Source organism: Papio anubis, chromosome 8 (genome assembly GCF_008728515.1).
Source record: "Papio anubis isolate 15944 chromosome 8, Panubis1.0, whole genome shotgun sequence".
Taxonomy (NCBI): Eukaryota; Metazoa; Chordata; class Mammalia; order Primates; family Cercopithecidae; genus Papio; species Papio anubis.
In genome coordinates, this window is record NC_044983.1 from 41978041 (window position 1) to 42050129 (window position 72089).

Below are 72089 nucleotides of genomic sequence, written 5' to 3' on the forward strand. Positions count from 1 at the left end.
TGTGGCCAATGATGAAAAAGCAAATGTCCAAGGATAAAAAGTAGAAGAAAGCTATCTGACAAACAGCTTTGTGAGGTGTGCATTCATCTCACAAACTGAAACGTTTGTTTTCATTCAGCAGTTTGGAAACACTGCATTTGCAGAATCTGCGAATGGACATTTGGGAGCTCATTGAGGCCAATGGTGAAAAAGTGAATATCCCAGTATAACAAGTAAAAGGAAATTATCTGAGAAACTGCTTTGTGATATGTGCATTCATCTCACAGAGTTAAAATTTTCTTTTCATTTAGCAGTTTGGAAATACTGTTTTCATAGACTCTGTGAAGGAATGTTTGGTAGTACATTCAGGCCTAAGGTAAAAAAGAAATATCTTCAGATAAAAAGTGGAAAGAAGCTTTTTGAGAAAATGCTTTCTGATGTGTGCATTCACCTCACAGAGTCAAAATCTTCTTTGGATTCAGCACTGTGGAAACACTTTATTTGTCAATTCTTTGAAAGGACATTTGGAAGCTCATTGAGGCCAACGGCAAAAAAGCAAATATCCCAGGACAAAGACTAGAAGGAAGCTACATAGAAACTGCATTGTGATGTGTGCGTTCATCTCCCCAAGTTAAACCTTTCTTTTCATTCAGCAGTTTGGAAACACTGTTTTTGTAGAATCTGAGAAGGGATATTTGGAAGTGATTTGATGAAAAAGGAAATATCTTCATATAAAAACTAGAAAGAAACTTTCTGAGTCACTGCTTTGTGATGTGTACATTCGTCTCTCAGAGGTAAACCTTTATTTTCATTAAGTAGTTTGGAAACACTGTTTTTTAGAATCTGAGAATGCACATTTAAGAACTCTTTGAGGTCAATGGTGAAAAAGCTTACATCCCAGATTATAAAGTAGAAGAAAGCTATCTGAGAATCTGCTTTGTGATGTGTGCATTCTTCTCACAGAGTTAAACTTTTATTTTCATTCAACAGTTTGAAAACACTGTTTCTGTAATATCTGTGAAGGGATATTTGGGAGTGTTTTTATGCCTATGGTGAAAGAAGAAGTATCCTACATAAAAAATACAAAGAAGCTTTTAGAGAAACTGCTTTGTGATGTGTGCATTCACCACACAGAGTTGAACTTTTCTTTGGGAATGGCAGCTTGGAAACACTGTTTTTGTCTCTTCTGTGAATGGACATTTGGGAGCTCATTGAGGCCGATGGTGAAAAAGTGAATATCATAGGATAAAAACTAGAAGGAAGCTATCTGAGAAGCTGCTTTGTGCTGTGTGCATTCATCTCCAAGAGTTAAACTTTTCTTTGGGAGTTTGGAAACACTGTTTTTGTAGAATCTGTGAAGGGATACTAGGGAGCTAATTGAGGCCTACGGTTAAAAAGGAAATATCTTCAGAAAAAAAATAGAAAGAAGCTTTCTGAGAAACTCTTTGTGATGTGTGTATTCATCTAACAGTTAAATGTGAAACATTTCTTTGGATTCAGCAGTTTGAAAACACTCTTTTTATCCATTCTGTCAATGGATATTTGGGAGCTCATTGAGGTCAATGTCAAAAAAGGGAATATCCCAGGATAAAAACCAGAAGGAAGTTGTCTGAGAAATGGCTTTGTTTTGTGTGTCTGTATCTCAGAGGCAAACCTTTCTTTTCATTCAGCAGTTTGGAAACACTGTTCTTGTAAAGTCTATGAAGGGATATTTGGGAGTGCATTGAGCCTAGGGTGAAAAAGGAAATATCTTCAGATAAAAATGAGAAAGGAGCTCCTGAGAAACTGTTCTGTGATGCGTACATTCATCTCACAGAGGTAAACCTTCATTTTCTTTCAGCAGTTTGGAAACACTGTTCTTTAGAATCTGAGAAGGGACATTTGGGGGCTCATTGAGGCCAATGGTGAAAAAGCGTATATCCCAGGTTAAAAAGTAGAAGGAATTATTGGAGAATCTGCTTTGTGATTTGTGCCTTCATCTCGTAGAGTTAAATATTTCTTTGGATTCAGCAGTTTATAAAAACTGTTTCTGTCATTTCTGTAAATAGACATTTAGAAGCTCATTGAGGCCAGTGGTGAAAAGGGGACTATCCCAGGAGTCCACTTTTTGATGTGTGCATTCATCTCACAGAGTTAAACTTTTCTTTTCAACCAGCAGTTTGGAAACACTGTTTTTGTAGAATGTGAAAATGGACATTTGGGAACTCATTGAGTCCAATAGCAAAAAAGTGAACATCCCAGGATAAAAAGAAGAAGGAAGGTATCTGAGAAACCCATTTGTGATGTGAGCTTTCATCTTGCAGAGTTAAACTTTTCTTTTCATTCAGCAGTTTGGAAACACTGCCTTTGTGGTATCTCCCAAGGGATATTTGGGAATGCATTGAGGCCTGTGGTGTAAAAGAATATATCTTCAAATAAAAACTAGAAAGAAGCTTGCTGAGAAATTGCTTTGTTATGGTTGCATTCATCCCACAGAGTTTAATATTTCTTTGTATTCAGCAGTTTGGAAACACTGTTTTTGTGCATTCTGTGAATGGACATTTGGGTGCACATTGAGGCCACTGGCAAAAAAGTGAACATACCGGGATAAAAACTAGAAGGAATCTATCTGAGAAACTGCTTTGTTATGTGTGCATTCATCTCACACTTAGACCTTTGTTTTCATTCAGCAGTTTGGAAATACTGTTTTCATAGAATCTACGCAGGGATATTTGGGAGCACATAGAGGCCTACAGTGAAATAAGAAATATCTATAGATAAAAGCTAGAGGCTGGGCGCGGTGGCTCAAGCCTGTAATCCCAGCACTTTGGGAGGCTGAGATGGGCGGATCACGAGGTCAGGAGATCAAGACCATCCTGGCTAACACAGTGAAACCCCATCTCTACTAAAAAATACAAAATATTAGCCGGGCGTGGTGGTGGGCGCCTGTAGTCCCAGCTACTCGGGAGGCTGAGGGAGGAGAATGGTGTAAACCCAGGAGTCGGAGCTTGCAGTGAGCTGAGATCTGGCCACTGCACTCCAGCCTGGGTGACAGAGCGAGACTCTGTCTCAAAAAAAAAAAAAAAAAAAAAAAAGATAAAAGCTAGAAAGAAACTTTCTGAGAAACTGCTTTGTGATGGGTGCATTCATCTTACAGAGTTAAACTCTGCTTTGGATTCAGCAGGTTGGAAACACTGTTTTTGTCCATTCTGTGAATGGCCATTTAGGAGCTCATTGAGGCCAATGGCGAAAAAGCAAATATGTTGCCTAAATAGTACAAGGAAGCTATCTGAGAAACTGTTTTTGGATGTTCTCATTCATCTCACAGAATTAAACCTTTCTTTTCATTCAGCAATTTGGAAACACTGTTTTTGTAGAATGTGCATAGGGATATTTGGTAGCACATTCAGGTCTGTGGTGAAAAAGGAAATATCTTCAGATAAAAACTTGAAAGGAGCTTTCTGTGAAACTGCTTTGTGATGTGTGCATTCAACTCACAAATTTAAGCCTTTCTTTTGATTCATCAGTTTGGAAACACTGATTTTGTCCGTTCTGCAAGTGGCCATGTGAGCTCATTGCAGCCAATGAGACAGAAGTGAATATCCCAGGATAAAAACTAGAAGGAAGCTATTTGAGAAACTGCTTTGTGATGTTTGCATTCATCTCACAGAGTTAAAACTTTTTTTACAATTCAGCAGTTTGGAAAAACTGTTTTTATAGAAACTTTGAATTGATATTTGGGAGCACATTGAGTCCTATGGTGAAAAAGGAAATATCTTCATGTAAAAACTAGAAAGAAGCTTTCTGAGAAACTGCTTTTTGATGTGTGCGTTCATCTCACAGAGTTAAAACTTTCTTTGGATTCAGAAGTTAGGAAACACTGTTTTGTCCACTCTGTGAATGGATATTTGGGGTCTCATTGAGGCCAACATTGGTAAAGTGAATATCCCAGGATAAAAGCTAGAGGGAAGCTATCTGAGAAACTGCTTTTTGATGTGTGCATACATTTCTCAGAATTAAGCCTTTCTTTTCATTCAGCAGTTTAGAAACATTGTTTTTGTAGAATCTGCAAAGGGATATTTGGGAGTGCATTGAGCCCTATGATGAAAAAGTAAATATCTTCAGATAAAAACTGGAAACCAGCTTTCTGAGAAACTGCTTGTGATATTTGTATTCATCTCACTTGGCTACACCTTTCTTTGGATTCAACAGTTTGGAAACACAAAGAAGCTATCTGTGAAACTGCTTTGTGAGGAGAGGATTCATTTCAAAGAATTAAAAGTTTATTTTTTAAATAAAAAGATTGGAAACACTCTTTTTGGAGAATCTGCCATTGGACATTTTAGAACCCTTCAAGGCCTATGGGGCAAAACCAAATATCCCCAGATTAAAACTAAGAAGAAACTATATGTGAAACTGCTTTGTGATGTGTGGTTTGATCTCACAGAGTTAAGCTTTTCTTTTGAATCACCAGGTTGGAAACACTCTCTTGGAGAATCTGTGAAGGGACATTTGGGAGCCCATTTAGGCCTATGTGGGAAAACTGAATATCCCTAAATAAAAACTGGAAAGAATCTATTGAGGAAACTGCCTTAAGATGTGACAATTCATCTCACAGTGTTAAATGTTTATTTTGATTCAGCATGTTGGAAACACTATTATTGTAGAATCTGTGAAAGGATATTCCAGAGCCCATTAAGACCTACGGAAAAAAACATAATATCCCCAAGTAAAAACTAGAAAGAACCTATTTTTGAAACTTCTTTCTGTTATATGGACTCATCTCACAGAGTTAAATATTTCTTTTGTTTCATCACGTTGGAGACATTGTTTTTGGATAATATTGAAAGAAAGTTTGAGAATCCATTGAGGCCAATTTGAAAAAAACTTAATATTCCCTGAGAAAAACTAGAAGGATACTATCTGTGAAACTCAATTGTGATGGGTAGATTCATCTCACAGAGTTAAACCTTACTTTTGATGTAGCTGTTTGAAAATACTCTTTTTGTAGATTCTGTTAGGGAACACTTTGTAACCCATCAAGGCCTTTAAGTAAAAACAGAGTATCTCCAGAAAAAAATTACAAAGAAGCCATCTGTGAAACTGTTTTCCAAGGAGAAGATTCATCTCAAAAAGTTAAAAGTTTTTTTTTTTTTTTTTTTTTAATTCAGCAGGTTGAAAACACTCTATTCAGAGAATCTGTGAATGAACATTTGGGAGCCCATTGAGACCTATGGGGAAAAACTGAATAACCCCAGATAAAAAAGTAGAAAGAAGCCATCTGTGAAACTGTTTTGTGATACGTGGATTGGTCTCACAGAGTGAAACCTTTACTTAGATCTAGCAGGCTGGACACACTCTTTACGTAGAATCTGGGGAAGGACATTTGGGACCTCATTGAGACCTATAAGTAATAACGGAATATCCCCAGGAAAAAAACTAGAAAGAAGCTGTCTGTGAAACTTCATTGTGATTGTGGATTCATGTCAAAGACTTAAGACTTTCTGCTGGTTCAGTAGCTTAGAATCACTTTTTTAGTAGAATTTGTGAGTGGACATTTGAGAGCCCATTGAAGCCTATGGGATGAAACTGAACATCCCTACATAAAAAGAACAAAGAAGGTGTCTGTGAAAGTGCTTGGTGATGTGTGGATTCATCACACAGAGTTAACCTTTTTTTTCTTTTTTTTTTTGTTCATCAGATTGAAAACACTCTTTTTGAAGAATCTGTGAAAGCATATTCTGGACCCCATTAATTCCTATGGAAAAAACAGAATATCCCCAAATAAAAACTAAAAAGAAGCTATCTATGAAACTGCTTTGTGATGGTTGGATTCATTTCACAGATTTAAACCTTTCTCTTGATTTGGCAGGTTGGAAACACTCTTTTTGTACAATATGTGAAGGGACACTTGGGAGCACATTGAGAACTATAGAGAAGAAATGAATATCCCAATACAAAAGAATAGAAAGAATATCTCTGTGAAACTCCCTTGTGATGTGTGGATTCATCACACAGAGTTAAACTACTTTTTCATTCACCAGGTGAGAAACACTCTTTTTGGAGATTCTGTGAAAGGACATTTTGGAGACCACAGAGGCCTATAGAAAAAGAAAACAAATATTCCCAAATAAAAACTAGAAAGAAACTATCTGCGAAATTGCTTTGTGATCTGTGGATTCATCTCACAGAGGTAAAACTTTCTTTTGATTCAGCAGGTTGGAAACACTGTTTCTGGAGAATCTTCAAAGAACATTTGGGATCCCATTGAGATCAATTTGCAAAAACAAAATATTGCCAGATAAAAACTAGAAAGAAGCTATCTGTGAAACTACTTTGTGATGTGTGGATTCATCTCACAGAGTTAAGGCTTTCTTTTGATTCAGCAGGTTGGAAAACTATTTTTAAAGAATCTGCAAAGGGATATTTGGGAATCTATTGAGACCTACAGGAAAGAAAAAGAATATCCCTAGCTAGAAAATAGAAAAAAAGCTATCTGTGAAACTGTTTTGTAATATGTGCATTGATCCAACAGAGGTAAACCTTTCTTTACATCCATCAGGTTGCAAAAACCCTTTTTTGAGAATCTACCAAGGTCCACTGGGAAGTCCATTGTGGTCTATGGGAAAAAAATTGAATATCCCCTGATGCAAATTAGAAAGAAGGTAATTGTGAAACTTTTTGATGTGTCAATTCATCTCACGAGTTAAATCTTTCTTTTCACTCATCAGGTTGGAAACACTATTTTTGTAGAATCTGTTAAGAAGTCATTTTGGAGGCCATTGAGACCTACGGGGAAAAACTGAATATCTCCCAATAAAAACTAGAAAGAAGCTATATGTGAAAATGCCTTGTGATGCGTGGATTCAACTCAGAGGTAAACATTTCTTTTGATCCATCAGGATGGAAATGCTCTTTTTGGAGGATCTGTGAAGGGACATTTGGAAGCTTATTGAGGACTGTGGGGAAAAACTAAATATCCCCAAATAAAAACTAGAAAGAAGCTATCTGTGAAACTGCTTTCTGATGTGTGGATTCAACTCACAGAATTAAACCTTTCCTTTCACTCAACAGATTGGAAATACTCTTTGTGGAAAATCTGCAAAGGGACATATGGGAGCCTATTGAGGACTATGGGGAGAAAACGAATATTGCCAGATAAAAATTTGTAAGAAGCTCTCTGTGAAACTCCTTTACAATGTCTGGATTCATGTCACAGAGTTAAATCTTTCTTTTGACTGTGCAGGTTGGAAACACTCTTTTGGTAGAACCTGCAAAGGGACATTTGGGAGCTGTTTGAGGAATATGGGGAAATTTAGAATATCCACAGATAAAAACCGGAAAGAAGGTATCTGTGAAACTGCCTTGTGGTGTGTGGATTCATCTCCCAGAGGCAAACATTTCTTTTGATTCACCAGATGGGAGACACTTTAATTGGAGAATCTGAGTAATGATATTTGGGAGTCCAATGACATCCATGGGGAAAAACGGAATATCCTCAGATAAAAACTAGAAAGAAGCTATCTGTGAAACTACTTTGTGATATGTGGATTCATCTCATAGAGGTAAACATTCCTTTTGATTCAGCATGTTGGAAAACCTCTTTTTGGATAAACTTTGAAAGAATGTTTGAGAGCCCATTGAAGCCAATTTGAAAAAAACTGAATATTTGCAGATAAAAACTAGAAAGAACCTATGTGTGAAAGGGCATTGTGATGCGTAGATTCATCTCACAGAGATAAATCTTACTTTTGATTTAGCTGTTTGAAAACACTCTTTTTGTAGATTCTGCCAAGGAACATTTGGGAGCCCATTGAGGCCTTTAAGTAGAAACAGAATATCCCCAGAAAAAATCCTACTAAGAAACTATTTTTGAAACTGTTTTGCAAGGAGAGGATTCATCTCAAAGAGTTAATTTTTTTTTTTATTCAGGTGGTTGAATACAATCTTTTCAGAGAATCTGTGAACGAACATTTGGGAGCCCTTTGAGAACTATGGGGAAAAACTGAATATCCACAGACAAAAAGTAGAAAGAAGTCATCTGTGAAACTGTTTTGCGATGTATGGTTTGATCTCACAGAGTGAAACCTTTCCTTTGATCCAGCAGCTTAGAAACACTGTCTTCAGAGAATCTGCAAAGGTACATTTGGAAGCCCATTGGGACCAATGTGGAAAAACTGAAAATCCCCAGATAAAAAGTAGAAAAAAGCTGTCTGTGAAACTGTTTTGTCCTGTGTGGATTCATCTCACAGAGTTAAACTTCTCCTTTCATTCAACAGGTTGGAAAAACTCTTTTTGGAGAATCTGCAAAGGGACATTGGGAGCCCTTTTAGGCCTATGGGGCAAAACTGAATATACCCAGATTCAAAATAGGAAGAAGACGTATGTGAAACTGCTTTGTCATGGGTGGATTCATCTCACAGAGTTAAACCTTTCTGTTGAATCAACAGATTGGAAACACTCTCCTGGAGAATCTGCAATGGGATATTTGGGAGCCGACTGAAGGCCTATCAGGAAAAACCGAATATCCCCAAATAACAACTAGAAAGAAGCTATCTGTGAAACTGCCTTGTGATGTGTGGATTCATCTCACAAAGTTAAATGGTTATTTTTGTTCAGAAGGCTGGAAAAACTCTTTTTGAAGGATGTGTGAGGTGACATTTGGAACCCTATTGAGGTCTTGGGGACAAACTCTATATTTCCAGATAAAAACTAGAAAGAAGTTATCCGTGAAATGGATGTGTTCATTCACCTCACAGAATTAAACTTTGTTTTTTGTTTGTTTGTTTGTTTGCTTGCTTGCTTTTTTTGATTCAACATGTTGGAAACACTCTTTTTGGAGAATCTATAAAGGGACCTTTAGGAGCTAAATGAGGCCTGTGGGGAAAAACGGAATATCCTCAGATATAAAGTGGAATGAAGCTATGTGTGAAACTGTTTTGTGATGTGTGGATTTATCCCACAGAGTGAAACCTTTCCTTTGATTCAGCAGGTCGGAAACACTCTTTTTAGAGAATCTGCAAAGGGACATTTTGGAGCATATTGAGGCTTATGGGGAAAAACAGAATATCCCCAGATAAAAACTACAAAGAAGCTATATGTGAAAGTGATTTGTGATGTGTGGATTAAACTCACAAAGTTAAGCTTTAATTTTGATTCATCAGGTTGGAAAAACTATTTTTATAGAATCTGTGAGAGGACATTTGGGAGCCCATTGAGCACTATGTGGAAAACTTAAATCTCCCCAGATAAAACTAGAAAGAAGCTATCAGTGAAACAGCTTTGTGATGCGTGGATTCATCTAACAGAGTTAAACCTTTCTTTTTATTCACCTGGTTGGAAACACTAATTTGAATCGGTGAAGAGACATTTGGGAGTCTTTTGAGGCCTAAAGGGAAAAAGCGAATATCCTCAGCTAAAAACTAGAAAGAAGTTATCCATGAAACTCCTTTGTGAAATGTGGATTTATCTTAGAACGTGAAACCTTTCTTTTCATTCAGCAGGTTGGAAACGCTCTTTTGGTAGAATCTGTGAAAAAAGCATTGAGGCCTATGGGTAAAAATTAACTATCACCAGATAAAAACTAGAAAGAAGCTATCTATGAAACTGCTTTGTGAAGTGTGGATTCATTTCAGAAAGTTAAAACTTTCTTTTGATCCAGCAGGTTTGGGAGCCCATTGAAGCCTACAAGAAAAAACTGAATATGCTTACATAAAAAGAACAAAGAAACTATCTGTGAAACTCCTTTGTGATGTGTAGATTCATCTCACAGAGTTAAACCTTTCTCTTGATAGAGCAACTTGTAAACACTTTTTTTGTAGAATCTGGGAAGGGACATTTGAAAACCCTTTGAGGCCTATATGTAAAAACTGAATATCTCCAGATAAAAACTAGAAAAGAGCTGTGTGTGAAAGTGCTTTGTGACATGTGGATTTATATAACATGCTTAAACATCTTGTTTCAGCTAGCAGTTTAGAACCATTCTTTTTGGAGAATCTGTGAAGGGGTATTTGGGAGCCCATTGAGGCCTATGTGGAAAAAGGGAATATCCCTAGATAAAAACTAGAAACAAGCTATCTGTGAAATCACTTTGTGTCATGGTCAATCACCTTACAGGGCTAAACCTTGCTTTTCATTCAGTAGGTTGGGAACACTCATTTTGGAAAATCTGCAAAGGGACATTTGGGAGCCCATTTATATACGTTGAGAGAAACTGAATATCCCCAGATAAAAACTAGAAAAAAATCTATCTGTGAAACTGCTTTGTAATGTGTGGCTTCATCTCACCTTGTTAAAACTTCTTTGTGATTCATCTGGTTAGGAACATTTTTTTTTTTTTTGAAGAATCTGTAAATGGACATTTGGGAGTCCATTAAGGCTTAGGAGGAGAAAACAAATATCCCCAGAAAAAAATTAGAGAGAAACTATCTGTGAAATGGCTTTGTGATGTGTGGCTCCATCTCACAGAATTAAGCTTTTCTTTTGATTCAGCAGGTTAGAAACACTCTTTTTGTAGAATCTATGAAAGGACATTTTGGAGCCCATTGAGGCCTATGAAAAATAACTGAATATCCCCAGATAAAAACTAGAAAGAAGCTATATGTGAAACTGCTTTGTGATGTATGGATTTATCTCACAGAATTAAAATATTCTTTTGATTCAGCAGGTTGGAAACACTCTTTTTGGAGAGACTGCGATAGGACATTTAGGAGCCCAATGTGGCCTATGGGGCAAAAACCTAATGTCCCCATACAAAAACACAAAAGAAGATATCTGTGAAACTTTGTGATTTTTGGATTCATCACACAGAGTTAAACCTTTCTTTTTATTGAGCTGGTTGGAAACACTCGAATTTGAATCTGCAAAGAGACATTTGGGAGCCCATTGAGGCCTATGGGGAAAAAGTGAATATCCCCAGGTAAAATCTGGAAAGAAGCTATCTGTGAAACTCCTTTTTGACATGTGGATTAATCTAGAAGAGGTAAACCATTCCTTTGATTCAGCAGGTTGGAAAGACTTTTTTTGTAGTATCAGCAAAAAGACATTTGAATGCCCATAGAGTCCTATGGTGAAAAACTTAATATTTCCAGATAAAAACTAGAAAGAAGCTATCTGTGAAACTACTTTGTGAAGTGCCAATTCATTTCAGAAAGTTAAACCTTACATTTTATCTAGCAGGTTGGAAAGACTTTTTTTTTTTTTTTTTTTTTTGGTAGTATCTCCAAAAGCCATTTGGGAGCTTATTGAGGCCTTTGCTTAAAAACTGAATATCACCAAATAAAAACTAGAAAGAAGCTATCTGTGAAATTGCTTTGTGTTGTTTGTATTCATCTCACAAAGGTAAGCCTTTCTTTTAATACAGCGGGTTGGAAACACACGTTTTGGAAAATCCTCAAATTGACATTTGGGATCTGAATGAGGCCTATGAAAAGAAACCAAATATTTCCAGATAAAAAGTAGAAAGAAGCTATATGTTCAACTGTATTGTGACGTGTGGACTTTCTCAAAGAGTTAAACCTTTCTTTTGATTCAGCAGATTGGAAATGCTCTTTCTGGAATATCTGCAAAGAGACATTTGGGAGCCCTTTGAGGCCTATGAGGAAAAACTGAATATCCCCAGATAAAAGCTATAAATAAGCTATCTGTGAAAACACTTTCTGATGAGTGGATTCATCTCACAGAGGTAAAACTTTCTTTTGATTCAGCAGGCATGAAAAACTCTTTAAGAACCTGCAAAAGTACATTTGGGAGCCCATTGAGGCCCATGAGGAAAAACTGAATATCTCCAGATAAAAACTAGAAAGAAGGTTTCTGTGAAACTGCTTTGTGATGTATTGGTGTATGTCACAGAGCCAAACATTCCTTTTGATTCAGGATGTTGGACACACTCTTTTGGGAGAATCTTCAAATAAATACTTGGAAGCCCATTAAGGCTTATGTGGAAAGGCTGATTATCCCCAGATAAAAAATAGAAAGCTACTATCTATGAAACTGCTTTGTGATTGTGAATTCATCTCAGAGAGTTAAAATTTTATTTGATTGAGCAGGTGGGAAACAGTCTCTTTGCACAGTCTGTGATTGGATATTTGGGAGCCCTTTGAGGCCTATGAAGAAAAGCTGAGTATCTTCAGATAAAAATTCAAAAGAAGCTATTTGTGAAACTTCTTTATGATGTGTGGATTCACCTCACAGAATTAAACCACTCTTTTGATTAAGCCAGTTGGAAAAAACTGTATTTGGAGAATCTGCAAAGGGATATTTGAGAACTCATTTAGGTCTATAGTAAAAAACTGAAATCTCCCCGATTAAAACTAGAAAAATTCTATCTGTGAAACTGTTTTGTGATATCTGGATTCATCTGACAGAGGTAAGTCATTCTTTTTATTCAGCAGGTTGGAAACACTCTTTTTGGAGAATCTGTGAAGGGACATTTGAGAGACCATTGAGGCCAATGGGGGAAAAACGTATATCCCCAGATAAAAAGTAGACAGAAGCTCTCTGTGAAACTGCTTTGTGATATGAGGACTTGTCTCACAGAGTTAAACATTTTTTTTGATTAATCAGGTTGGAAATACTCTTTGGATAAACCGTGACTGGATAGTTGAAAGCCCATTGAGTGCTATGGGGAAATAAAGAAATATTCCCAGATAAAATAGAAAGAGGTAGTCTGGGAAACTGCTTTGTGATGTGTGGATTCATCTCACAGAGTTCAAGCTTTTATTGATTCACCAGGTTGGAACACTCTTTTTGGAGAATCTGTGAAGGGACATTGGGGAGCCCATTGTGGACTTGAGTAAGAACTGAATATCCCCAGATAAAAACTAGAAAGAAGTAATCTATTATACTACTTTGTATTGTTTGAATTGAGCTCACAGAGTTAAATCTTTATTTTGATGCAGTAGGCTGGAAAAACTCTTTCTGGGGAATCTGTGAAGAGACATTTTGGAGCCCACTGAAGCCTATGGGGAAAAAACAATTATCCCCAGATAAAAACTATAAAGAAGCTATCTGTGAAACTGCTTTTACATGTGTGGATTCCTCTCTCAGATTAAATCTTTCTTTTGATTCAGCATGATGGAAGAACTCTTTTTGGATAATCTGTGAAGGTACATTTAAAAGCCCATTGAGGCAAATGGGGAAAAGACAAATATCCCCAGATAAAAACTACAAAGATCCTATCTGTGAAACTGTTTTGTGATAGGTGAGTTAATCTCACAGAGTTAAACTTGTATTATGATTAAGCAGGAGGGAAACACACTAATTGTTGAAACTGTGAAGAAACATTTGGGAGGCCTTTGTGGCCAGTGGGGAAAAAGAATCTATCCCCAGATAAAAACTAGAATGTAGCTATCTTTGAAATGCCTTTGTGATGCATGAATTCATCTCACAGTGTTAAAAGTTTCTTTTGGTTCAGCAGCTTGGAAACAGTCTTTTTGGAGAGTCTTTGAGGGAATATTTTGGAGCCCTTTGAGACCTATGGGGAAAAACAGAATATCCCTAGATAAAAACGAGAAAGAAGCTATCTGTGAAACTGCTTTGGATGGGTGGATTCATCTCACTCAGTTAAACCTTTCTTTTGGTTCAGCAGTTTGGAAACACTCTTTCTGGAGTATCTGTGCAGGGACATTTGGGAGCCCTTTGAGGCCTATGGATAAAAAATGAATAACCCCAGATAAAAACTAGAAAGAAACTATCGGTGAACCTGCTTTATAATGTGTGGATTCATCTCACAGAGTTTAACATTTCCTTTGACTCAGTCTGTTGAAAACATGTTTTTTAAAGAATCTGCAAAAAGACACTTTCAAGTCCATTGTGGCCTAGGGGGAAAAGCCAAATATCCCCAGAAAAAAAACTAGAAAGAAACTATCTGTGAAACTTCTTTCCAATGTGTGGATTCATCCCCCAGATTTGAATGTTTGTTTCTATTCAACAGGTTGTAAACATTCTTTTTGGAGTATCTGTGAAGGGACATTTTGGAGTGCATTGAGGCCTGTGGGAAAAAAACAGAACATCCTCAGATAAAAATTCGAAAGAAGGTATGTGTGAAACTGCTTTGTGATGTATGGATTCATCTCCAAGAGTTAAACCTTTCTTTTGATCCAGTAGGTTTGAAACACTCTTTTTGGAGGATCTGCATAGGAACATTTGGGAGTCCATTGAGGCTTTTGTGGAAAAACTGAATATCCCCACATAAAAACTACAAATAACCTATCTGTGAAATTGCTTTGTGATGTGTGGATTCATCTCACAGAATTTAACGTTTTCGTTATTCAGCAGGTTGCAAATGCTCTTCTTGGTGAATCTCTGAAGGTATATTTTGGAGCCCATTGAGGCCTATTAGGATAAATCAAAAATCCCTAGAGAAAAACTAGAAAGAAGCTATCTGTGAAAGTGCTTTGTGATGTGTGGATTCATCTCACAGAATTTAACGTTTTCGTTATTCAGCAGGTTGCAAATGCTCTTCTTGGTGAATCTCTGAAGGTATATTTTGGAGCCCATTGAGGCCTATTAGGATAAATCAAAAATCCCTAGAGAAAAACTAGAAAGAAGCTATCTGTGAAAGTGCTTTGTGATGTGTGGATTCATCTCAAAGATTTAAACATTTCTTTTGATCTGGCATGTGAGAAACACTCTTTTTGTAGAATCTGTGAAAAGATATTTGGGAATCCATTAAGGCCCACACTTCTTTTTGCAGAATCTGTGAAAAGACATTTGGGAGTACATTAAGGCTTATAAGTAAAAACCGATAATCCCCAGAGAAACACTAAACAGAAACTATCTGTGAAAATGCTTTGTGTTGTTTGCATTCATCTCACAGAGTTAAACCTTTCTTTTGATCCAGCAGGTTGGAAACACTCTTTTAAAAAAAATCTTCAAAGGGACATTTAGGAGCACATTGAAGCCTATGGGAAGAAACAGAATATCCCCAGATAAAAACTAGATAGAAGCTATCTGTAAAACTGTTTTGTGATGTGTGGATGCATCTCACACAGTTGAACTGTTCTTTCAATTCAGCGTGTTGGAAACACTATTTGTGGAGAAACTGAGAAGGGACATTTGGAAGCCCGTTGAGGCCTATGGGGTAAACCTGAATATCCCCAGATAAAAACAAGAAGGTAGCTATCTACAAAACTACTTTCTGATGAGTGGATTCATCTAATGGAGTGAAACCTTTCCTTTGATTCATCAGGTTGGAAAACTTTTGTCAAAGAAGATGTGAAGGGACATTTGGAAGCCTATTGAAGCCTACAAGTGAAAACTGAATATCCCCAGAGAACACTAGAAAGAAGCTACCTGACAAACTGCTTTGTGATGTGTGGATTCATCTCACAGAATTAAACATTTTTTTTATCCAGCAGTTTGAAACACTCTTTTTTAGAATCTGCAAAAGAACATTTGGGAGACAATTGGGGCCTATGGGAAAGCAACGAATACCTTAAGATAAAAACTAAGAAAAGCTATGTGTGAAACTGCTTTTTGATATGTTAATTCATTTCTCGGATGTAAACCTTTCTTTTGTTTCAGCAGTTTGGAAACACTCTTTTTAGATAGTCTGCAAAGGGACCTTTGGGAGCTCATTGATGCCCGTGGCAAAAAAGGCGAATATCCCCAGAAAAAAATAGAAACAATCTATCTGTAAAACTGCTTTGTGATTAGTGGATTAATCTCACAGAATTGAACATTTCTTTTGATCCAGGAGGTTGGAAACACTCTTTTTGGATAATCTCCCGAGAGACATTTTGGAGCCCATTGAGGCCTATGGAAGCTCTGTGTGAAATATCATTGTGGTGTGTGTGTTCATCAAACAGAGTTAAACCTTTCTTTTGATTCAGTAGGATGGAAACACTATTTTTAGATAACCTGCGAAGGGACATTTGTGATCTCAATAAGGTCTATGGGGAGTGACTGAATATCCCCAGATAAAAATGAGAAAGAAACTATCTGTGAAACTGCTTTGTGATGTGTGGATTCACCTCAAAGAGTTAAATATTTCTATTGATAAGCAGGTTGGTAACAGTATTTTTGGAGAATGTGTGAAGAGACATTAGAAAGTCTCTAATAGGAAAAGAAACTTGAATATTCCCAGATAAAAACTAGAAAGAGGATATCTGTGAAACTGCTTTGTGATGTGTGGATTCATCTCACAGATTTAAAAATTTCTTTTGATCCAGCATGTTGGAAACACTCTTTTTATAGAATCTGTGGAGGGACATTTGGGAGTCAATTAAGGCCTATAAGTAAAAACAGATACTCCCCAGATGAAAACTAAAAAGAAGCTACCTGTGAAACTGCTTTGTGTTGTTTGTATCCAGATCACAGATTTAAAGCTTTCTTTTGTTCCAGTAGGTTGGAAACATTCTTTTTTAAGAATCTGTGAAGGGCTATTTGGGAGCCAATTTAGGCCCATGGGGGAAAAAATGAATATCCCCAGATAAAAACTAGAAAGAAGCTATCTGTTAAACTACTTTGTGGTGTGTGGATACATCTCAGAGGTAAAGCTTTCTTTTGATTCAGGAGTTTGGAAACACTCTTTTTAAATAATCCACAAAGAGACATTTGGGAGCTCATTGAGGCCTGTGGCAAAGCAGAACATCCCTTGATAAAACCTAGAAAGAAGTTATATGTGAAACTGCTTTGTGATGTGTGGATTTATCTCACAGAACACAAACCTTTCTTTTGATTCAACAGATTGGAAACACTCCTTTTGGAGAATCTGCGAAGAGATATTTCAAAGCCCATGGAGGTCTATGGAGAAAAACTGAATATCCATAGAAAAAGAACTTGAAAGAAGACATCTGTGAAACTTCTTTGTGATGTGTGGATTCATCTCACACAGTTAAACCGTTCTTTAGATTCAGTATGTTGGAAACACCCTTTTTGGAGGACCTGTGAAGGGAAATTTGGATGTCTGTTGAGGCTTATGTGGAAAAATGAAATATTCCGAAATAAAAACCAGAAAGAAGCTATCTATGGAACTGCTTTCTGATGGGTGGATTCATCTTACAAAGGTAAACCGATCTTTTGATTCGGAAAGTGGGAAAACTTTTGTTGTAGAAGCTGAGAAGAAACATTTGGAAGCCCATTGAAGCCTATATGTAAAAACCTAATATCCCGAGGTAAACATCAGAAAGAAGCTATCTGTGAAACTACTTTGTGATGTGTTGATTCATCTCACAGAAGTAAATACTTCCTTTGATCCAGCAGGTTGAAAACACTCTTTGGAGAATCTGACATGGGACATTTGGGAGCCCATTGAGGAATATGGGGAAAATTGCATATCCCCAGATAAAAACTAAAAAGAAACTCTCTGTGAAACTGCTTTGTGACGTGTGGATTCATTGCACAGAGTTAAACATCAAATGATTGATCTAGCAGTTTGGAAACACTCTTTTATAGGATCTGCAAAGTGACATTTGGGGGCCTACTAAGGCCCCCAAGTAAAAATTGATAATCCACAGACTAAAACTAGAAGGAAGGTATCTGTGAAACTGCTTCGTGTTGCTTGGATTCATCTCACATAATTAAACCTTTCTTTTGATCCAGCAGGTTGGAAACACTCTTTTTTAAGGATCTGCCAAGGGATATTTGTAAGCTCATTTATGCCTAAGGAAAAAACCTGAATACTCCCAGATAAAAACTAGAAAGAAGCTAGTTCTTTCTGGTTTGTGATGTGTGGCTTCATCTCCTAGAGTTAAACCTTTCTTTTGTTTCCATAGATTGGAAACACTCTTTTTGGAGTATCTGCAAAGGGACATTTTGGAGCATTTAATACCTATAAAGAAAAACAGAATGTACCCAGAAGATCTGTGAAGATACATTTGGGGGCCCCATGAGGCCTTTTGGGGAAAACCCAATAATCCCAGATAAAAACTACAAAGAAGCTATCTGTGAAACTGCTTTTTAATGGGTCAATTCACCTCAGAGAGTTAAACCTTTCTTTTTGATTCACCACGATGGAAACATTCTTTTTGGAGAATCCGCAAAGAGACATTTAAGTGCTCAAGGAGGTCTACATGGAGAAAACGAATATCCCAAGATAAAACCTAGAAAGAAGCTATCTGTGAAACTGCTTTGGGATGTAAGGATTCATCTCACAGAGTTAAAACTTTCCTTTCTTCAGCAGATTGAAGACATTCTTTTTGGAGAATCTGTGAAGGGACATTTAAGAGCCCACTAAGGTCTATGGGAAAAACAGAATATCCTCAGATAAAAAGTAGAAGGAAGCTATCTGTGAAACAGCTTTGTGATGTGCAAATTCATCTCACAGAGTTACATTGCTGGGGTTTTTTTTGTTTGTTTTTTTGTTTGTTTGTTTGTTTTGATTCAGAGGTTGGAAACACTCTTTTTGGAGAATCTGCAAAGGGACATTTTGGTGCCTGATGAGGCCTTGATCGAGAAACAGAATCCCCCAGATAAAAACTAGAAAGAAGCAATATGTGAATCCAATTTGTGATGTGTGGATTTGTCTCACAGAACTACACCTTTCTTTAGATTCAGCTGGTTGGAAACAGTCTTTTGTAGAATCTTGGAAGAGACAGTTGTGAGTCCTTAGAGGCCTATGGTGAAAACCTGATTGTCCTCAGATAAACACTAAAAAGAAACTATCTGAGAAACTGCTTTGTGATGTGTGGTTTCATTTCAAAAATATAAAACTTTCTTTTCTTTCAGCAGTTTGGTGACATACTTTTTGCAGAATCTGCAAAAGAACATTTTGGACTGCATTGAGGCCTATATGAAAAGAAAAAAGAGTATCCCCGGTTGGGGGGGGGGGGACCATTAAAATGTTATCTGTGAAATTGTTTCATCACGTGTGGATTCAACTCACAAAGTTGAAGATTTCTTTTGATTCAGCACATTGGTAACACCCTTTCTGAGAATCTGGGAAGGGAAATTCTTTAGTCCATTGAGTTCTATGGGAAAACCAATAGCCCCAGACAAAAACTAGAAAGAAGCTCTCCATGAAACTGCTTTGTGATATGTGGATGCATCTCACAGAGTTAAAAGTTTCTTTTCATTCAGCAGATCAGAAACATTCTTTTTGGAGAATCTGCAAAGGGACATTTGAGAACCCATTGTAATCTATGGGGAAAAATCTAATATTGCAAGAAAAAAAAAGTTATCTGTGAAACTGCTTTGTGATATGTGGATTCATCTCACAGAGTTAAACCTTTCTTTTGATCCTCAAACAAAAACTAGAAAGTAGCTAACTGTGAAACTGCTTTGTGTTGTGTAAATTAATCCCACAGAGTTAAACCTTTCTTCTAATCCAGTAGGATGGGAAGACTCTTTTTAAAGAATCGGTGAAGAAAATTTGGGTGCCCTTTAATGTCTATGGGAAAAATCGAACATCCCCAAATTAAAACTAGAAGGAAGTTATCTTGGAAACTGTTTTGTGATGTGTAGATTCATATCACACAGTTAAACTTTCTTTTGATTCAGCAAGTTGAAAACATTCTTTTTACAGAATCTACAAAAGGACAATTGAGAGCCCATTAATACCTGTGGAAATAAACCAAATATTCCCATATAAAACTAGAAAGAAGGTATCTGTGAAACTGCTTTGTGATGTGTGTATTCATCTCACTGCATTAAACCTTTCTTTTGACTCAGCAGTTTGGAAAGACTTTTTTTGTAGAATCTGCAAAGGGACATTTGATAGCCCATTGTGGCCTATGGGGAAAAACTGAATATCCCCAAATAAAAACTAGAAATAAGCAGTCCATGAAACTGCTTTGTGATATGTGGATTCATCTCATGGAGTTAAATTTTACTTTTGATTCAGCAGTTTGGAAACACTGTTTTTGGAAAATCTGAGGGCGATATTTTGGAGCCCAATGATGCCTATGGGACAAACCCAAATATCCCCAGATAAAATCTAGAAAGAAACTGTTGGAAACTGCTGTGTGATATTTCATTTCATCACAGAGTGTTAATTTTTTTTTATTTCAGTAGGTTTTTGATTCTTCTTTTTGAAGTATCTATGAAGGGACACTAGGAGGCCCATTGAGGCCAATGGAAACAAACAAACAAACAAAGAAACAGAATATCCCCAGATAGAAACAAGAAAGAAGGTATCTGTGAAATTGCTTTACAATGTATGGATTCATTTCACAGAATTAAAACTTTCTGTTGATTCACTAGGTTTGAAACACTTTTTTTGGACAATCTGTGAAAGGACATGTGGAAGTTTATTGAGGGCTAAGGAAAAAACTGAATACCCCCAGATAAAAAGTAGAAAGAAGCTGTTTGTGAAACTGCTTCGTGAGTTCTGGATTGATATCACAGAGTTCAACATTTGTTATGAATCAGCAGGTTGGAAACACTGCTTTTGGAGAATCTGCAAAGAGATATTTGAGAGCCCATTGAACCCTCTTTGGAAAAACAATATCCCCAGATAAAAACTAAAAAGAAAGTATCTGTAAAACTGCTTTGTGCTGTGTAGATTCATCTCACAGAATTAAATCTTTATTTTGATCCAGTAAGTTGGAAGACTTATTTTGATCCAGTAACTTGTAGACTCTGAGACGGAACATTTGGAAACCTGTTGAGCCCTATGAGGAAAAGCCAAACATTCTTAGACAAAAAATAGAAAGAATCTATCTGTGAAACAGCCAGGTGATGTGTGGATTCATCTCACAGGGCTATACATTTGTTTTGACTCAGCAGGTTTTAAACACTCTTTTTGGAGAATCTACAAAGGGACATTACACAACCCACTTAGGCCTAAGGGTAAAACTGAATTTCCCAGATAAAAAGCAGAAAGTAGATATCTGTGAAACTGGTTGTGATGTATGGATTCATCTCACACAGTTAAACCTTTCTTTTGATTCGGCGGGTTGGAAACTCTTTTTGGAGAATCTGTAAAGGACCATTTGGTCACCCTTTGAGGCCTAAGGGGAAAATTGGAATATCTCCAGATAAAAACTAGAAACAATCTATCTGAGAAACCACTTTGTGATGTGTGGATTTCTCTCACAGAGTTAAAACTTCTTTTCCTGCAGCGGGTTGAAACGCTCTTTTTGAAGAATCTGTGAGGGGATATTTGAAGCCCTTTGAAGCCTATGGTGAAAAGCAGAATATTCACAGATAAAAACTGCAAAGTATCTATCTGTGAAATGGCTTTGTGATATGTGGATTCATCTCAGAGACTTAAATCTTTCTTTTGATTCAGCATGTTACAAATACTCGTTTTGGAAAATCTGCGAAGAGACATTTGGGAGCCCATCAAAGCCTATGGGGACAAATTAAATTTCCCAGATAAAAACTAGAAAGAAGACAACTGTGAAATGGCTTTGTTATACGTGGATTCATCTCACAACCTGAAACGTTTCTTTTGATTCACCATGGTGGAAACATTTTTGTATAATCTGTGAAAAGACATTTGGGAGCACATTGAGCCCTATGGGAAGAAAACGAGTATCTCCGGATAAAAACTAGAAAGAAGTGATCTGTGAAACTGTCCTGTGATATGTGGATTCATGTCACAGAATTCAACCTTTTTTATTTTTTGATTCAGCAGTTTAGAAACAATGTTTTTCAAGAATCTGCATAGGAATATTTAGGATTCTATTGAAGCCTAAGGGGAGAAAGGAAATATCCCCAGATAAAAATTAGAAAGAACATATCTGTGAAAGTGTTTTTGATGTGTGGATTCATCTCACAGAGTTAAAGCTTTCTTTTGATTCAGCATGCTGAAAACATGCTTTTAGGAGAATCTGTGAAGAGTCATTTGCAAGCCCATTGAAGCCTATTGGGATAAACCAAATATCTTCGGATAAAAACTCAAAAGAAGCTACCTGTTAAATTGCTTTGTGATGTATGGAGTCATTTTTCAGAGTTAATCCTTTCTGTTGATTGAATAGGTTGGATACAATGTTTTCGGAGAATCTGGGAAGGGACATTTGGAAGCCCATTGAAGCCTGTGGGGGAAAAAACAAATATTCCCAGATCATAACAATATATAAGCTATCTGTGAAACTGCTTTGTGATGTGTGGATGCATCTCAGAGATATTCTCTGAGAAGTGGTGAGACCACAGGAAATGCTGGAAGCCTCCCAAAGCTGTCCTGGGCATCAGTAAAGCCCCAGGCTTTAGAGCAGCATGCCTGTGTCTCTAACAGAAGGCCCCCACAAGCAAAAACGAGGCCACAGGGTGGTGTGGGCGGGCAGCAGGGGCTCAGGGTGTTGTTGAGGCAGGTAGAGGAGTTAAGTGGCGAGATGGCAGGGAATGCTAGGAGCATCCAAAGGAGGCCTCTTCCCTCCCACAAGCTCTCACGGATGTCCTGGGTGTGCTGTAAAGCCTCAAACTTTGGAACAAGGTGCCTGTGTCTTTTGCAAAAAGCCGCCACAAGAGATAACGAGGCCATAGAGTAGCATCGGGAATCCGCAGAAACTCAGGCGGACATTGAGGCAGACAGAAGAAACATAGAGAGACTGCTGGGAATGCTGGGAGCCTCACTAAAAGGCCTCTCCCATCCCAGCCCTGGGGGCTACTGGGATGAGAGAAGCATCCTTGGGGGGGCCCCAACATTCCCTGCGGTCTCTTGACTTCTCCCCTCTGCCTGCCTCAAGTTCCTCCTGAGTCGCTGCGACTGGCCCAGACCACCCCGCAGCCCTGTTTTTCCTTGTGGGGGCCTTATGTGAGAAAGACAGGCACCCTGATCCAAAGCCTGGGGCTTTACAGCACGCCTGGGAGAGCCCTGTAGGCTTCGGGTATGAGAGAGGCATCCTTAAGAGGCTCCCAGGATTTCCTGCTGTCTCGTCACATCTCTGTTCTGCCTGCCTCAACATCCCGTTGAGTCCCTGCGTCCCGCCCCCGCCATTGTGCGGCTGCACTTTCACTTGTGGGGGCCTTCCGCCAGAGACACAACTCCAAAGACTGGGGCTTAACAGCATGACCGCGACAGACTTGGGGGCTTATGGGATGAGAGGGGCCTTCTAGGGAGGTCCCCAGCATTCCCTGAGGTCTGGCTGTTCTCCCCTCTGCCTGCCTAAACCTCCCCATGAGTTCCTACGTCCCGCCCACGCGATGCTGCTGTCCCGTTTTTCGCTTGTGGGGGCCTTCCGTGAGAGACACAGGGACGCTGCTCCAAAGCCTGGGCCTTTCAGCCTGCCAGTGACAGCCCTGGGTGCTTCTAGGATAGGAGAGGCCTTCTTGGGAGGCTTCCAGAATTCCCTGTTGTCTCACCCCTTCTGCCGTTTTCATGCCTCATCGTCACCCTGAGTACCTGTGGCCCACCTACGCCACCCTACGATGCCATTTTCTCTTGTCGTGGCCTTCCGTGACAGACAGAGGAACCCTGTGGTCTCGCCGCTTTTCCCCTATGTCTGCTTCAACATCCCATGAGTCCCTGCGGCCTGCCCACATCACTCTGTGGTCCCGTTTTTGCTTGCAGAAGCCTTCCTGGAGAAACATTTGCACCCTGCTCCAAAGCTTGGGGTTTCACAGCCCGCATGGGACAGCCCTTGCGGCTTATGTAATGGGGGAGGTCTTTTTGGGAGGACCCAGCATTCCCTGTGGTCTCATCCCTTCTACCCTCTGCTTGCCTCAATGTTCCCCTGAGTCCCTGCAGCCCTCCCATGCCACACTGTAGCCCCATTTTCACTTGAGGGGTTTTCCTAGAGAGACACTGCCACCTTGCTCCAAAGCCTGTGGCATTACAGCCTGCCCAGGTCAGCCCTGGGTGCTTCTGGGATGGGAGAGGTTTCCTTAAAAGGATCCAAGCATTCCCTTCATTCTCGCTGCTTCTCCCCTCCCTCTGCCTCAACATCCCCCTGAGTCCCTGTTGCCGGCCCATGCCACACTGCAGCCCCATTTTTGCTTGGGGAGCACTCCGTGAGAGATACAGGTACCCTGCTTGAAACCCTGTGGTTCTACAGAACGCCCAGGACAGCTCTTGTGGCTTCTGGATTGGGAGACCCCTCCTCTGGAAACTCTGAGCATTCCCTTCGGTCTTGCCCCTTCTTTCCTGTCTGCCTCATAGTTCCCCTGAGTCCCTGTGACTCACCCACGTCACCCTACGGCCCCGATGTCACTTTGGGAGGCCTTGCACAAGAGGCACAGGCATCCTGCTCCAAAATCTAGGGCTTTATAGCCCACCTGCGACAACACTCGGACTTCTGGGATGGGAGAGGGCTCCGTGGGAGGCTCCCAGCATTCACTGGATCTCACCACTTCTCCCCACTGCCTGCCTCAATGACCCACTGAGTCCCTGCGGCCCACCCACGCCATCCTGCGGCCCAGTTTTCTCTTGTGGGGGCCTTCTGGGAGAGACATAGACAGACTGCTTTAAAGCCTGAAACTTAACAGCCCGCTAGGGACAGCCCTGGGGCTTCTGGGATTGTTGAAGTGTCCTTGCGAAGCTCCCAGCATTGCCTACGGTCTCGTCACTTCTTTCCTCTGACTGTCTCAAAGTGTCCCTGAGTCCCCGCTTCCCATTCACCCCACCCTGACACTCCATCTTTGCTTTTGGGGGCCTTGTGTGAGAGACAAGCCACACTGCACCAAAGCCTGGGGCTTTACAGCCCACCCTGGAGAGCCCTCAGGACTTCTTTGAAGGAAAAGTCCATCTTGGGAGGCACCCAGCATACCCTGAGATCTCACCACTTTTCTTCTTTGTTGGCCTCAACGTACCTGTGAGTCCCTGCGGCCTGCCCACGCCACACATCGGCCCCTGTTTTGCTTTTGGAGGCCTCCCGCAAGAGACACAGGCACCCTGCTCCAAAACGTGGGACTTTACAGCCCACCAAATATAGCCCTGGGGGCTTCTGGGATGGGAGAGGCCTTTTTGGGAGGCTCTCGGCCTTCCCTGTGGTCTTGCTGCTTCTACCCACTTCCTGTCTCAGTGTCCCCTTGAGTCCCTGCAGCCCAGCAACACATTTCCGCTGTTCTGTTTTTGCTTGTGGGGGTCTTCCGTGAGAGGCCCAGGCACCCTGCTCTGAAGCCTGGGGCTCTGCAGCCCGCCTAGGACAACGCTGGGTGCTTCTGGGATGGGAGAGGACTTTGAGGAAGGCTCCTTGCATTCACCCCGGTCTCGCTGCTTCTATCCTCTGCTTTCCTCAATGACCCTTTGAGTCCCTGAGGCCCGCCCACGCCACCCTGTGGCCCCTTTATTTTTTGTGGAGGCCTTCCACGAGAGACACAGGGAGGCTGCTGTAACGACTAGGGCTTTACAACCTGCTCCGGACAGTCCTGGGGGCTTCTGTGATAAGAGAGGCGTTTTGGGATGCACTAAGCTTTCCCTGTGGTCTCGCAGCTTCGCCTTTCTGCCTGCCTCCACATCCCCCTGAGTCCCTGCAGTCCACCCATGCCACCATGTGGCCACGTTTTTGGTTGTGGCAGCCTTCCTCAAGAGACACAGGCACCTTGCTCCAAAGCCTGGTGCTTTACAGCCAGCCCGGGAAAGCCTTGGGGGCTTCTGGAATGGTAGAGGCCTTTTAGGGAGGCTCCGACCATTCCCTGCGATCTCACTGCGTCTCTCCTCTGCCTGTCTCAATGTCACCCTGAGTACCTGTGACTCACCCATGCCACCCTGTGGCCCCGGTTTCACCTGTGGGGCCTTCCAGGAGAGACACAGTCACCCTGCTCCAAAGCCTTGGGCGTTACAGCACTTCTGGGACAGATTTGGGGGCGTCTGGGATGGCAGAAGTCTCCTTGGAAGGCTCCCAGCATTTTCTGCGGGCTCACTGCTTCTCCCTTCTGCCTGCCTCAATGTCACCCTGAGTCCCTTTGGCTCGCCCAGGCCATCCTGCATCCCAGTTTTCGCTTGTGAAAGGTCTTCTGCCAGAGACACAGGCACCCTACTCCAAAGCCTGGGACACTACAGCCCATCCGTGACAGACCTGGGGGCTTCTAGGATGGGAGAGGTCTCCTTGGGAGGCTCCCAGCATTCCATACTGTGTCGCTGATTCTCCCCTCTGCTGGTCTCAACTTCCCCCTGAGTCCCTGTGGCCTGTCGACGCCACACTGCGGCCCCATTTTCACTTGTAGGAGCCTTCTGCTACAGATACAGGCACCCTGTTTCAAAACCTTAAGTATTACAGCACACCCAGCACAGTCCTGGGAGCTTCTGGGATGAAATCGGCCTCCTTGGGAGGCTTCCAGCAGTCCCTGCCTTCCTGCTGCTTCTCCCATCTGATTGCCTCAATGTCCCCATGAGGCTCTGCTGCCTGTGCATGCCACCCTGCCACCTCGTTCTCTTTTGTAAGTCTTCGGTGAGAGACACAGGCTCCCCGCTCCAAAGTCTGGGGCATAAAACCCTGTCTGGGGCAGCTCTGGGGGCTTCTGGCATGGAAGAGACCTCCTTGTGAGGCTCCCAGCATTCCCTGAGGTCTGGCTGCTTCTCATCTCTGCCTGCCTCATTTTCTGCCTGAGTCTCTGTGGCCCTCCCATGCCACCCTTCAGTCAGCCCATGCCACCCTGCCTCCCTGTTTTCGCTTGTGGTGGTCTTTTGCGAGAGACACAGGCACGCTGCTCCAAATCCTGGGGCTTTATGGCCCACCCAGGATAGTTTTGGAAGCTTCTGGGATAGGAGAGGCCTTTTGGAAAGGCTCCCAGCATTCCCTGCGGTCTCGCTGCTTCTTTCCTCTGCCGGCCTCAAAGTCTCCCTGAGTTCCTGTGGCCTGCCCAGGCCACACTGAGGCCTTGATTTTGCTTGAGGGTGTCTTCTGCGAGAGAGACAGACACTCTACTCCAATGCCTTGGGCATTACAACCCGCCCAGTACAGCCCTGGAGACGTCTGAGATGAAATAGGTTTCCTTAGGAGAGCCCCAGCATTTCCTGCGGTCTTGCTGCATAATTATCTCTTTGTCTTACCTTAATGTTCCCCTACCACCCTACGGCCCAATCACACCATGCTTGGCCCCGTTTTCACTTGTAAGGGCCTTCTGCGAGAGACAGACACCCTGCTCTAAAGCATGGGGTTTTACCGTGCAACCGAATCAGACCGGGGGTTTGTGGGATAAGAGAGGCCTTCTTGAAAGGCTCCAAGCATTCCCTGTGGTCTCGCTGCTTCTCCCCTCGGCCTGCCTCAACATCCTCCTGAGTCCCTGCGGCCTGCCCATGGCAGCCTTCTGGACTGTGTTAGCTTGTGGGGGCCTTTCGGAAGAGATACAGTCACCCTGATTTAAAACTTGGGTATTTACATACATTCCCCCAACAGCCCTGGGGCCTTCTGAGATGGGAGAGGCCTCCATAACTGGCTCCCCACATTGTCTACAGTCTGGGCACTTCTCCCCTCTTCTTCCTTAATGTCCCCCTGAGTCCCTGCAGCCCTCCCATGCCACCCTGACTTCCCCTTTTTGCTTGTAAAGGCCTACTGTGAGAGACACATGCACCCTGCTCCAAAACCTGGGATTTTACAGCTGACTGGGAAAGTCCTGGGAGCTTCTAGGATGGGAGAGGACTCCTTGGGAGCCTCCCAGCATTCCCTGCCGTCTCATCCCTTCTCACCTCTGCCTGCCTCAATGTTCCCCTGAATTTCTGCTTTCCAATCATGCCACACTGTGGCCTCCTTTTCACTTATGGGGGCCTTCCACAAGAGACACAGGCACCCTTCTCCAAATTATGGGACTTTACTGCTGCATGGGACAGCCATGGGGGATTCTGGTATGGGAGAGCCCTCCTTGGGAGGAACCCAGCATTCCCTGCTGTCTCGCAACTTCTCCTGTCTGCCTTTCTCAACATCTCCCTGAGTCCCTTCAGCCCGTTAATGTCACATTGTGGTCCAGTTTTTGATTGTGGGGGATTTCGAAGAGAGAGAGAGAGGCTCCCTTCTTCAAAGCCTGAGGTTTGAAAACATTTTTTTTTATTTGTAGAATCTGCAAATGGACATTTTGAAGCCCACTGAGTCTTGTAGTGAAAAACAGAATATCCCGTGGTAAGACTCGAAATAGGCTCTCTGTGAAACTGCTTTGTGATATGTGCACTCAGCTCACAGAGTTATACTTTTTTTTTTTTTTTTCCAACAGGATGGAAACACTCTTTGTAGAGTCTGTGAAGCGATATATCACAGCCCACTGAGGCCTCGGTATAAAACCGGATATCCCATGATAAAATCACAAAGAAACTATCTGTGAAACTACTTTGTGATGTGTGCATTCAGCTCACTGTGTTAAAACTTTCTTTAGATTAAGCAGGTGTGAAACTATTTTTCTATAATCTGCAAAGTAACATTTCAGAGCCCACTGAAGCCTATAGTGAAAAACAGAAGAACCGGCAATAAAAACGAGAAAGAAGCTATCGGTGAAACTGCTTTGTTACATGTGGATTCAGCTAACAGAGTTAAACCTTTCTTTTGATTCAGCAGGTTTGAAACACTCTTTTTTTAAAAAATCTGAGATGGAACATTTCAGAGCCCAGTGAGGGCTAGGGCAAGAAACCAAATATTCTGTGGTAAAAATTGGAAAGACCTTATCTGTGAAACTGCTTCGTGATGTATGGATTTAGCTAACAAAATTAAACGTTCTTTTGATTCAGCAGGTTGGAATTTTTTTAATTTTTTTTATTTTTTATTTTTGTAGAATGTACGAAGGGACATTCAGACCCCACTGAGGACTATATGAAAAATTGAAAATCCGGCAATGAAAGCTGGAAAGAAGCTATCTGTGAAACTGATTTGTAATGTGTGCATTCAGCTCACAGAATTAAGCATTTCTTTTGATACATCAGGTTAAAAACACTCTTTTTCTAGGATATGTGAAGGGACATTTCAGAGCCCACTATGGCCTATACAGAAAAACAGAATATCCCATGATAAAAATTAGAAAGAAGCTAACTCTGAAACTGATTTTTGATATGTGGATTCAGCTCACAGAGTTAAGCCTTTCCTTTGATTCAGGAAGTTGGAAACACTTTTTTTTGGTAGAATCTGTGAAGGAGCATTTTAGAGGCCACTGAGGCCTTAGTGAGAAACAGAGTATCCCATAATAAAAACTAGAAAAAGTTATCTGTGAAACTGCTTTGTGATGTGTGGACTAAGCTCATAGAGGTAAACCTTACTTTGGATTCAGCAGGTTGGAAACCCTCTTTTTGCAGAGTCTGCGAAAGGACATTTTGGAAAAGGTCTATTATGCAAAATTGAATGTCCCATGATAAAATAAGAAAAGAAGCTATCAGTGAAACTGCATTGTGATGTGTGGATTCACCTCACAGAGTTTAATGTTTCTATTGACTCAGTATGTTGGAAAAACTCTTTTATTAGAATCTGCAAAGGGACATTTTGGAGTTCACTAAAACCTATGGTGAAAAACTAAATATCCCATGATAAAAACTAGAGAGACTATAAAATTGCTTTGTAATGTGTGCATTCAGCTCACAGAGTTAAAACTTTCTTTTGATTCAATAGGTTGGAAACACTTTTTTTGTTGACTCTTTGAGGGAATATTTCAAAGCCAACAGAGTCCTGTAGTAAAAAACCGAAATTTTGCAATAAAAACTAGCAAGAATCTATCTGTGAAACTGTTTTTGTGATGTGTGGATTCAGCTTACAGTGAATCCACAGTTTACCTTTGTTTTGATTCAGCAAGTTGGAAAAACTCTTTTTGTAGATTCTGCTAAGAAATATTTCATAACCCACTGAGGTTGATAGTGATAAACAGAATATCTCATGATAAAAACTAGAAAAAAGATATCTGTGAAACTGTTTTGTGATCTGTGAATTCAGCTCACAAGGTTAAACCTTTCTTTTGATTCAGCAGGTTGGAAGCACTATTTTTGTTTAATCTCTGAAGGGACATTTCAGACTTCACTGAGGTCTATAGTGAAAAACAAAAAAATCCCATCATAAAAACCTGAAAAAAGCTATCCGTGAAATTGCTTTGTGATGTATGCATTCAGGTCACAAAGTTAAACCTTAGTTTTGATACAGCTAATTGGAAACACTCTTTTTGTAGAAATTGTGAAAGTACATTTTGGAGTAAACTGAGACCTATAGTGAAAAACTGAATATTCCAAGATAATACCAAGAAAGAAGCTATCTGTGAAGCTGCTTTATGATATATGGATTCACTTCACAGAGATACAACTTTCTTCTGATTTAGCAGGTTGGAAATAGTCTTTTTGTCGAAGCTGCAAAGGGAACTTGTGGAACCCACTGAAGTCTATAGTGAGAAACAGAATATCCCTTGATAAGAGCTGGAAAGAAACTATCTGTGAAACTACTTTGTAATGTGTGTATTCAACTCACAGAGGTAAATCTTTCTTTTGATTCAGCAGGTTGGAAACATTCTCTTTGTAATATTTGTGAAGGGCCATTTCTGAGCCCACTGAAGCCTAGAGTGAAAAATGAAATATCCCACCATAAAAACTAGAAAGAAGCTATCTGTGAATCTAATTGTGATGTGTGGATTCAACTCACTGAATTAAAACTTTCTTTGGATTAAGATGGTTGGTAACAATCTTTTTGTAGAATCTGAGAAGGGACATTTCAGAGCCTACTAAGCCCTATATTGAGAAACAGAATATTTCATGATGAGAACTGGAAAGAAGATATCTGTGAGGCTGCTTTGTGATATCGGAATTCAGCTTATAGAGTTGAACTTTTCTTTTGATTCAGCACACTGGATACACTCTTTTTGTAAAATCTGCATGGGAATATTTCAGAGTGCACTGAGGCCTATAATGAGAAAAAGAACATCCTGAAATTCAAACTAGAAAGAATTGATATGTGAAACTGCTTTGTGATGTGTGCAATTCAGCAGATAAAAAACAAACTTTTTGTAAAATCTGTGAATGGAGATTTCGAAGCCCACTGAGGCCAATAGAGAAAAACAGAATATCTCATGATAAAAACTAGAAAGAAGCTATCTGTGAAACTGCTGTATGCTGTATGAATTCAGCTCAATGACTTAAACTTTTCTTTTGATACAGCAGATAGGAATCTGCTGTAGAATCTCCGAAGGGACACTTCGAAGCCCTGTGAAGACTATAGTGAAAAATCAAATATCCCCTGATATATACTAGAAAGAAGCTATCAGTGAAACTGATTTGTCATGTGTGTATTCAGCTCACAGAGTTCAACCTTTCTCCTGATTCAACAGGTTGGAAAAACTCTTTCTGTAAAATCAGGGAAGAAATATTTTGAAGCCCAGTTGGAGCTTCAAACACCGAGTATCCCGTGACAAAAATTAGAAAGAAGCTATGTGTAAAACTCCTTTGTGATGTGTTGATTCAGCTCACAGAGTCAAACTTTTGTTTTTATTCAGCAGGTTTGAAAGTATCTCTTTTTAGAATCTGCGAAGAAACATTTCAAAGCCTGCTGAGACCTATAGTGAAAAACCAAATAACTTACAATAAAATAGAAAGAGGCTATACGTGAAACTACTTTGTGATGTGTGCATTTTGCTCACAGAGTTACACCTTTCTTTTGATTCAGCCTGTGGGAAAACCTCTTTTTGTATAATCTGCAAAGGGACATTTCAGAGCCCACTGAGGCCTATAGTGAAAAACTAAAAATCTCGTGATAAAACTAGAAAGAAACTGTCTATGAGTCTCCTTTGTGATGTATGGATTCAGCTCACCATGTTAAACCTTTCTTTTGACACAGCAGGTTTCCACACTCTTTTCTTAGTACCTGGGAAGGGTCCTTTCTCAGCCCACAGATGCCTGTAGTGAAAAACTGAATATTCCATGATAAAAACAAGAAAGAAGCTATCTGTGAAACTGCTTTGTGAGGTTTGCATTCAACTCACAGAGTTAAATTTTTGTTTAATTCAGCAGGTTTTGAAACTCTTATCGAAAAATCTGCAAAGGTAGATTTTGGTGTTCACTGAGGCCTATAATGAGAAACAGAATATCCCGTGATAAAAACTAGAAAGAAGATATCTGTGAAACTCCTTTGTGATGTGTGCATTCAGCTGACAGAGTTATATCTTTCCTTTTATTTAGTTGGTTGAAAATACCCCTTCGGTAGATTCTGGGCAGGGGCATTTCTTAGACCACTGAGGCCTATAGTAAAACATGGAATATACCATGATAAAATAGAAAGAGGCTATCTGTGCAACTGCTTTCCATGTGTACATTCACCTTACAGGTTTAAACCTTTCTTTTGATTAAACAACTTGAAAAATCTGTTTTTGTAAAATCTACCAAGGAATGTTTCTGAACCTACTGAAGTGTATAGTAAAAAAATGAATATCCCACAATAAAAACTAGAAAGAAGCTACATGGGAAACTGCTTTGTGGTGTGTGGATTCAGCTCACAGAGTTAAACCTTTCTTTTGATTCAGCAGGTTGTAAGAACATTTTGTAGAATATGTGAATAAACATTTCGGAGCACTCTGAGGCCTATAGTAAAAAGCCGAATATCCTATGATAAAAACTAGGAAGAAGCGATCTATGAATGCACTTTATGATGTATGGATTCAGCTCACAGAGGTAAACTTTTCTTATGATTCAGCAGGTTTGAAAAGTTTCTTCGTAAATCTGGGAAGGGTCATTTCAAAGCCTACTGAGGCCTATAGTAAAAGACCGAATATCCCACAATAAAAACCAGAAAAAAAGCTTTCTGTGAAACAGTTTCATGATGTGTGCATTCATCTCACAGATTTAATCCTTTATTTTGATTAAACAAATTGGAAACACTCTTTTACTAGAATCTGTGAAGAGACATTTCAGTGCCCACTGAGACTTATAGGGCAAAACCAAAAATCTCCTTTTATAAACTAGAAAGAAGCTACCTGTGAAACTCCTTTGTGATGTGTGAATTTAGCTAACAGAGTTAAGCCTTTCTTATGGTTCAGCAAGTTGGAAACACTCTTTTTGTAGAATCTACGAAGGGACATTTCTGAGCCCACCAAGGCCTATATTGAAAACCAGAAAATCTCATGATAGAAACTTGAAAGAAGCTATTTGTGAAACTGCTTGTAATGTGTGCCATCAATTCACAGAGTTAAATATTTCTTTTGATTCAGCAGGTTGGAAACACACTTTCTGTAGGACCTGTGAATGGACATTTCAGAGCCCACTAGGCCTATAGTGAAAAACCAAACTTTTGCAATTAAAACTAGAAAGAAACTATCTGTGAAACTCTTTTTTTTTTTTTTTTTTTTTGAGGGGTGCATTCAGCTCATAGAATTAAACCATTCTTTTGATTCAACAGGTTGGAAATACTCTTTTATTAGAATCTGTGAGTCATTTCAGAGACCACTGAAGTCTATAGTTTAAAACCGAATATTCTACAATAAAAACTAGAAAGAAGCTATATAAGAAACATATTTGTAATGTATGCATTTGACTGACAGAGTTAAACCTTTCTTTTCATTTAGTAGGTTGGAAAAACTCTTTTTGTGGAATCTGCAAAGGGACATTTCGGAGGCCACTGAGGCCTACAGAGAATAATGGAATATCCCTTAATAAAAATGAGAAATAAACTACTTGTGAAACTCCTTTTTGACATGTACATTCATCTCACAGTTAAGCTTTCCTTTTATTCAACAGGGTGGAAATATTCTTTTTGTAGAATCTGCGAAGGGGTATTTTGAAGCCTACTGAGGCCTATAGTGAAAAACTGAATATGCAAAAGCAAACAAACAAACACTAGGACAAATAAATCTGTCAAACTGCTTTGTGGTGCATGGATTCAGCCTCAGAGTTTAATCTTTCTTTTGATTCAGCATGTTAGAAAAACTCTTTTTGTAGCATCTGGAAAGGGACATTTTAGAGCCCACTGAAGTCTATGGTGTAAAATATTATACCTGAGGAAAAAAACTAAAAAGAAACTATCTGTGAAATTACATTGTGATGTGTGGATTCAGCTCATAGAGTTAAATGTTTCTTTTTATTCAGCAGGTTGGTAACACTGTATTTCTAGGATCTTCAAGGAAACATTTCGGAGCCTACTGAGGCCTATAGTGAAAAATGGAATATTTCACAATAAATACTTGAATGAAGATATCTGTGAAAACGCTTTGTGGCGTGTGAATTCAGCTACAACAGTGAAACCTTTCTTTTTATTTAGAAGGTTGGAAGCACTCTTTGTGTAGAACCTGTGAAGGGACATTTTGGAGAACACTGAGGATTTCACGGAAAAACCAAATATCCTGCTATAAAAATTAGAAAGAAACTATCTGTGGAACTGCTTTGTGATGTGTGGGTTCAGTTCTCAGAGGTAAAAATTACTTTTTATGCAGCAGAATGGAAACACTTTTATTGTAGAAACTTCAAAGAGACATTTAGGAGCCCACTGAGACTTATAGTAAAAAACAGAGTATCCTCTGATAAAAAATAGAAAGAAGATATCTGTGAAATTGTTTTATGATGTTTGCATTCAGCTTACAGAGTAAAACTTTTCTTTTAATTCAGTAGGTTAAAAACACTCTTTTTGTAGTATCTGTGAAGGAAGGGACATTTCGTAGGTCACTGAGTCCTGTAGTAAAAACCGAATATCCCTCAAAAAAAAAAAAATTAAAAGAAACTATCTGTGAAACTGCTTTGTGATGTGTAGATTCAGCTCAGAGTTAAGCGTTTCTTTTTATTCAAAAGGTTGGAAACACTCTATTTTAGAATCTGCAAAGGGACATTTCAGAACACACCTAGTCTTTCAGTGAAAAAACGAATATCTCATGATAAAAACTAGAAGGAATATATCTGTGAAACTGCTTTATAATGTGTGCATTCAGCCACAGAGTTAAACTTATTTTTTGTTTCATCAAATTGGAAATACTATTTTTGTAGAATCTGCAATGGGTCATTTTAAAGCTCACTGAGGGCTAGAGTGAAAAACTGAATATTGCATGATAAAAACTAGAAAGAAACTGAGAATCTTCCTTGTGATGTTTGGATTCAGCTCACAGAGTTAAACCTTTCTTTTGATTCAGCAGGTTTGAAACACTGTTTTCTTAGAATCTGGGAAGAATCATATTGGATCCTACTGAGGCCTGTATTGAAAAACCGAATATCCCACAATAAAAACTAGAAATCATGTATCTGTGAAACTGCTGTATTTTGTGTGCATTCAGCTCACAGAGTTAAACCTTTCTTTTGACTCAGCAGGTTGGAAACACTATTTTTGTAGAATCTGCGATGAAACATTTTAAAGTCCACTGAGGACAGTAGTGAGAAACTGAATGCTTCACGTCAAAAATGAGAAAGATCATTTCTGGAAAACTGCTTTGTGATGTGGGAATTCAGCTCACAGAGTTCCACATTTCTTTTGATTCAACAGGTTGAAAACATTCTTTTTTGTAGAATCTGTGAAAAGACATTTCACAGCCCACTGTGGCCAATAGTGAAAAACAAATATCCTGCAACAAACACTACAAAGAAGCTATTTGTAAAACTTTTTTGTGATGTTTTCATTCATCTCAGAGCGTTAAACCTTTTTTTCATTTAGCAGTTTGGAAACACATTTTGTAGAATCTGACAGAGTATATTTCAGAGACAACTGAGGTCTATAGAGAAAAACCAGATATCCTGTGATAGAAAGCAGAAAGAAGCTATCTGTGAAACTGCTTTCTGATGAGTGCATTCAGCTCACATAGTTAAACCTTTCTTTTGATTCAACAGGCGGGAAAGACTCTTTTTGTAGAATTTGAAAAGGAATATTTCAAAGCCCACTGAGGCCAGTAGTGAAAAACTGAATGTCCCATGACCAAAACTAGAAAGAAGCTATCTGTGAATCTGCTTTGTGAAAAGTGGATTCACCTCACAGAGTTCAATCTTACTTTTGATTCAGCATGTTTGAAACACTCTTTGCTTAGAATCTGAAAAGAGTCATTTTGGAGCCCAGTTAGTCCCATTGTGAAAAACCAAATACCCCGCATTAAAAACTAGAAAGGAAGCTATTTGTTATACTTCTTTGTAATGTGTGGATTCACATTTAAGAAGTAATCCTTTCTTTTCATGCAGCAAGTTGGAAACACTCTTCTTGTAGGATCTGTGAAGGGACATTTTGAAGCCCACTGAGGCCCGAGGTGAAAAACTGAATATCCTGAGATAAAAACTAGAAACAAGCTGTCTGTGAAACTGTTTTATTATGTTTGCACTCAGCTCATAGAGTTAAACTTTTCTTTTGATTCAGCAAGTTGGAATATTTCTCTTGTAGAATCTGTGAAGAAAGGGACATTTCATAGGCCACTGAATCCCATAGTTAAAAAGCAAATATCCCTTGATAAAACCTAGAAAAAAGCTATCTGTGAAACTGTTGTGTGGGGTATGAATTCAGCTCACAGAGTTGAATTCAGCAGGTTGGAAATATTCTTTTTGTGGAATCTATAAGGGATATTTCAGAGTCCACTGAGACCTATAGTGAAAAAACAAATATTCTGCAATAACAAATAGAAAGAAGCCATCTGCTCACCTAATTTATGATGTGTGGATTCAGCTCACAGAGGTAAATATTTCTATTGATTTGGAAAGTTGGAATCACTCTTTTTGTACAATCTGCGAAGGGACATTTCAAAGCGAATAGAATCCTATAGTGGCAAACAGAATATTCTGTGATAAACACTAGAAAGAAGATATCTGTGAAACTGTTTTGTGATGTGTGCATTCAGCTCACAAATTTAAACCATTTTTTGTTTCAGCAGGTTGGAAACACTCTTTTTTAGAATCTACAAATAAACACTTCACAGCCCACAGAAACCTACAATGAGAAACTGAATACAGCATGATAAAAAACTAGAAAGAAGCTATGTGTGAAACTGCTTTGTGATGTGTGGATTTAGCTTACAGAGGGAAACCTTTCCTGTGATTTAGCAGGTTGGAAATATTCTTTTTGTAGAATCTGAGAAGGGAAATTTTTGAGTCTACTAAGGCCTATAGTGAAAAACAGAATATCTTGTGATAAAAACTAGAAAGAAGCTATCTGTGAAACAGCTTGTAATGTGTGCCTTCAGCTCACAGAGTTATATCTTAATTTTGATTCAGCCGGTTGGAAACACACTTTTTGTGGAACCTACAAAGGGACATTTCAAAAATCACTAGTCCTGCAGTGAAAAACAAAACATCCCATGATAAAAACTAGAAAGAACTATTTGTGAAACGTTTTTGTGAGGTACGCATTCAGCTTAGAAAGTTAAATGTTTCTTTTGATTCATCAGGTTGGAAACATTCTTTTTGTAGAATCTATGAAGGAACATTTTGGAGCCTACTGAGGCCTGTAGTGAAAAAATGAATATTCCTCAATAACAAATAAAAAGAAGTCATCTGTGCATCTAACCTGCGATGTGTGGATTCAGCTCACTGAGTTAAATATTTCTATTGATTTAGAAGGTTGGAATCACTGTTTTCGTAGAATCTGCAAAGGAACATTTCAAAACAAACAGAATCCTATAGTGACAAAAAGAATATTCTGTGAGAAACACTAGAAAGAAGATATCTGTGAAATTGCTTTGTGATGTGTGCATTCTGCTCACAAATGTAAACAATTTTTTTGTTTCAGCAAGTTGGAAACACTCTTTTTTTTAGAATCTGCAAAGAAACATTTCACAGCCCACTGAAGCCTTTAGTGAGAAACACAATATATCGCGATAAAAACTAGACAGAAGCTATGTGTGAACCTGCTTTGTGATGTGTGGATTCAGCTTACAGAGGTAAACCTTTCTTGTGATTCAACAGGTTGGAAACACTCTTTTTGTAGAATCTGAGAAGGGACATTACTGAGTCCACTAAGGACTACTGTGAATAAAATAATATCTTGTGATAAAAACTAGAAAGAAGCTATCTGTGAAACGGCTTGTGATGTGTGCCTTCAGCTCACAGAGTTAAATCTTACTTTTGATTCAGACCCTTGGAAACACATATCTATAGATCCTGCAAAGGAACATTTCAGAAACCACTAGTCCTATAGTGAAAAACTGAGTATTCCATGATAAAAACCAGAAAGAAGCTATCTATGAAACATTTTTGTGAAGTATGCATTCAGCTCACAGAGTTAAACCTTTCTTCCAATTCAACAATTTGGAAACACTCTCTTTGTAGAATCTGTAATGGGATATTTCAGAGCCCACTGAAGCCTATAATGAAAAATCGAATATTCTACAATAATAAATAGAAAGAAGTCATCTGTTCATTTAATTTGTGATGTGTGGATTCAGCTCACATTTATGACATTTAAACATTTATGTTGATTTAGAAGCCTGGAATCACTCTTTTTGTAGAATCGGCAAAGGGATATTTCAGAGCAAGTAGAAGCCTATAGTGACAAACACAATATTCTGTAATAAACTAGAAAGAAGATATCTGTGAAACTGCTTTGTGATGTGGACATTCAACTCACAGCATTGAACCTTTCCTTTTATTCACCAGGTTGGAAACACTCTTTTTGTAGTGAAGCTATATTTTGGAGCCCAATGTGACCTATAGTGAGAAAGAGAATATCCCGTGATAAAATCTAGAAAGAAACTATCTGTGAAACTGCTTTGTGATCTGTAAATTCAACTCACAGTGATAAACATTTCTTTTTATTTAGCAAGTTGGAAACACTCTTTTTGTAGAACCTGTGAATTAACATTTCAGAGCAAACTGAGGCCTGTAGTGAAAAACTGAAAATCTGGCACTAAAAACTAGAAAGAAAGTATTTGTGAAACTTCTTTGTGACATATGCCTTTTGCTCACAAAGTTAAATTCTTGTTGTGATTCAGCAGGTTGGAAACACTCTTTTTAGAGAATCTGGGAAAAGGCATTTCGGAGCCCACTGAGACCTATAGTTTAAAACCGCATATCCTGCAATAACCACTAGAAGGAATCCGCCTGCAAAACTGCTTTGTGGAATGTGGATTCAGCTCACATACTTAAAACTTTCTTTCTATTCAGTAGGTTGCAAACACTCTTTTTTTAAAAAAAAATCTGCAAAGGGACATTTCGCAGTTCAGTGAAGCCTGCAATGAGAAACAGAATATACTGCCACAAAAACTAGATAGAAGCTATTTGTGTAACTGATTTGTGATGAGTGCATTCAGTTTACAGAATTAAATCTTTCTTATAATTCAGCAGGTTACAAACACTCTTTTTGTAGAATCTGCAAAGCGCCATTTCTGATCCCAATGAAGCCTAGAGTGAAAAACAGAATATCCCCCAATATAAACGAGAAAGAAGCTATCTGTGAAATTGCTTTCTGCTGTGTGGATTCACCTCACAGAATTAAGCTTTTATTTTGATATGGCAGGTTGGAAGCACTCTTTTTGTACAATCAGTGAAGGGACACTTCAGAGTAAACTGAGGCCTGAAGTGAAAAACTGGATATCTCCCAATCAAAACTAGAAAGAATCTGTTTGTGAATCTGCCTTGTGATGTGTAGATTCAGCTCTCAGAGTTAAACTTTTGTTTTAATTCCACAGGTTGAAAACTTTCTCTTTGTAGAATCTGAGCAGAAACATTTCAGAGCCCACTAAAACCTATAATGAAAAACTGAATACACCACAATAAAAACTAGACAGAAGGTATCTATGAAACTGCTTTTAGATGTGAGGATTCAGGTCACAAATTTAAACATTTCTTTTCACTCAGAAGGTTTGAAAAACTTTTTTTGAAACATTTACGAAGAGCCATTTTGGTGTCCACTGAGGCCTATAGTGAAAAACAGAATATCCCCCAAATAATACTAGAAAGAAGCTATATGTGAAACTGCTTTGTGATGTGTTGATATGTGAATTCAGCTCAAAGAGTTAATCCCTAGTTTTGATTCAGCGATGTAAAAACCCACTTTTTGTAAAATTCGTGAAGGGACTTTTTAGAGCCCACTGAGGCATATAGTGAAATACTGAATATCTCCCAATAAAAACTGAAAAGAAGCTATCTGTGGAACTGCTCTATGATGTGTGCATTCAGCTCAGTTAATTAAACATTTATTTTGATTCAGCAGGCTGGAAACACTCTTTTTGTAGAATCTGTGAGGTTAGATTTTGGATCCTACTGAGGTGTATTATAAAAAGAAAATCCCACGATATAAACTAGGGAGAATCTGTTAATCTGTTTTGTGATGTGTGCATTCAGCTCACGAATTTAAACTGTTCTATTGATATGTCAAGTTGGAAAAACTGTTTTTGTAGAATCTGCAAAAGGAAATTTCAGAGCCCACAAAGGCCTATAGAGAAAAACCAAATATCCCATGGTAAAAACTAGAAAGAAGCTATCTGAGAAACTGCTTTGTCATGTGTGGATTCAGCTCAAAGAGTTAAGGTTTTTATTGATTCAGTACTTTGGAAACACTCTTATTATAGCTTATGTGGAGGAACATTTTGGAGCCCACTGAGGCCTATAGTGAAAAACTGAATATTCCATGATAAATACTAGAAAGAAGCTGTCTGTGCAACTGCCTTATGAAGCATGGATTAAGTTCAAAGAGTTAAACCATTCCTTTGATTTCACAGATTGGAGCACTTTTGTTGTAGAATCTGTAAAGGGACATTTTGGAGGCCACTGAAGCCTACAGTGTAAAACTGAATATCCCACGATAAAAACTAGAAAAAAATTATCTGTGAAACTGCTTCATGATATGTGCATTTAACTCACAGAGTTAAACATTTCTTTTTATTCAGCAGGCTAGAAACGCTCTTTTTGTAGAATCTGTGAATGGACATTTCAGAACCCACTGAGGCCTATTGAGAAAAACTGAATATCCCACAATAAAAACTAGAATGAATCTATCTGTCAAACTGCTTTGTGATATGTGCATTTAACTCACAGAGTTAATCCTTTCTTTTGATTCGGCAGGTAGGAAACATTATTTTTGTAGAATCTGCAAAGGGACATTTCGGAGCCCACTGAGGCCTATAGTGAGAAATTGAACATCCCGTGATAAACACTAGAAAGAACAATCTGTTAAACCACTTGTGATGTGAGGATTCAGCTCACAGAGTTAATACTTTCTTTTGATTTTCCAGGTAGGAAGGAATCTTTTTGTAGAATCTGCAAAGGGACATTCCGAAGGCCACTGAAGCCTATAGTTTGAAACTGAATATCCCACCATGAAAACTAGAAAACAAGTTCTCTGCGAAACTGCTTTGTGATATGTGCTTTCAGCTCACAGAGTTAAACCATTCTATTACTTCAGCAGGTTGGAAACACTCACTCTTTTTGTAGAATCTGTGAAGGGACATTTCAGAGCCCACTGAGGCTTACAGTGAAAAATTGAATGTTCCGTGACTAAAACTGAAAGGAAGCTATCAGTCAGACTACTTTTTGATGTGTGGATTCAGATCACAGAGTAAAACCTGTTTTTTTATTCAGCAGGTTGGGAACACTGAATTTGTAGCATCTGAGATGGGTCATTTTGTTCCTCACTGAGGCCCTTAGTGCAAAATGGAATATCCTCTAATAAAAACTAGAAAGAAGCTGTATGTGAAACTGCTTTGTGATGTGTGCATTCAGTTCAGAGAGTTAAACCTTCATCTTGATTCAGCAGATTGGAAACACTCTGTAGAATCAGCAAAGGGACATTTCAGAGCCCACTGAGTCCAAATGTCAAAAACCAAATATCCCACAAAAAACTAGAAAGAAAATATATGTGAAACTGCTTTGTGATATCTGAATTCTGCTCACCAAGTTAACCTTTTATTTTGATTCAGCAGGTTGGAAATACATTTTTTGTAGAATCTGCGAAGGGCCATTTCGGTGCCAACAGAGGCCAAAAGTGAAAAACCACATATTGCGCAGTAAAAACTAGACAGAAATGATCTGTGAAACTGCATTGTGATGCATACAATTTGATCATAGAATCAAACCTATCTTTTGATTAAGCAGGCTGGAAACACTCTTTTTGTAGAATCTGCAAGACATCACTTCAGAGCCCACTGAGTACAAAAGTGAGAAAAAGAATATCCCTCAATAAAAACTAAAAAGAACTATGTGTGAAACAGGTTTCTGATGTGTGCACTCTGCTCACAAAGTTAAACTTTATTTTTGATTCAGCTGGTTGAAAACACTCATTTGTAGAATCTGCAAAGTGTCATTTCAGAGCAAAGTGAGGTCTATGGTGCAAAACTGAACATCCTGCAATAAAAACTGGAAAGAAGCTATCTGTGAAACTGCTTTGTGATGTATACATTCAGTTCACAGAGTTTAATCTTTCTTTTGATTAAGCAGGTTTGAAACAATCTTTTTGTAGAATCTCCCAAAGGACATTTTAGAGCCAGCTGAGGATAAAAACTTGAAATCAGCTATCTGTGAAACTGCTTTGTAATGTATGGAGTAAAGTCACAGAGTTAAAACCTTTTTTTGATTCAGCAGGTTCGAAATACTCTTTTTTTAGAATCTGCAAATGTATATTTTGGAGATGACTTAATCCCATAGTGAAAACCTGAATATCCAGTGGTAAAAACTAGAAAAAACTATCTGTGAAACTACTTTGTGGCATGTAGATTTAGCTCACTGTGTTCAAGATTTCTTTTAATTAAGAAGTTGGATGCAGGCTTATTGTGGAATCTACTATGGGACATTTTGGAACCCACTTAGCCATACAGTGAAAAACCATATATCTTGAGATAAAAACTAGAAAGAAGTTCCCTGTGAAACTGCTTTGTGGTGTGTGCATTCAGTTCACAGTTAAAACTGTTTTTTGAAACAGTAGATTGGAAACACTCTTTGTGTCAAATTTGTGAATAGACATTTGGGAGGCTACTGAGGCCTGTAGTAAAAAAATGAATATCTCGAGATAAAAATTAGACTGAAGCTATCTGTGAGACTACTTTTTGATGTGTGGATTCAGTTTACAGAGCTAAATGTTTCTTTTGATTCGTCAAGTTGGAAACACTCTTTTTGTAAGTTTGCAAAGAAATATTTCGAAGCCCAATGATGCCTTTATTGAAAAATTGACTATCCGTGATACAGAACTGGAAAGAAGCTATCTGTGAAACATCTTTGTGATCTGCAGATTCAGCTCAGAGTTAAATGTTTCTTTTCCTTCAGCAAATTCGGAACACTCTTTTTGTAAAATCTGTGAAGAAACATTTTGGAACCCACTGACGCCTATATTGAAAAAAAGAATTTCCATTGATAAAAGCTAGAAAGAATCTATCCATGAAATTCCTTTGTGATGTGTCCATTCAGATCGCAGATATAAAACTTTTCTTGATTCAGCAGGTTGGAAACACTCTTTTTGTATAATAAATGAAAGGCTATTTGGGAGCTCAATGAGGCTTATAGTGAAAAACCAAATATCCTTCGATAAAAACTTTAAAGACGCTATCTGTCAAACTGCTTTGTGATGTGTGACTTCAGCTTACAGAGTTCAAGCTTTGTTTTGATTCAGCAGGTTGGAAACATTCTTTTTGTGGAATATACAAGGGGCCATTTCAGAGCCCACTGACAACTTTACTAAAAAAGCTAACATTGTGAGATAAAAACTAGAATGAATCTATAAGTGAAACTTCTTTTTGATGTCTGTGTTCACCTCACAGACTTAAACCTTTCTTTTGATTCAGCATTTTGGAAACACTCTTTTTGGAGATCTGTGAAGGGACATTTCAGAGGCCACTGATGCCTATTGGGAAACACTAAATATTCCGTGATACAAACTATAAAGAAGCTATCTGTGAAATTACTTTTGTTGTGTGAGTTCAGCTCACACAGTTCAACCTTGCTTTTGATTCAACAGGTTGGAAATACTTTTTCTGTAGAATCTGTGAGGGGATATTTTGGAGCCCACTGAGGCCAGTAGTGAAAAACTGTATATCCCATGATAAAAATTAGAATGAAGCCATCTGTGAAACTACTTTGTGATGCCTAGATTCAGCTCACAGACTTAAACCGTTCCCTTGATTCAGAAGGTTTGAAATGCTCTTTTTGTACAATATGCACAGGAACATTTCAAAGCACTCTGAGGCCTATAGTGAAAAAACAAATATCCCACAATAAAAACTAAAAAGAAGCTATTTGTGAAACTGCTTTGTGATGTGTGAAGTCAGCTCACATATTTAAGCATATCTTTTGATTTAGCTGGTCAGAGACACTTTTTTCATAAAATCTGTGGCCTATAGTGAAAAATCAAATATCCCGCAATAAAAATGAGAAAGAAGATATCTGTGAAAATGCTTTATGATGTGTACACTCAGCTCACAGGTTTAAAGCTTTCTTTTTTCAGCAGAGTGAAAACACTTTTTTGTAGAATCTGCAAAGGGATGTTTCATAGCCCACTGAAGACAATAGTGAAAAACAGCATATCCCATGATTAAAACTCAAAAGAAACTCTCTGTGAAACTACTTTGTCAAGGGTGTATTAAGCTCATAGAGTTAAATCTTTGTGTTGATTCTGCTAATTTATTGAAAACACTCTTTTTGTAGAATCTGTGAAGAGACACTTTAAAGCCCATTGAGGCCTGTAGTGAAAAACTGAATATCCCACAATAAAAACTAGAAAGAAGCTACATGTAATACTGCTTTGTAAAGTGGGGATTCATCTCACAGAGTTAAACGTTTCTTTTTATTCAGCAGGTAGGAAACACTCTTTTTGCTGAATCTACAATAGCACATTTCAGTGCCCAATATTGCCTACAGTGATAAAAAGACACTCTTTTTGTAGAAACTGTGAAGGGACATTTTGGACCCCACTGAGTTTTTATATGAAAACCAGAATATTCCTTAATGAAAACTGGAAATAATCTATCTCTGAAACTGATTTGTGATGTGTGGTTTCAGCTCACAGAGTTAAACTTTTGTTGTTGTTGTTGTTGTTGTTGTTTGGTTTTTTGATTCAGCTGGTTGAAACAATCATTCTGTAAATTCTCTGAAGGGACATTTCAGAGCCCAGTTATATCTATAGTGAAATACTGAATAACTGGCCAAAAAACTAAAAAAGAAGCTATTTGTGAAATTGGTGTGTGATGTGTTGATTCAGCTTACTGTATTAAAACTTCCTTTTGATGCAGCATGTTGGAAATACTCTTTTTATATAATCTGCAAAAGGATATTTCAGACCTCATTGAGATTATAGTGAAAAAATGAATATCTTCTAATAAAAATGAGAAAGAAACTATCTGTTAAACTGCTTTGTGATGTGTGGATTCAGCTCACAGAGTTAAACGTTTCTTTCAAAGAAGCATGTCAGAATTCCTTTTTTTGCAGAAAATACAAAGGGACATTTCAGAGTCCTTTGATGCCTATACTGAAAAACCAAATATCCCATGATAAAAACTAGAAAGAATTTAGTTGTGAAACTGTTTTGTGATGTGTGCATTCAGCTCACAGAGTTCAGAATTTTCTTCAATTCAGAGTTAAACATTTATTTTGATTCATCAGGTTAGAAACACTCTTTCTGTAGAATCTGTGAAGGGACATTTCAGAACTCAATGAGGCCTACAGTGAAAAACTGAATATCCCACAATTAAAATGAGAAAGAAGCTATCTGTGAAACTGCTCAGTGATGTGTGGATTCAGCTCACAGAGTTACATTTTTCTTTTGATTCAAAGGTTGGAAACACTCTTTTTGTAGAATCTGTAAAGTTACATTTTGGAGCCCACTGAGGCCTTTAATGAAAAAAGGTGCATCCTGCAATAAAAACTATAATGAAACTATCTGTGTAATTGCTTTTTAATGCATAAAATCAGCTAACAGAATTAAACCTTTTATTTGATTTAGTAGATTGGAAACACTGTTTTTGTAGGATCTGCAAAGGGACATTTTGGAGCCTACTGAGTCTTATAGTGAAAACCAAACATCCCATGATAAAAACTAGAAAGTAGTGATTGATGAGACTGCTTTGTTATGTGTGCATTTAGCTCACAGACCATAACTATTCTTTTGATTCAGCAGGTTGGAAACACTCTTTTAGTAGAAAGTGTGAAGGCACATTCCAAAGCCCACTGAGGCCTAAAATAAAAAAATAAAATATCCCTCAATAAAAACTAGAAATATGGTTTCTGTGAAACTGCTTTTTGATGTGTGGATAGAGCTAACAGAGTTAAACCTTTCTTTTGATTTAGCAAGTTGGAAACACTCTTTATGGAGACACTGTGAAGGGATATTTCAGAAAAAAAAGAGAGACCAATGTTGAAAAATTGAATATCCCATGATAAAAACTAGAGAAAAGCTATCTTTCAAACTGCATTGTGATGTGTATATTCAGCTCACAGAGTTAAACCTCTCTTTAAATTCAGCAGATTGTAAATATTTCTATTGTTTCAGCGGGTGGGAAACACTCTTTTTGTAGAATCTAGAAAGGGACATTTCAGAGCCCAGTGAGACCTATAGTGAAACACTGAATATCTGATAATATAAAAACTAGAAAGAAGCTATTGGTGAAACTACTTTGTGATGTATGGATTGAGCTCAGAGACTTAAAACTTTCCCTTGATTCAGAAGGCTGGAACTACTCTTTTTGTAGAATCTACAAAGGAATATTTCAGAACCCACTGAGGCCTATAAAGATAAACTGAATATACCATGGTAAAAAATAGTAAGAAGCTTTTGGTGAAACTGCTTTGTGATGTCTGCATTCAGTTCACACATTAAAACTTTCTTCTGATTTATTAGATTAAAAATACTCTTTTGTAGTGTCTACACAGGGACATTTCAGAGCCCACTGAGTCCAATAGTGAAAAATAATAATATTCCATGACAAAAAGTAGAAAGAAGCTATCTGTGAAACTGCTTTGTGATGTGTGCATTCAGTTCACACATTAAACCTTTCTTCTGATTTATTAGGCTAAAAAAACTCTTCTTGTAGCATCTACATAGGGACATTTCAGAGTCCACTGAGTCCAATAGTGACAAAATGAATATCCTGTGATAAAAACTAGAAAGAAGCTATCTGTGAAACTGCTTTGTGATGTGTGCATTGAGCTCACAAAGTTAAATTTTTCTTTTGATTCAGCAGATAGGTAAAAGCACTTTTTTATGTAATCTGTGAGTGGACATTTCAGACCCCCTCAGATGAATAATGAAAATCTGAATATTCCATGATAAAATCAAGAAAGAAGCTATCTGTGAAATTGTTTTGTGATATGAGGATTTATCTCACAGATTGAAACCTTTTTTTTGGATTCAGCATGTTAGAAACACTCTTTTTATAGAGTCTGCAAGGGGACATTTCAGAGTCCACTCACACCTATCGTGAAAAACTGAATATTCTGTGATAAAAGCTAGAAAGATGTTATCTGTGAAACTGCTCTGTGATGTGTGGATTCAGCTCAGAGAGCTAAAGCTTTTGTTTGATTCAGCAGGTTGGAACACTCTTTTGGTAGAATTTGCAAAAATATATTTCACATCCCACTGAGGCCTATAGTGAAAAACTGATTATCCCATGATAAAAGCTAGAAAAAAGTTATCTCCGAAACTACTTTGTGACGTGTACATTCAGCTCACAGAGGTCAAAATTTCTTTCATTTCAGCAAGTGGAAAACATTCTTCTTGTAAAATCTGCGAAAAGACATTTCAGACTCCACTGAGACCAATAGTGAAAAACTGAATATCCTGTGATAGAAACAAGAAAGAAGCTATTTGTGAAACTGATTTGTGATGTGTGGATTCAGCTCACAGAGTTAAACCTATTGTTTGATACAATAGGTAGGGAACACTCTTTTTGTAGAATCTGCTAAGGGCAATTTCAGAGCAAGCTGAGTAGTATAGTGAAAAACCGAATATACCATGATAAAAACTAGAAAGAAATTATCTGTGAAGCTGTTATGTGATGCATGTATTAAGCAAAGTTAAAACTTCCTTTTGATCCAGCAGGTTGAAAACACAGTTTTTGTAGACTCCACCAATGGACATTTCAGAGTAAACTGGGGCCTGTAGTGAAAAACATATTATCCCACTCTAAAAATTATAAAGAAACTTTCTGTGAAACTGCTTTGTGATGTATGCTTTCAACTCAGTGAGTTAAACCTTTCTTCTAATTAAGGAGTTTGAAAACACTCTTTTTGTAGAATCTGCAAAGGGACATTTTGCATCCAACTGAGGCCTATAGTGAGAAACCACATATCCATTAAAAAAAAAAAAAAAAAAAAAAAAAAAAAAACAGAAGGAAGCTAATTTGAAACTGTTTTGTGATGTGTACGTTCAGTTGACAGTGTTAAAACTGTCTTTTGATTTAGCAGGTTGAAAACACTCTTTTGTAAAATCTGCAAAGGGGCATTTCAGAGAACACCGGGCCTATACTGAAAACCTGAATATCCTGCAATAAAAACTAGAAAGAAGCTATTTGTGAAACTGCTTTGTTATGTGTGGATTCAGCTCGCAGAGTTAAACCTTTCTTTTGATTCAGCAAGCTTCCAGAGGGTTTCAGATGAGGGTTTCCAAACCCTCTTCTGACAGTATCTGTGAAGACATATTTCAGAGCCCACTTTGGCCTATAGTGAAAAACTGAATATTCCACTATAGTTAGTAGAAAGAAGTTATCTTGAAACTGCTTTGTGATGTGTCAAGTCCACTCACAGAGATAAACTTTTCTTTAGATTCAGCACGTTGGAAACACCCTTTTCGTAGAATCTGTGAATGGACATTTCTGAGACTTCTGAAACTATAGTGAAAAACGGAATATCTTGCTATATAAACTAGAAAGAAACTATCTGCAAAACTACTTTGTGATGTGTTCAAAGAGTTAAATCTTTGATTCAGAAGGTTGAAGCACTTTTTTTCTAGAAACTGCATGGAGACATTTCAGAGCCCACTGAGGCCTGTAGTAAAAACTGAATATGCTTCCATAAAAACTAGAAGGAAGTTCTCTGTGAAACTGCTTTGTGATGTGTGCATTCAGCTAACAGAGTTAAACCTATTTTTGGATTCAGCAGGTTAGAAATGCTCTACTGGTAGAATCTGCGAGGGGACATTTCGGAGACGTTTGAGGCCTATAGGGAAAAACAAAATATCACGCAATATAAACTAGAAGGAAACTATCTGTGAAACTGCTTTGCAATGTGTAGATTCACTTCACGGAATTAAAACTTTGTTTTGATTCAGCAGGTTGAAACACTCTATTTGTAGAATCTGTGAATAGACATTTTGGAGAACACTGATGCCTTTAGTGAAAAACAGAATATCCCATGATAATAACTGGACAGAAGCTATCTGTTAAACTGTTTTGTGATATTTAAATTCAGTTCACAGAGTTTTTTTTTTTTTTATTCAGCAGATTGAATCTCTGTTTTAGTGGATCTGCAAGTATGCATTTCAGAGCTGACTGAGGCCTTTAGTGAAAAATGGAGTATGTCATAAAAAATAGAAAGAATATATCTGTGAAACTACTTTTTGATGTGTAGATTGTGCATACAAAGCTAAACTTTTTTTTATTATTATTCAGCAGATTGTAAACACTGCTTTTGCAGAATCTCCTAAGGGACATTTGGAGCCAACTGAGGCCTATAGTAAAAAACAAAATACCCCATAATAAAAATTAGAAAGAAGCTAAACATGAGACTGTTTAGTGATGTGTGGATTCAGGTCACAGAGTTAAACTTTTCTTTTGATTCAGTAAGTTGGAAATGCTCTTTTTGTAGTATCTGGGAATGGACATTTCAGAGCCCACTGAGGAGTATAGTGAAAAAGCAAATATCCCACACCAAAGCTAGAAAGAAGCTATCTGTGAAACTGCTTTGTGAGGTGTGGATTAAACTCACAGAGTTAAACTTTTGTTTTGATTCACCAGCTTGTAAAAGCTATTTTTGTAGAATCTGGTAAGGAGCGACATTTTGGAGCCCACTGAAGTCTGTAGTGAAAAACCAAATACCTCATAATAAAAACTAGAATGAAGCTATCTCTAAAACTGCTTTGCGATGTGTGGATTTACCTAACAGAGTTAAACCTTTCTTTTGATTCTGCAGGTTGTAAATACTCTTTTTGTAGAATCTGCGAACTTACGTTTTGGAGCAAACTGAGTCCTATAGTGAAAAACCGAAAATCCCTTGATTAAAAACTAGAAAGAACCTATCTGAGAACATTTGCGATGTTTGCATTCAGTTCACAGTGTTAAACCTTTCTTTTGATTCAGCAGGATGAAAACACTATTTTTGTGGAATCTGCAAATGGATATTTCTTAGCCCAGAGAGGCCTATAGTTAGATTCTGTTTCTTAGCCCACAGAGGCCTATAGTTAGATTTATCTTGTGATAAAAACTAGAAAGAAGTTATCTGTGGAACTGCTTTGTGAGGTGTGGGTTCAACTCACAGAGGTAAACCTTTCAATTCAGTAGGTTGCAAACACTCTTTTTATAGAATATGCAAAGGGACAATTCAGATCCCTCTGAGTCCTATAGTGAAAAAGGGAATACCCTTAATTAAAACTAAAAGGAAGCTACGTGTAAAACTGCTTTGTGATGTGTGGGCTCAGCTAACAGAAATAAATCATTATTTTCATTCAGCAGGTTGTAAACACTCTTTTTGTAGAATCTGTGTATTGACATTTCAGAGCAAAGTGAGTCCTACAGTGAAAAACTGAAAATCTCATAATTAAAATTAGAAAGATGTTACCTGTGAAACTTTGTGATTGTTGCATTCAGTTCACAGAATTAAACCTTTATTTTGATTCAGTATGTTGGAAATACTATTTTTGTAGGATATGTGAAGGAACATTTCTTAACCTACCTAGGCCTATAGTTAAAAACTGAAAATCCTATTGTAAAAACTTGAATGAAGCTATCTGTTACACTGCTTTGTGAGGTCTGGGTTCAACTCACAGAGTTAAACCTGTCTTTCTATTCAGCAAATTGTAAACGCTCTTTTTGTAGAATCTGCAAAGGGATATTTCACGATCCATTGTGTTCCGCAGTCGTGTGGTGGGCAGGCCGCAGGGACTCATGGCGACGTTGAGGCAGGCCTGGGGTGAAGCAGCAAGACTGCAGTGAATGGTGGGAGCCTCCCAAGAAGACCTCTTTTATCCCAGAAGCCCCCAAGACTGTCCCAGGAGAGCTGTAAAACCCCAGGATTTGGAGAAGGGTATGTGTGTCTCTCACAGAATTCCCCCAAAAGCAAAAACGAGGCCGCAGATGGCATGGGCCGGGTGCAGAGACTCAAGGGGATGTTGACACAGGCAGAGAGGAGAATTTTCAGGGAATGCTGGGAGCCTCCCAATGAAGCCTCTGCCATCACAGAAGACCCCAGGACTGTTTCCGTGGGGCTGTAATGCCCCAGCCTATGAAGAACGGTTCCTGTGTCTCTCGCGGAAGACCTCCAAAAGAGACAATGGGGCGACATGGTGGTCTGAGCAAGATGCAGGGACTCAGAGGGGCTTTGAGGCAGGCAGAGGGGAGAAGTGGTGAGACTGCAGGAAATGGTACAAGCCTCCCAAACGGGCCTCTTCAATCCCAGAAGCACCCAGGTCTGCCCCATGAAGGTTGTAAAGCACCAGGCTTTGGAGCAGGGAGCCCCTATCTCTCGCACAAGGCCCCGACACGCAAAAACCAGGACCGCAAGGTGGCATGGGAGGTTCGCAGGACTCGAGTGGACTTTGAGGCAGGCCGAGGGGAGAAGCCCCAATACAGCAGAGAATGCTGGGAGCCTCCGGAGGAGGCCTCTCCCATCCCAGAAGCCCCCAGGACTGCCCCGGATGAGCGGTAATGCCAAAGACTTTGAAGCAGGGTGACTGTGTTTCTCACAGAAGACCCCTAAAAGTGACAACGGGTCCGTGGGGTGGCATGGGCGAGCTACAGGGTCTCAGGGAGACGTTGAGGCAGGCAGTTGGGAGAAGCAGCGATACCACATATAATGCTGGGAGCCTCCCAAGGAGGACTCTCACATTCCAAATGCCCCAGGTCTGTCCCTGACGGGCTGTAGTGCCCCAGGATTTGGAGCAGAGTGCCTGCGTTTCTGGTGAACACCAGCAAAAACGGGGCCGCAGAGTTTTCTGGACAAGCCACTGGGACTCAGGGGAATGTTGAGGCAGGCATAAGGGAGAAGCGGCAAGATGGCAAGAAATGCTGGAAACCTCCCAAGGAGGCCTCTTTCATCCCAGAAGTCCTCAGGGCATCCCGATTGGGTTGTAAAACCCCAGGCTTTGGAGCAGGGTGCTTGCATCTCTCGCAGAAGGCCTTCGCAAGCAAAAACGGGACGTAGGGTTGCAAGGGCAGGCAATAGGGACTCAAGAGGACGTTGAGGCAGGCAGGAATAAGAAGTGGCGAGACCGCAGGGAATACTGGCAGCCTCCCTTGGTGGCCTCTCCCAATCCAAAAAGCCACCTAGGCTGTCCCTGGAAGGCTGTAAAGCCCCAAACTTTGGAGCAAAGTGCCTATTTCTTGCATAAGGCCCCCACAAGTGAAACCGTGGCCACAGAATGGCATGGGCGGGCTGCAGGGACTCAGGGGTCTTTGAGACAGACAGAGGGGAGAAGCAGGGAGACTGTAGGGAACTCTGGGAGCCTCCCAAGGAGGTATCTCCCATCCCAGAATGCCCCAGTGCTGTCCCATGCAGGTTGTAAAGCCCCAGGCTTTGGAACAGTGTGCCTGTGTTTCTCGTGTAAGGCACCCAAATTCAAAAACAGGGTCATAGGGTGGTGTGAGAAGGCCGAAGGAATTCAGGGAAGGTTGAAGCAGGCAGAGGGGAGTAGCATCAAGACCGCAGGGAATGCCCTGAGTCTCTTCAAGATGCCTCTCCCATTCCAGAAGAACCCAGGGCTGTCTCAGGCGGGCAGTAATGCCGCAGTCTTTGGAGCAGGGTTCCTATGTCTCTCGTGGAATGCTTTCACAAGCAAAACCAGGGCCACAGAGTGGCGTGGGTGGGCCACAGGATATCAGGGGGACGTTGAGACAGGCAGAAGGGAGAATTGACGAGACCTCAGGGAATGCTGACAGCCTCCTAAGGAGGTATCTCCCTTCCCAGAAGTCCCCAGGGCCATCCCATGAGCGTTGTAGAGTCCCACGCTTTGGAGCAGGCAGTCTGTCTCTCGCGGAAGGCCCACGCATGCCAAACCAGGGCCACAGGGTGGAGTGGAAGGGCCTCAAGGACTCAGGGGGATGTTGAGGTGGGCAGAAGGGAGAAGCAGTTAAACCACAGGGAATGCTGGGAACCTCCTAAAAAGGCCTCCTCCTAGAAGTCCCCAGGGCTGTCTTGTACAGTCTGTAAAACCCCAGGCTTTGGAGCAAGATACCTGTGTCTCTCGGGAGGACCCCCCCCCCAAAAAAAGCAGTGGGGCCGCAGGTTGATGTGGGTGGGCCTCAAGGACTCAGCGGGACATTGAGGCAGGCAGAGTAGACAGCGGCGAGACTGAAGGGAATGCTCGGAGTCCCCCACGATGCCGCTGCCATTTTAGAAGTCCCCAGAAATGTCCCAGATGGGCTGTAAATCCCCAGGCTTTGGAGCAGGGTGCCTGTATCTCTCGCAAAAGGTCCAAACAAGAGAAAACAGCTCCACAGGGTGGCATGAGCCGGCTGCAGGGACTCAGGGGGATGTTGAGACAGGCAAACAGGAGAAGCTGAGAAACCTTAGGTAATGCTTGAAGCCTCCTAAGGAGGCCTTTCCCATCCCAGAAGGCCCCAGAGCTGTCCTGGTTGGGCTGTAATGCCCCAGTCTTTGGAGCAGGGCGCCTGTGTCTCACGGAAGACCTACAAAAGAGACAACAGGGCGGCCGGGTGTCATATGCGGGATCAGGGACTCGGGGACATTGAGGCAGGCAGAAGGGAGAAGCTTCGAGACGGCAGGGAATGCTATGAGCCTCCCAAGGAGGTCTTTCCAATCCCAGAAGCTACCAGGCCTGTTCCCTGTGGGCTGTAAAGCCCCACGCTTTAAAGCAGGGAGCCAGGGTCTTTTGCGGAAGTCCCCACATTCAAAAACGGGACTGCAAGATGTCGAGGGCAGGCCGTAAGGGCTCATAGGGATGTTGAGGCAGGCAGAAAAATGAAGCGGTGAGACTGCAGGGAATGTTGGGAGCCTCCCCTGGAGGCCTCTCCCATCCCAACAGCCACCTGGGCTGTTCTCAGTGAGCTGTGAAGCCCCAGGCTTTGGAGCAGGGTGCCTCACACTCTCGCCAAAGGCCCCCACAAGTGAAAACAGGGTCGCAGAGTGGCATGGGTGAGTCGCAGAGTGGCGTGGGCAAGCCACAGGGACTCAGGGGACGTTGGGGCCAGGAGAAGGGAGAAGCAGGGAGAATGCAGGGAATGCTATGAGCCTCCCAAGGAGGCCTCTCCCATCCCGGAAGTCCTCAGGCCTGTCCCGTGCCGGTTGTAAAGCCCCAGGCTTTGGAGCAGGGAGCCTGTGTTTCTCGCAGAAGGCCCCAACATGCAAAAACGGGGATGCAGGGTGGCATTGGAAGTCTGCAAGGTGGTGTGGGAGGGCAGAAGGGACCCAGGGAAACGTTGAGGTGGGCAGAAAGGAGAAGCTGCGAAACCACAGGAAATACTGGGAGCCTCCCAAGTAGGCCTCTCCCACCCCACAAGCCCCCAGGGCTGTCCCAGTAGGGATGTAATGTCCCAGCCTTTGTAGCAGGGTGCAGACTGCTGTAGTAGGACACAGGGACTCGGGGGATGTTAAGGCAGGCAGATGTAAGAAGTGGTGAGACCACAGGATATGCTCTGAGCCTCCCAAGGAGGCCTCTCCAGTTCCAGAAGTCCCCAGGCCTGCCCCGTGCGAGTTTGTAAAGCACCAGGCTTTGGAGCCCGTGTCTCTCACGGACGACCCCCACATGCAAAAACGGGGCCGCAGGGTGTCATGGGAGGTTACAGGGACTCAGAGGGACGTTGAGGCAGGCCGACTGGAGAAGCAGCGAGGTTGCAGGGAATGCTGGGAGCCTTCGAATGAGGCCTCTTCCATCCCAGAAGCCCCCAGGGCTATCCCGAATGGGTTGTAATGCCCAAGACTTTGGAGTAGGGTGCCTGTGTTTCCCACTGAAGACCCCTAAAAGAGACAACTGGGTCACTAGGTGGCATGGGCGGGCCACCGGGACACAGGGAGACGTTGAGGCAGGCACACAGGAGAAGCAGCGAGACCGCATGGAATGCTGGGAGCCTCCCAAGAAGGGCTCTCCCATCCCAGATGCCCTCATGGCTGTTCCAGTCGGGCTGTAAAGCACCAGGTTTGGAGCCAGTTGCCTGTGTCTCTCGTTGAAGCCCTTCACAAGCAAAAACGAGGCCGCAGGGTGACAAGGGCAGGCCATAGGGACTCACGAGGACATTGAAGCAGTCAGGAAAAAGAAGCGGCGAGACGACAGGGAATGCTGGAAGCCTCATCTGGAGGTCTCGCCCATCCTCAAAACCAGGCTGTCCTGGGTGGATTATAAAGCCCTGGGCTTTGAAGCAGGGTGTCTGTGTCTCTCATGGAAGGCTCCCACAAGCAAAACCCTGGCCACAGGGTGGTGTTGGTGGGCAGCAGGGACTCAGAGTGACATTGAGGCAGGCAGATAGGGGAAGTGGCGAGATTGCAGGGAATGCCGAGAGCCTCCCATAAAGGCCTTTCCCATCCTAGAAGTCCACAGAACCATCCTGGTTGGACTGTAGAGCCACAGGCTTTGGAGCAGAAGGCCTTTGTTTATTACAAAAGGCCCAAACAAACAAAAACAGGGCCTCAGGGTGGCGTGGGCGGGCCGTCAGGTGGCGTGGGCCGGCAGCAGAGACTCAGGTTTATGTTGAGTAAGGCAGAAAAGAGAAGTGGTGAGACAGCATGGAATGCTATGAGTATGCCAAGGGGACCTCTTCCATCCCAGGACTCAGGGAAACGTTGAGGCAGGCAGAAAGGAGAAGCTGCGAAACCACAGGAAATGCTGGGATCCTCCCAAGTAGGCCTCTCCCACCCCACAAGCCCCCAGGGCTGTCCCAGTAGGGATGTAATGTCCCAGCCTTTGTAGCAGGGTGCAGGCTGTTGTAGTAGGACACAGAGACTCAGGGGATGTTAAGGTAGGCAGATGTAAGAAGTGGTGAGACCACAGGATATGCTATGAGCATATTCTCAGGGCTGTCAGGGGCGTGATGTAAAGCTTCAGGCTTTAAAGCAGGATGACTGTGTCTCTTGCAGAAAGTTCCCACAAGTGAAAACGAGGCTGTGGGGTGGCATGGGGAAGCTGCAGGAACTCAAGGGTACACTGTGGCAGACGGATGGGAGACGCGGCAACACGGCAGGAAATGCTGAGAGTCAGCCTAAATGGCCTCTCCCATCCCACAACCACCCAGGGTTGTCCCAGGTGGATGTAAAGCACCTGGCTTTGGAGCAGTGCATCTATGTCCCTCAGGAAAGCCCCCACAGGTGAAAATGGGGCCTCAGGGTGGCTTGGACGGGTCTCAGGGACTCAGGGGGACATTGAGACTGGCAGAGCGTTGATGTAGCGAAATTGCAGGGAATGCTGGGAGCCTCCCAAGGCTTCCTTTCCCATCCCAGAAGCCCCTGGGCTGTCCTGGGCGAGCTGTAAAGCCCCAGGCATTGAAGCAGTGTGCCTGAGTCTCTTGCAGAAATCTACCACAAGCAAAAATGGGGAGAGGGCAGGGTGCACGGACTCCGGGAAATGTTGAGACAGGCAGAGGGAAGAAGCCACGAGACCGCAGGGAGTGATGTGAGCCTCCCAAGGAGGCATCTCACACTTTAGAAACCCCCAGGTCTGTCCCTGATGGGCTGCAAAGCCCCAAACCTTAGAGCAGGAAGCCTGTGTCTCTCAAGGAAGGCCCATACATAGACAAATGGGGCCACATGGTGGAGTGGGAGGGCCGCAGGAACTGAGAAGGATGTTGAGACAGGCAGCGGGGAGAAGCAGCAAGAACACAGGGAATGCTGGGAGCCTCCCAAAGAGACCTCCCACTTTTAAGAAGACCCCAGGTCTGTCCCGGATGGGCCGTAATGCCCCAGGCTTTGGAGAAGGGTGCCTGTCTATCTCGTGGAAGATCCCCAAAAGAGACAACGCGGTTGCTGGTTACCGTGGCCCTGTCGCAGGAACTCAGACGTTGAGGAAGGCAGAAGGTAGAAGTGGCAAGACCGTAGGAAATGCTGGGAGCCTCCCAGTGAGGCCTCTTGCATCCCAGAAGCCCCCAGGTCTGTCCCATATGGGCTATTGTGTCCCAAGCTTTGAAGCAGGGTGCCTGTGTCTCTCGTGGAAGGCTTCCCCAAGGGAAAACAGGGTCGCAGGGTGGCCTGGGCGAGACATAGGGACTTGGGGACGTTGAGACAGGAAGAAGGGAGAAACTGCGATACCGCAGCGAATGCTGGGAGCCTCCCACGGAGGCCTCACCCATCCCAGAAGCCTGCAGGACTGTTTTGGGCGTGCTGTAATGCTTCACGTTTTGATACAGGGTGTCTGTGTCTCTAGCTAAAGGCCTCTACTACCAAAAACAGGTCTGTAGAGTGGTGTGGGTGGATGGCAGGGACTCAGTATAAGGTTGAGGGAGGCAGAAGGGAAAGCGTCGAGACCACATGGAATACTAGAAGACTCCCATGGATGCCTTTCTCATCCCAGAAGCCCCTAGGATTGTCCCGGGTGGGCTGTAAAGCCCCACACTTTAGGGCAGGCTGCCAGTAGCTCTCGTGAAAGGCTCCCACAAGCAAAAACAGGGCCAAAAGATGGCGTGGGTGGGCCACAGGGACTCAGGTGGATGTTGAAGCAGGCACAGGGGAGAAGTGGCGAGATTGCAGGAAATGCTGGTAAATCCCAAGGAAATATTTCCCATCCCAGAAACCCCCAGGACTGTTTTGGTAGTGGTGTAAAGCTTCAGGTTTTGAAACAACGTGCTGTGTCTCTAGAGGAAGGCTCCTACAAGTGAAAACAGGGCAGCAGTGTGGCGTTGGCAGCCCTCACCGACTGAGCGAGACATTGAGATCAGCAGAGGGGAGAAGCTGCAGGACTGCAGGGAATGCTGGGAACCTCTGAAGGACGCCTCTCCCATCCCAGAAGCCTGCAAAGCTCTCCCGGGGTAGGAGGATCTAAAGCGCCAGGCTTTGCATCAGGGTGCCTGTGTCTCTCACTGAAGACCTTCACATGAAGAAACGGGGCCATAGTGTGGTGTGGGATGGACGCAGAGACTCAGGGGGAAATTGAGGAAGGCAAAAGGAAGACGGGGTGAGAAGGCAGAGAATGCTGGGAGCCTCCCAAGGAGGCCTCACTCATCCCAGAAGCCCCCACGTGTCTCCAGGCTGGCTGTAAAGCTTTAGGTTACAGAACAGGGTGCATGTGTCTTTCCCAGAAGGCCCCCATGAGTGAAAACGAAGCCGCAGGGTAGTGTGGGCAGGCGGCAGGGACTCAGGGTGACATTGAGGCTGGCAGAAGGGGGAAACAGCGAGACCTCAGGGAATGCTAGGAGGCTCCCAAGGAGACCTCTCCCATTTCAGAAGTCCCCAGGACTGTCCTGGGTGGACTATAAACCCTCCGACTTTGGAGCAGGGTGCTTATGTTTCTCACAAAAGGCCCAAACAAGCGAAAACAGAGCTGCAGAATGGCGTGGTTGTGCTGCAAAGTTGTGTGGGTGGGATGCAGGGACTAAGGGGGACGTTGAGACAGGCAAAGGTGAGAAGTGGCGAGACCACAGCGATTGCTGGGAGCTTCCCAAGGATGCCTCTTTTATCCCAGAAGACCCCAGGGCTGTCCTGGACAAGTGATGCCACAAGCGTTGGAGCAGGTTGCCTGGGTCTCTTGCGGAAGATCCCCCAGAAGAGACATTGGGTCGGCAGGGTGACATGGTTGGGCCGCAGGGACTCAGGGGAACATTGAGGCAGACAGAGAGGAAACGAATGGAGACCACAGGGAAAACTAGGAGCCTCCCAAGTTGGTCTCTCCAATCTCAAGTGCACCCAGGTCTATCCCGGACAAGTTGTAGCACTCCAGCCTCTGTAGCAGGGTGTCTGTATCTCTCGCCAAAGGCCACAAAAGCAAAAACGGGGCCGCAGCGTGGCCTGAGTGAGCTGCAGAGACTCAGGGAAACGTGGAGGTAGGCAGAGGGGAGAAAGGGCGAGACTGCAGGGAATACTGGGAGCCTCCCAAGGAAGCCTACCCCATCCCAGAACGCCATAAGGCTGTTCGGGACGGGCTAAAAAGCCCCAGGCTTTCTAGCAGTGTGCCTGCATCTCTCACAGAAGGACCCCACAAGCAACAACGGGGCCACAGGGTGGCGTGGGCAGGTGGCAGGGACTCAGGGTGACGTTGAGGCAGGCAGAGAAGAGAAGCGGCGAGACTGCAGGTATTGCTGCGAGCCTCCCAAGGAGGCCTCTTTCATCCCCAAACTCGCAGGACAGTCCCAGTCATGTGTAAAAGTTCAGGTTTTGAAGCAGTGTGTCTGTGTCTCCAGAGGAAGGCCCCCAGTAGTGAAAACGGGGCTGTAGGGTGGCGTGGGAGGGCTGCAGGGATTCAGGGGGACATTGAGCCACCCAGAGTGGAGAAGCCTAGAGACCACAGGGAATGCTGAGAGTATCCCAAGGAAGTCTCTCCCATCTCAGAAGCCCCCAGGGCTGTCCTGGGAGTGCTGTAAAGGCCCAGACTTTGGAGCAGGATGCCTGTGTCTCTTGCGAAAAGCCACCACAAGCAAAAACAAGGCTGCAGGGTAACGTGGGTAAGCCACTGTGACTCAGGGGAACGTTGAGGAAGACAGACTGGAGAGGCGGCAACACCGCACAGAATGCCGGGACCCTCCCTAAAAAACCTCTCGCATCCCAGAAGCCCCATGGCTGTCTTGGACGGGCTGGAAAGCACCAGACTCTGGAGCAGGGTGCTTGTGTCTCTCGCGGAAGACATCCACAACGAAAAACGGGGCCTCAAATTGGCGAGGACAGGCCATAGGGATTTACAGGGACGTTGAGGCAGGCAGAGAGAAGATGCGGTGAGACCACAGAGAATGTTGGGAGCCTCCCTTGGATGCCTCTCCCATCCTAGAAGTCCTCTGGGCTGTCCCGGACAGGCTGGAAAGCCCCAAGATTTGGAGCAAGCTGCCTGTGTCTCTCGCAGAAGGCTCCCACAAGTGAAAAGGGGGCCGTAGTGTGGCCTGGGCAGGCCACAGGGACTCAGCGGGACATTGTGACAGGCAAAAGGGAGAAGTGGCGATACGGCAGGGAATGCTGGGAGCCTCCCAAGGAGACCTCTCCCATCCCAGAAGCCTCAGGGCTGTCGCGTGCGGGTTATAAAGCCCCAGGCTTTGGAGCAGGGAGCCTGTGTCTCTCGCAGAAAACCCCCACATGCAAAAACGGGGCCGCAGGGTGGCATGTGAGGGCCGCAGGGACTCAGTGGGATGTTGAGGCAGGCAGAGGGAAGAAGTGGTGAGACTTCAGGGAATTCTGGGAGCCTCCCAAGAGGACTCTCTAATTCCAGAAGGTCCCAAGGCTGTTTTGGATGGGCTGTAATGCTCCAGTCTTTGGAGCAGGGTGCCTGTGTCTCTCACAGAAGACCCCCAAAAGAGACAACGGGGTGGCAGGGTGGTGTGGGCGGGCTGCAGAGACTCAGGGAGACACTGACACAGGCAGAGGGAGGAAGTGGTGAGATTGCAGGTAATGCTGGGAGCCTCCCAAGGAGGCCTCTCCCATCCCAGAACCCCCCAGGGGTGTCCCGGGCAGGCTGGAAAGCCCCAGGCTTCGCAGCAGGGTGTGTCTCTCGTGGAAGGCCCCCACAAGGGAAAACGTGGCCACAGGGTAGCATGGGCGGGTGGCAGGGACTCAGGGTGACATTGAGACAGGCATGGGGGAAAGTGGCAAGACCGCTGGGAATTCTGAGAGCTTCCCAAGAAGGTCTCTCCTATCCTGCAAACTTCCAGGCCTCTCATGGGCGGGCTATAAAGCCCCAGGCTTTGGATCAGGGTGCCTGTGTCTCTCAAAAATCTCCCACAAGCGAATACAGGGAAGCACGGTGGCATAGGTGAGCCAAGAATTGTGGGTAGGCTGCAGGGACTCAGGGAGACGTTGAAGCAGGCAGAAGGGAGAAGCGGTGATACAGCGGGGAATGCAGGGAGCCTCCCAGGGAGACCTTTCTCATAACAGAAGTCTCCAGGGCTGTCTCGGACATTCTGTAATACCCCAGGCTTTGGAGCAGAGTCCCTGAGTTCTCGCGGAAGACCACCAAAAGGGGCAATGAGGCGCAGGACAGTGAGGGCAGGCCGCAGGGACTCAGGGAGACATTGATGCAGGCAGAGGGGAGAAGCAGTGAGACTACAGGGAATGCAAGTGCATCCCAAGGAGGCTGCTTCCATTCTAGAAGCCCCTAGGGTTGTCCTAGGCTGGCTATAAAATCCCAGGCTTCAAAGCAGGGTGACTGTGTCTCTCGCGGAAGTCCCCCACAAGCGAAGACGGGGTCGCAGGGTGGTGTGTGTGGCAGTAGAAACTCAAGGTGACAATGGGGCAGGCAGAAGGGGGAAGCGACCAGACAGGAGGCAATGCTGGGAGCCTCCTAAGGAGGCCCCTCCCAACCCAGAAGCCACAAGGGCTGTCCCGGACAGGCTGTAATACCCCAGTACTTGGAGCAGGGTACCTGTGACTCTCATGGAATATCCATAAAAGAGACAACAGGGTGGGAAGATGGCATGAACTAGTCAGGGAAACGTTAAGGAAGGCAGAGGGGAGAAGAAGCAAGACCGCATGAAGTGCTCGGAGCCTTTCAAGGAGGCCTCTCCAATGCCAGAAGCACCCAGGTGTATTCCGGACTGGCTTTCACGCCACAGGCTTTGAAGAAGGTTTCCTGTGTCTCTCCCAGCAGGCCCAAACAAGCGACAACGGGTCCACAGGGTGGCCTGAGAGGGACGCAGGGATTCAGGGGAACATTGAGGCAGGCGGAGAGGAGAAGTAGCGACACCACAGGGAATTCTAGGAGCCTCCCAATGATGACTCTTCCATCCCAGCAACCCCCAGGGCTTTACCGGCAGACTGTAAAGCCTCAGACTTAGGAACAGGATGCCTGTGTGTCTTGCAGAAGGCTCCCACAAGCGAAAACAGGGCTACAGGGTAGTGTGGGTGGGTGGCAGCGACTCAGGGGTATGTCAAGGCAGAAGGTCGAGAGAACTGGTGAGACCACAGGGAATGCTGAAAGCCTATACAAGACGTCCCCAGGGCTGTCCCAGCTGGGCTGTAAAGTCACAGGCTTTGGAGAAGTATGCCTGTATCTCTTGTGGAAGGACCTCACAAGCAGAAACAGTGCCATACGGTGGCGTCGTCGGACAACAGGGACTAAGAATGATGTTGAGGCAGAGAAGGGATAAGGGGCGAGACCGCAGTGAATGCTGGGAGCCTCCCAAGGAGGACTCTCCCATCCTAGAAGCCACCAGGACTGTTCCAGGCATTTTGAAACAGGGTGACTGTGCTTCTCACGAAAGTCTCCTACAAATGAAAATAGGGCTACAGGGTGGCATGGGCAGGCCATAGGGATTCAGGGGGACTTTAAGGCAGGTAGACGCAAGGACCGGAGAGACCACAGGGAATATTAGGAGCCTCCCAGAAAGGTCTGTCCCATCTCAGAAACCTCCAGGGCTGTCCCAATCGGTCTGTAAGTACACAGGCTTTAAAGCAGTGTGCCTGTATCTCTCGTGGAAGGCCCTCACGAGGGAAATTGGGGCCTCAGGGTGGCATGGGCAAGCAGCAGGGATTCAGGGGGAAGTAGAAGCAGGCAGAAGAGGAGAAATGACTAGACCCCAGGGAATGCTGGGATTCTCCCAAAGAGGCCTCTCCCATCCCGGAAGCTTCTGAGGCTGTCCCGGAGAGGCTGTAATGCCCAAAGCTTTGGAGCAGGGTGCCTGTTTCTCTCACAGAAATCCCCCAAAAGAGACAACGAGGCGGCAGGGTGGCGTGGGTTGGCAGCAGAAACTCCGGGACCCATTGAGGCAGGTAGAAGGAAGAAGCAGCGAGACAGCAGAGAATGCAGGAAACCTCCCAAGGAAGCCTCTCCCACCCAAGAAGCACCCAGGGGTTCCCAGGCGGGCTGGAGAGCCCCAGGCCTCAAAGCAGGGTGACTATGTCTCTCGCAGAAGGCTCCCACAAGTGGAAATGGGACTGCAGGATAGCATGGGCAGGCAGCCGGGACTCAGGGGGACGTTGAGGCAGGCAGAAGGGGAAAGCGACGAGACCACAGGGAATGCTGGGAGCCTCCCAAGGAGTTCTCTCCCATCCCAGAAGTTCTTAGGGCTGTCCCGGACGTTCTGACAAGCTTCAGATTTTGAAGCAGTGTGGCTGTGTCTTTAGCAAAAGGCTCCCACTAGCAAAAATGGGGGCGTTGGGTGGCATGGGTGGGCAGCAGGGACTCAGGGGATGTTGAGGCAGGCAGAGTGGAAGAGAGGTGAGACCGAAGGGAATGCTGGAACTCTCCCAAGTACACCTCTCACATCCCAGAAGCCCTGAGGGCTGTCTCTAATGGGCTGCAATTATCCAGACTTTAGAGCAGGGTGCCTGTGCCTCTCGTGGAAGAACCTCAAAAGAGACAATGGGGCGGTAGGGTGGCATGGGCAGTCTGCAGGGACTCAGGAAGATGCTGAGGTAGACACAGAAAACAAGAGGTGGGAAGGCAGGTAATGCTAGGAGCCTCCCAAGGAGGCCTCTTTCATCTCAGAAGCTCCCAGGAGCCTCCCAGGCAGGTTGTAAAGTCCCAGGCTTTGCAACAAAGTACCTGTGTCTCTCGTGGGAAGCCCCCACATGCAATAACGGGGACATAGGGTGGCATGAGCAAGCCGCAGGGTCTCAACAAGACGTTGAGGCAGGCAGAGGGGAGAGTTGATGACACAGCAGAGAATGCTGGGCGCCTCTCTATAGGGGCTCTCGCATCCCCGGAAGCTCCACGACTGTCCCGGGAGGGCTGCAAAGCACCAGGCTTTGGAGGAGGGTGCCTGTGTCTCTCGCGGAAAACCTCCACAAGCAAAACCAGGGCGACAAGGTGGCATGGGTGGGCCACAGGAAATCATGGGGACATTGAGGTAGGCAGAAGGGAGAAGCAACAAGACCACAGAAAATGCAGGGAGACTTCCAAGAAGGCCTCTCCCATCCCAGAAGCCCCCAGGGCTGTCCTGGCCTGGCTGTATTGCCCAGGCTTTGGAGCAGGGTGCCTGTGACTCTCGTGGAAGGCCTCCACAAGCAAAAACAGGGCCTCATGTTGGCATGGGCGGGCAGCAGGGACCGAATGTGACATTCAGGCAAGTAGAGGGGAGAAGCGGTGAGACTCTGGGAATGCTAAGAGCCTCCCAAGGAGGCCTCTCCTATCCCACAAGCCCCCAGAACTGTTCCAGGTGTGATGTAATGCTTCAGATTTTGAAGAAGGGTACCTGTGTTTTTAGCGGAAGGCCCCCACTGGTGATAGTTGGGCCGTAGGGTGGCATGGGCGGCTCACAGAGACTCAGGGGGACATTGAGCCAGGCAGAGGGGAGAAGCGTCAAGACCTCGGAGAATGCTGGGAGTGAAAGAGTGGCCTGCCCCTCCCCCCACCTGTGGGTATATCTCATCAGGTGGGACAAGAGACTGAGAAAAGAAATAATACACAGAGACAAAGTATAGAGAAACAACAGTGGGACCAGGAGACTGATACTCAACATTCCAAGGACCTGCACTGGCACAGGTCTCTGAGTTCCCTCAGTTTTTATTGATGATTATTTTCACTATCTCAGCAAGAGGAATGCGGTAGGAGAGCAGGGTGATAATAGGGAGAAGGTCAGCAAGAAAACATGTGAGCAAAAGAATCTATGTCATAATTAAGTTCAAGGGGAAGTACTATGCCTGGATATGCATGTAGGCCAGATTTATGGTTCTCTCTGCCTAAACATCTCAGTGGAGTAAAGGGTAACAAAGCAGCATTGCTGCCAACGTGTCTCGCCACCCGCCATAGGGCAGTTTTTCTCCTATCTCAGAATTGAACAAATGTAAAATCAGGTTTTATACTGAGACATTCAGTTCCCAGGGGCAGACAGGAGACAGTGGCCTTCCACTATCTCACTGCAAGAAGCTTTCCTCTTTTACTAATCCAACTCAGCACAGACGATTTATGGGTGTTGGGCTGGGGTACAGTCAGGTCTTTCTCATCCCACGAGGCCATATTCCAGACTATCACATGGGGAGAAACCTTGGACAATACCCGACTTTCCAAGACAACGGTCCCTGAGGCTTTTAGCAGTGCATTGTGCCCCTAGTTCATTGAGACTAGAGAATGGTGATGACTTTTACCAAGCATACTGTTTGTAAACATTTTGTTAACCAGGCGTGTCCTGCACAGCCCTAGATCCCTTAAACCTTGATTCCATACAACACATGTTTCTGTGAGCACAAGTTTGGGGCAAAGAGACTGGGGCAAAGTGGCTGGGGCAAAGATACAAATTAACAGCATCTCAGCAAAGCAATTTTTCAAGGTACAGGTCAAAATGCAATTTATTATGTGTTCCCTTTCTACATAGACACAGTAACAGTCTGATCTTTCTTTCTTTTCCCTACATGGGAGCATCCCAAGGAGGCCTCTCCTATCCCAAAAGCCCCCAGGACTGTCCCAGGCCTGCCGTAAAGCCTAAGGCTTTGGAGCAGGGTGCCTGTGGCTCTTGTTGCAAGCCCTTACAAGCGAAAACGGGGTGGTAGGGTGGTGTGGGTGCGCCACAAAGTCTCAACGGTACCTTGAAGCAGGAAGACGAAAGAGCCTGCAAGACCGCAGGGAATACTGGGAGCCTCCTTAAAAGGCCTCTCCTATCCCAGAATCCCCCAGGGTTTTCCCTGGCAGGCTGTAAACACCAGTCTTTGGACCAGGGTGCCCGTGCCTCTTGTGGAACACCACCAAAAGAAAAAATGAGGCACAGGGTGGCATACGCAGGCCTCAGGGACACGTGAGAACATTGAGGTAGGCAGAGGGAAAAAGTTGTGAGACTGCAGGGAATGCTCGGAGCCTCCCAAGAGGACACTCCCGTCCCAAAAGCTTTCTGAGACATTTCAGGCAACCTGTAAAGCCCTAGGATTTGAAGCATGGTGCTTGTGTATCTCAAAAAAGGCTTCCGCAAACAAAAACGGGGCCACAGGTTGGTGTGGATGGCCACAAGGACTCAGAGGGACGTTGAGGCAGGCAGACGGGATAACTGGTGAGAAAGCAGGAAATGCTGGTATCCTCCCCAAAAGGCCTCTCCCATTCCAGAAGCCCCCAGGGCTATCCCAGGCATGCTAGAAAGCCCCAGTCTTCGAAGCAGGGTGCCTGTGTCTCTCTCAGAAGGCCCCCACAAGCAAAAACGGGGTCGCAGGGTAGCGTGGGCAGGTGGCAGGGACTCAAGGTGATGTTGAGGCAGGCAGAGCGGGGGAAGCGATGAGACTGCAGTGATTGCTGGGAGCCTTCCAAGGAGTCCTCTCCTATACCCGAAGCCCCCAGGACTGTTCCTGGAGGGCTGCAAAGCCCCAGGCTAAGTAATAGGGTGCCTGCGTCTCTCACTAAAGGCTCTCACAAAAGGCAGTGCAGGGAGCATCCCAGAAAAACCTCTCTTATCCTAGAAGCCCCCAGGGCTGTCCCGGGCGGGTGTAAAGCCCCAGGCTTGGAAGCAGGAGGCCAGTGCCTCTCGAAAAGGCCCCCATAAGCGAAAACGTGGCCACATGGTGGCGTGAGCAGTTGGCAGGGACTCAGTGTGATGATGAGACAGGCAGAGGAGAGTAGCTGTGAGACAGCAGGGAATGCTGGAAATATCCAAATAAGGTCTCTCCCATCCCTGAAGCCACAGGACTGCCCGTGGCTGCCGTAAAACTTGAGGTTTTGAGGCAGGGTGCCCGTGTCTCCAGCAGAAGGCCCCCAATAGTGAAAGCAAAGCCATAGCATAGCGTGGGCAGGCCACAGAGACTCAATGGGACATTGAGCCAGGCAGAGGAAAGAAGCATGTAGACTGCAGGGAATGCTGAGGACATTCCAAGGAGGCCTTTCCCATTCCAGAAGTCCCCAGTGCTCTCTGCGGTGTGCTCTAAAGCCCCAGGCTTTGTAACAAAGAGCCTGTGTCTCTCATGAAAAGCCCCCACAAGCAAAATGGGGCCTTAGGGTGAACTGGACGGCCGCTGGGACTCAGGAGAACATTGAGACAAGCAGAAGGGAGAACCAGAGAGACTGCAGGGAATGCTGGGAGCCACCCCAAAAGGCCTCTCCCATACCAGAAGTCCCCAGGGGTGTCCCAGGAGGGTTGTAAAGCCCCAGGCTTTGGAGAAGGGTGCCTGTATCTTTCGCAGAAGGCCCTCACAAGCGAAAACGAGGCCACACGGTGGCGTGGGCAGGCGGCAGGGACTCAGGGTGACATTAGGCAGGAAAGGGAAGAAGCGGCAAGACCGCAGGGAATGCTGGAAGCATCCTAAGGAGGCCTCTTCCATCCCAGAAGTCACCAGGACTATCCCACACTTTCTGTAAAGCTTCAGGTTTTGAAGTAGGGTGACTGTGTCTCTAGTGGAAGCCCCCATTAGCAAAAAACGAGTCTGTAGCGTGGCGTGGGTTGGGCACAGAGACTCAGGGGATATTGAGGCTGGCAAAGTGGAGAAGCGGTGAGACCACAGGGAATGCTGGCAGCCTCCGAAGGAGGCCTCTCCCATCCCAGAAGCTCCCAGGGCTGTCCTGATCAGGCTGTAATGCCCCAGGCTTTGGAGAAGGAAGCCTGTGCCTCTCGTGGAAGACACCAAAAAGTGACAAGGCAGCAGCAGGCTGGCATGGGCGTGCTGCAAGGATTCAGGAGAACTTTGAGGAAGGCAGAGACGAGAAGCCACGAGACTGCAGGGAATGCTGGGAGCCTTCCAAAGAGGCCTGTTCCATCCCAAAGGCCTCAGTGCTGTCCCAGACAGGTTTAAAAGCCTTAAACTTTGAAGCAGAGTGCCTAGGTCTCTTTTATAAGGCCCCCAAAAGCGAAAATGGGGCCACAGGTGGCGTAAGCGAGTGGCAGAGACTCAGGGTGACACTGAGGCAGATAGAGAAGAGAAGCGGCAAGACCGCAGGGAATGCTGGGAGCCTCCCAAGAAGGCCTCTCCCATCCCTGAAGCCCCAGGATTGTTCTAGGCATGATGTAAAGCTTCAGGTTTTGAAGCAGGGTGCCCGTGTCTTTAGAAGAAGGTCCCCATTAGCAATAACGGGGCCACAGGGTGGAGTGGGTGGGCCACAGGGACTCAGAGGGATGTTGAGGCAGGCGGAGAGGAGAAGCATTGAAACCACAGGGAATGCTGGGAGCATCCCAAGGACGACTCTTTCATCCCAGAAGCCCCCAGGGCTATCCTAAGCCTGCCATAAAGCCCCCATAAATGAAATTGGGGCTGTAAGGTGGTATGGGCGGGACACAAAGACTTGGGGACATTGAGGCAGGAAGAAGGGAGACACGTCGAAACAGCAGGGAATGCTGGGAGCCTCTTTAAAAGGCCGCTCCCGTTTCAGTCGCCCTCAGGCATGTCCCGGGCAGGCTGTAAAGAACCTGGCTTTGGACCAGGGTGCCTGTGTGTCTTGCGGAAGGCCTCCATGAACAAAAACGGGGCTGCATGGTGGTGTGGGTAGGCCGTAGAGACTCACGGGGACATTGAGGCAGGCAGAGGAAAGAAGCAGCAAGATCGCAAGGAATGCTAGGAGCCTTCGAAGAAGATTCTCCCATTCCAGAAGCCCCCTGGTCTGTCCCAGGCAGACTGTAAAACCCCAGGCTTCCAAGCATGGTGACTGCGTATCTCGCAAAAGCCTCCCACAAATGAAAAGGGGGCCGCAGGTTGGCGTGGGCGGGCCGCAGTTTCTTAGGGGGACGATGAGGCAGGCAGGGAAGAGAAGTGGTGAGACAGCAGGGAATGCCGGGAGCCTCCCAGGAAGGCGTCTCCCATCCAAGAAGCCTCAGGGCTGTCCCGGGCGGGCTGCAAAGCCACAGGCTTTGGAGCAGGGTGCCTGTGTCTCTTGTGGAAGGCCCCCACAAGAGAAAACTATGTTGCCTGGTGGAGTGGGCAGGCAGCAAAAACCCAGGGGGACATTGAAGCAGACAGAGTGGAGAAGCAGCAAGACCCGAGGGAATGCTCAGAGTCTCCCAAAGAGGCCTCTTTCATGGCAGAAGCTCCTGGGCTGTCCCGGGGTGTCTGTAAGGCCCTAGGCTTAAGAGCAGGGTGCCTTTATCTCTCGCGAAAGGCCTCCAAAAGCGAAAAATGGGCCACAGGGTGACATGGGAATGCCTCAGAGACTCATGGGGATATTGAGGCAGGGCGAGGGGAGAAGCACTGAGACTGCAGGGAATTCAGGAAGCCTCCCAAAGAGGCCTCTCCCATCCCAGAAGCCCCCAGGGCTGTCCCAGGCGGGCTGTAAACACCCAGGCTTTGGAGCAGGGCGCCTGTGTCTCTCGTGGAAGGCCCCCAGAAGTGAAAATGATGTCGCAAGGTGGTGTGGGCGGGTCGAAAGGATTCAGGGGGATATTGAGGTAGGCAAAGGGGATAAGCAGTGAGACCTCAGTGAATGCTGTGAACCTCCCAAGGAGGCCTCTTTAATCCCAGAAGCCCCCAGGGCTGTACCTGGTGAGTTGTAAAGCTCCAGGCCTTTCAGCAAAGTGTCTGTGTCCCTCAATGAAGGATCGCACAAGTGAAAAGGGGGCCACAAGATGTTGTGGGCAGGCCTGATGGACTCAGGGGTTTGTTTGGGCAGGCAGACCGGAGAATCGGGGAGACCACAGGGAACGTAGAAAGTTTCCCAAGGAGGCCTCTTCCATACCCGAAGCCCCCAAGGCAGTCTTGGGTGGACTGTAAAGCCCCAGGGTTTGGAGCAGGATGCTTGTGTCTCTTGTGGAAGTCCCCTACAAAGGAAAACGGGGAACAGGGTGCTGTGGGTGGGCCGCAGGGACTCAGGGAGACGTTTAGGCAGACAGAGGGCAGAAGTGGCAAGACCGCAGGGAATGCTGGGAGCCTCCCACGGCCGCATCTCCCATCCCAGAAGCCCCCAGGGCTGTCCCAGGCAGGCTATAAAGCCCCAGGCTTTGGAGCAGTGTGAAAGTGTCTCTCGAGGAAAGCCTCCAGGAGCAAAAAAAATGGCAGCAGGGTGGCGTGGGCAGGCTACAGTTACTCAGTGGATGATGACACAGGAAGTGAAGAGAATCAGCGAGACCACAAGAAATGCTGGTAGCCTTTCAAGAAGGCCTCTCCCATTCAATTATACCCCAGGGTCCCCACAAGCAAAAACGGCCGCTGTGTGCAGTGGGTACGGGGCAGGGTCTCCGGGGGTCGTTGAGGCAGGCAGACGGGTGAAGCTTATCACAGAAGCCCCCAGGGCTCTCCCAGGAGGACTGTAAAATCCCAGGCCATGGAGTAGGGTGCCTGTGTTTATTGGGGAAGGCTCCCACAAACAAAAACGGAACCACAGGGTGGGATGGGCGGGTAAGAAAGACTCAAGGAAACGTTGAGGCAGGCAGAGGGGAGAAGCAGCGAGACTGCAGGGAATGCTTGAAGCCTCCCAAGAAGACCTCTCCCTTCACAGAAGCTCCCACTCCTCTCCTGGTCGGGCTGTAAAGCATCATGCTTTGCAGTAGAATGCCTGTGTCTCTCGCGAAAGTCCCTCACGTGCGAGAAAGGGGCTGCAGGGTGCTGTGGGATTGCAGCAGTGACTCAGGAAGACGTTGAGTCGGACAGAAGGAAGAAGCGGTGAGACTGCAGGGAATACTGGGAACCTTCCAAAAAGGCCTCTTTCATCCCAAAATCCCCCAGGGCTTTTCCGAGCCAGCTGTAAAACCCCAGGCTTTAGAGTAGGGAGCCTGTGTCTGTTGCGAATGGCCCCCAAAAGCGAAAACTGGGCGACAGGGTGGCATGGTCGGGCCTCAGGGACTCGAGGATGTTGAGGCATGCGGAAGGAAGAAGTGGCGAGATCGCAGGGAATGCTGGGAGCCTCCCAAAGAGACCTCTTTCATCCCAGATGCCACCAAGGCTGACCTGGGAGGGTTGTAAAGCACCAGGTTTGGGAGCAGGGTCCCTGTGTCTCTCGTGGAAGACCCCCAAAAGTGAAAACAGTGCCGCAGCGTGTCATGGGTGGGTCGCAGGGACTCAGGGGGACGTTAAGGCAGGTAAAACGGAGAAGCGATGAGACTGCAGGGAATGCTGGAAGCCTTCCAAGGAGGCCGCTCCCATGCTGGAAGCCCCCAGGGCTGTCCCGAGCTGGCTGAAGTGCCCCAGGATTTGGATCAGGATTCCTGTGTCTCTCGCGGAAGGCCCTCACGAGCGAAAACGTGATCGCAGTGTGGCGTGGGCGGGTGGCAGCGACTCAAGAGAACGTTGAGGCAGGCAGAAAGGAGAAGCCGCAAGACCGCAATGAATGCTGTGAGCCTCTGTAGCAGGCATCTCCCATTCTAGAATCCCCCAGAGCTGTCCCTGGCGAGTTTTAAAGCCCCAGACTTTTGAGCAGTGTGCCTATGTCTCTCGCGGAAGGCCACTACAAGTGAAAACGGGGCCGCAGGGTGGCGTGGGCAAGCCGCAGAGAGTCAAAGGGACGTAGAGGCAGAGAGACGGGAAAAAAGGCGAGACCACAGGAAATGCCGGGAGCCCCCCCAAAACTGCTCTCCCATTTCAGAAGTTCCAAGGACTGTCCTGGGCGGGCGGTAAAGTCCCAGGCTTTGGAAAAGGCTGTCTCTTGCGAAAGTCCCTACAAGCGAAAACGGGGCTGCAGGGTAGCGTGGGCGGGCGGAAGGGACTCAGTGGGACTTTGAAGCAGGCAGAGAGGAGACAGCAGGAAATGCTGGGAGCCTCCCAAAAATCCCTCTCCCATTTCAGAAGTTGCCAAGGCTGTCCCTGGTGAGCAGTAAAGCCCCAGGCATTGCAATACGGTGCCTGTGTCTCTCGCGGTAGGACCCCGCAAGCGAAAACAAGGCAGCAATATGTCGTGGGCGGGCGACAGAGAATCGGGTGAACGTTGAGTCAGGCAGAAGAGAGAAGCGGCGAGAGAGCAGGGAATGCTGGGATCCACCCAAGGAGGCCCCTCCCATACCAGAAGCCTCCAGAGATTTTCCAGCCGGGTAGTAAAGTCTTACTCTTTGGAACAGGGTGCCTGTGTCTCTCGCGGAAGTCCCCCACAAGCAGAAACAGGGCCGCGGGGTGACATGAGTGTGCAACAGGGACTCAGCGGGACGCTGAGGCAGGCAGAGGGGAGAAGCGGCGAGACTGCAGGGAATGCTGGGAGCCTCCCAAGGAGGCCTCTTTCATTCTAGAAGAACCAGGGATGTCCGGGGCGAGAAGTAAAGACCCAGGCTTTGGAGCAAGGTGCCTATGTCTCTCGCGGAAGGCCCCCCAAAATAAAAATGGGGCCGCAATGTGTCGTGGGCGCGGCGTAGCGACTCAAGCTGACGTTTAGGCAAGCAAAGGGAAGAAGCCGCAAGACTGCAGGGAATGTTGGGATTCTCCCCAAAAGCCCCCTCCCATCCTGGAAGTTCCCAGGTGCCTGTGACTGTCGTGGAAGACCTCCATAAGCAAAATCAAGGCCGCAGTGGGGCGTGGGCAGCCG